Here is a 72089-nt window from a genome sequence, read left to right on the forward strand (position 1 = left end):
GTATAATAGAATAATGAAAATGGAGGCAGAGATGAAAGCTGGATTTCTGGAGGGTGGAGCACGACGGCTCGGACTCGGAGAAATTCGTAGGAACTGTTCATACAGGTGAGTAGCTATTTTGCTATTTCACCGGAATACAGAAACCGTGTTATCGTTCATTCTTTTTCGTCATGTCTCGTTACTATTAAACTAGTTATATATATGTATTTGTTTTGAGTTATTAGAGTAACTATCGGAACTGTTGGAACTCGGAAGTCGTCAATGGCGGCGTTGCGAGTCCAACATCGTATTCTGTTTGAACCGTTATTATTATGTTATCTTGTTAGACTGTCGGGTTGGATATTTGGGTAACCGTCGAAGCTTCGATGAGCGTCAATGGTGGCAGCGAAAACCCCAGTATTCGTTTTGTTTTTGTTGTTTTGCTTTAGTTGGATTTTGATGTTGTATTATTGTTGTTTGTTGGGGGTTGGAGAGCGGTGGTTGGAACATTTGGAAGCTCCCAATAGGCGTCAATGGCGCCCGAACGCATTACTGTCATACTGTGGTTGGAACTTTTGAAATTTTGTTTGTTTGGTTTTGTTGGTTTGAGGAATCTTTGGTGGTGGTTGTTTGATTGAGTGTTTAGGAGTGGTGGTCGAAGCTTGGTTGGAGGCGTTAATGGCGGTGGATGAACCGGTGGTTGGGTTGTTTTTGGTTTAAATTGGTTGGTGTGTTTTGTGGTGATGTGTTGTGGGGTTGGTTAGTGGTGTTTGAGTGTGTGTGAGGGCTGAAAATGGTGGCGGTTGGAAGCCTGTAACAAGCGTTAATGGAGGTCGCGATTTCAGATCTAGATTTAGGAAGAGTTTTGATTTTTTTATGATTTTCGGTTTTTGCTTTTGTTAAGGGTGTTGGGTTTTTCAATTTGAGTTAAACCGATGTGTTGAAAGGGAGGACGATCGGTTTTGGTGGTGGCGGTTTTTAGTGGGTGGTGGTGGAAGAGTGGAGAAGAAGCAGCGTAGGCGGCTTGGGCTTGGGCACTGGGTCGGTTTCGGTTTACGGGCGGTCTAATTTCATTTGTTGTTTGGGCCCGATTCTATTTTGGTTTTGGTTGGTCCTTTTCTATTAGATTGTTTTGTTTGGCCCGATTTCATTAAGTTTTGTGGACCGGTTTAAGTAAAGTTTTGGGCGGTTTATGTTCAATTTTTGGACCGAACCACTTAACTGTTTTTGGGCGATTTCTAATATTGCTTGGGGCGGTCCATGGGGCGTAAAATAGATCTAATTGGGTCTTTAAATGTTTAAACTTTCGGGTTCTAAGGTTTGGGCTTGGCCAGTTGGGTCCGAACCATGACCTTGGCCATGAGCCCATGAGCCATACACCTTTGTCCTTAGCCATGAACCATGGTTATGACCATGAACCTGTCGAACACGGAAACGACAGTTTGACTTTGACCTTCGACCATGACGGTTGACTTTGACTTTGACTATGACATGTTGAGTTTGACCTTGACCATGATGTGTTGACCTTTGACCGTTGACTTTGACCGTTGACTTTGACTGTTGACCGTTGACTTTGACTGGGAATGTTGACTTTTCCAGTTTTTCACATATTTGATTATATGGATAAATATAGTAATAAAATATTGTTGAGATTGTATAACTTGGTTTGTCATTATCTAATTTAGATTTGACGTGAGTAGTGTGTAAAACATATATATATTGGGCTTTAATTGTGGGTATGTGGAATATTTATTTGTGCTTACGTTTTATGTGTATATTATATGGACACATATAGTAATAAAATGTTGTGGAAGCTTGTATAATTTGGTGGTCATTATCTAAGAAAGATTTGACCTTGATGTTGTGTATTTTTGACACGTGACGATATTGAGATATTAGGAGATATTATATTCCTAATAATGCGTTATAATAAAATGTATGTGATACGTTGAAGCATTGTGACATGAGATAATATCTTTGGGATATTTATATTAATGCAATATCTTGGAGAAATGTATATACACTCCATTATTTTATATGTGAGATGCTAATATAGTATTGATAAATATTTGCCCACCAGGGAGTGTGGTGTAGTGCAATAATATATTGTACGTGAAAAAGAAATGAAAGTGACTATGAGATATAATTGAGATGTTTCTAGATATTATGGCTTAGTGCAATAAGGTAATTGACACCGACGTGATATAGTAGAAATGTTTATGAGTCATTAATGTATGACACCGAATAAATTACGTAACAAAAATCCTAGAACGACTACCACAACTCATGTGATTGGGCCCTTCCGGCGTTTGATTAAATCTGAATGGCCTTCGGGCTGCCCTCCGGCATTTTCGATTAATCTGAATGGGCGGGCGGACCTTCCGGGCGCTTCGGTAAAATTTGAATGGCCCTCGGGCGAAACCGAATAGTGGTGGATTATTCCGTTCGCAAAATAGACGATGATCATAATATTTTATGCCGAATAGTGGCATTACTTACATAATTGCTTCCGTGTGAGGATTTACGGTGTCGCGGCATCCCGCTTCGTGGTGGTTTCACGGAGTGGTTCATTATGTAAGGGGAGGCATGTGGATGTACATGTTCGTTGGGTAGCGATTGTGGTAGCCGGAAACTAGGTAAGACATAGATATGACGTGATTTTAGGGACACAAAAAAAAGTCTAAACTAATATAATTATGGTAATATGTTGGTAAATAATATATCTCTAGATAGATGATTGTATATGTCCGGGTGGTTAGTACTTTAGTTATAACCTAAAGGCCTCGTGGAGGAACTAAATGCCTTATTTATGATCATTATAGTTTGTTGTGTGGTTAGTGGGAAGTTAAAGGCCTCGGTGGAGGAACTACCCGCCTAGATTATTGTACTTAAAGATGTTGTATTAGTCGTTGAAAGTTAAGGCGCCTCGGTGGAGGAACTAATTGCCGTATGAATTATGGATATATTTGTATAAGTATATGTTGTTTTTAGAGCTACTCACACCAGCATTTTTATAATGCTGACCCGATTTGCATGTTTGCTTATCGGGTGTGTTCATTCAATGAACATAGTTGATAAGTTTTGACAGGTTTAGTGTTGAAGAAGGTGGGCTGCTGCTTGTGGTTTGCGTTAGCATTGCATTTCAGGATGTATTTTGTTTTCCCTTAAGGTGATATAGATTTTCAGTCTAGACAATGTATTTGTACTTTCATTTGTAATTTTAAATAAGGAGTTATTGAAAAGAGATTTGTAACCTAATCTTATTTGTAAATTTTTGTAGTGAAGAGGACATTTGTTTAAGTTAAAATTTTTATTGGTTTTTAATTATCCGCATATTTAAAACTGTTTATGGGTTTTTGGAAGTTGAGAGTGCGTCACACTTCGGAGATTGAAGAGTCGGGGACAAATAATGTTTTTCCGAATTCTGTCGAAATTCGGGGTGTGACACAAAGCATGCTTCTTGTTTGGGGGGGGGCATAGAAACACGTGTAATTAAGGCATCTGTTAGGATATAGAAATGTATAATATGCATTTGTTTTCAAGTTAAAATTTTTCAAAAATATAAATAAATAAGTTTATGCTATACACTTAGGAATATTGGTATTGTTTTCTTTCTCTATGCTCTTAACAATCTTGAAGTCTCACGTAGCTTTTGCATCAGAATAATTGTTAGAAACTTAGGTTAATATGTAGGAAATAATCTTTGCATCTACCTATAAATATATTACATGAGTATCTATGATTGTTACCAGTAAGTTTCTGAAAGCTAGGCTAGAGTACTTATTCTACAAATCTGTGAGAATATAGCCTAAAACCTTATATGAAATAAACATTTGAGAAATGACACAAGGGAGAAGTAAAATCGGATAGAGAAATCACACGTCCACTTGCTTGATCACTATGCCATATCCTGGCGAGAATTTAGGCCCTCTTTGGATCGATATAGCCGTAAATTCAAACCTATGAATTATTTTCCGCTAGTAAGCCCCTCACGAGCCTTTCTTTAGCCTTTCATAACCCACAAATCCTTTACCCTGTTACAAAAACATAACAAAATAAAAAAAAATAAAAAAAATAAAATCAACCTACCCAATCTAGAATAAGTCTGAGAATATAATGAGGAAGAAAGAAGAAGAGAAAAACCGGTGTAAACAAAAGTTAGTTAATTGCTTCAAAAAATAAAGAAAAGAAGTTTCCATCTAAAGAAAAGACAAATAAAAATAGAAATAAAATAAAAACTCCGAAAAAATAGAATAAAAGGAGTTAAAAGACAAAGAAAAAGAAAAAAATATGGCTAAGGATGGAAACAAAGTGTAGAAGCAAAAGTAAATAACAAGGTTTTCTCTAAGTTACATAATATGAAGACTCTACTATCTCGGACTTGTCTTTTGAATATCCATTTCCTTCCTTCTTAAACCATCTCCTAATCCCATGAACACCTAATAAAGACCTCTAGCTCAATTAGGAATATGTTAGTGTGATATTAAGTGGCGGATGTGTTTGATCGACTCGGCTTCCTTGTTGTCATTGAGATTGTAAGGTAAAGTGTGTGCCCACCGCGACACCGGAGTATGAAACTCGAGCGGAAAAATCGAGTGGTTTTCGTCTTGACATTTATGTGAGGACCTACTTAAGGACGCTATTCCGAGTTTTCAGAAACGAACTTGCTAGGCATTTCATAGTATTACTCATAATATTTATATTTGTATCATAGATGATTGATTATTATGCATATATTAGCTTAGGTTTTTGACTTGGTTATTGTTATTCATTTGCTAGTGAGATGTATAGATAGTTGGGACATGAATGAGGAAACAATAATTTTATTTCTTAGTCGTTGTAGTATAGTTGAAGTTTGTGAGTACCTTCACTGGAAAACTCTCACGAAAATTTATAACTCGGCCCACTAGGGAATTCCTAGTGGTTTAAGGCCTTTGCGTATATGGTCAATGCAATCGCGACTCAAAGTAAAGCGAGTAGTTAGAACTCCATTTTTGGTCACTTATTCTAATTTATCATCTTTGCTTGAGGACAAGCAAAATGCTATTTGGGGTGGTTTAATAAGAGCCCAAAACTGTAGTTTTAACCGATTGAATCATGCTTTTAGACCAATTATGTGAGTAATAATTAAGAGTTAACACTAATTATGTGTTTTTATGCATTCCAGGTTTCAAAGTCCATTATGTGTAGAAATGTGCCACTTTAGCGAGATAAAGGAGCAAAGGTCGGTTATTAAGGAGTTCCGTGATTAAAGGCCAAGATTCAAGAAGACAAAGCCTTTCTAAAGCGATTTCGGCCAAAAAGTCGAAAAGTCGGCTTAAAACAAAAGACACAAGTCGATTAGAACTTGAAGGAAGGTATCTTTGGACTCAGACCTTGGAATGGGTCCTACCTTATGTCAAAACGACCGGCTCGGAAAGAGCTTTCTAATGGTCTAAGCCTTGATCCAATCAGAGAAGCAAAAATGGACGAAAAGTCTTTTGAAGCCAACTGCAGCTGAAAAGGCCTTTTTGGACTGAAAGAATTGGGTTTTGGGCCTGATTCTCTGGCCCAAAACATGGCTCCAAGCCCATGCACAATTTTTGGATCTGAAAGTATAAAAACCAAAGCTTAACTCTTTGTTAATGGTAGTTAGTTAGACCTAAAAAATATATATATTTCTAGATCTAGTTTTCAGTAGAGTAATGAAGTTTAAGTTCCAATTTCAATTCTTGTTTTAGATTAAGTCTTTGAATCATTGTTCTTGATTGATTAGATAAATAAAATAGTTATTTTTGTCAATTTCGATTTTTGTCATTTCAATTTATAGATCTAATTTTAATTCTTGTTGATTATCATTTCGTAGTTTAAGTAGATTGAAACATTGTTAGTTAAATTAGTTAAGTTAGAATTTTAATATGATGTGTAGTTATAATTCAATGGGAAATGATGGGTTGATGACTCAAGGCTAAAACCTCCATTAGAGGGGTTGATGAAGCTTTGATGAAAACTTAGTGGTATAGTGTAGAAGCATTGTAGAATCTATTCCACTCTAGAATGTCGTGATTCGCCATGAGAATGGGTGGACGACCTCACATGCTAGTTAGTACTTGGTAGAAGTGCCATGAACACTAGGGACTAGAACTCGAAATTCTTGCCGTAAGAACGTAAGAATCGAGATACAAGAATCTATGCTAGGTTATTAAGTTGGATTCGAGGTGGATTCAATTCCCTTCTAATCCTTTATCTAGATTAAAAAACAATCATATTTCCATAGCATTCGTAGTTTAAATTCAACAAAATCAATTTCATATTGTATCGTAGTATAACACCCTTCGTAAAACTCTCATTAGACTTAAGACCGATTAATTAGACTAGAAAACATTCAATGCTAGAGAACTAGGAGTGGAACGAATTTGTTACTCCACTCTATTTCGATAGAATTGAGAGTAGAAACTTTGATAAATATAGACACGTGAATAGTTTTAGTTTACTTACGTTTTGAGTTCATCGTTCATTTCGTAGGTAAACTATTCATTTTATGTTTATCACGCGTAATAGACCCTACGTACAAAATTTGCGTCCGATAATTGTGACCACCTAGAGTTTGTCAAAATTTGCATCTAATTTCTTCAAATTTCGCATTTAAATTTGGAGGTGATACTAACACCACCAAGAGAGATGCTCTTAGTATTTATTTTTCGATAATATATTTATTTTTCCAAATACTGATGGCCTGACTGTTTGGGGATGATGATGATGATGGAGTCACAACCGACAAGAATATCAACTGATGTACCAATTTTGGGGGTGGGTGTTAATCTTCGTACATCTGAACTCTGAATAAAAGACGAGCAAAGATTAACAGGGTGATTGACGAATGATGTGATTTCATTAGCGGGTGTAAATAACCAGGCCTCTGGTCTTTGATTTTGGCGATCTTTTTTCCCATAAGTTTGAGTTTCCCAACACAAAAACTGAAAGAGACGATAACAAGGATGACGTATTTCGGCCCCCTCAATTTTATGACACAGTAATTAACTAATTACTAACGCCAATGCCTGTATTTTTCTTAGAACACGATCTTCTAATTTCCTCTATCAAACCTTTGTTTGCATTTGAAATTTTATACCAATGTCAGTAACTATATATAAAAAATCCTTTCATATTAGGCATCTTCAAAATACTATGATGACTTTGATTTTTTTCAATTGCCACTGAAAATTCAGGGAAATATTGTAATTTTTTTAGTCTTAGGAAATAGAGTACATTCGAAACCTAGGTTTTTGTCTGAGACTATCATTGGATGTGAATACTAGTTTCTCACACTGGCCACATAATTAATTGAAACCTAGGTTTTTTATATGGATCTAGCTATTGAAGAGTAATCAACGAAACTAGTTTTACAGCTTGTTTTTACGATTTTTCTGAAAGCTTCATTCTCTAGTTGCTAAGAATCTTTTATCTGCCTCCACATACGGCTTTGCTACTAAAGTTATTTGTTTTTATTCTCAGCCTATTCTATGTGATTTTGGCATTCTTGACAATAAATTAAATGTTTTTTGGGAAATATTCTAAATTTGCTTTAGCTAAAATCTTCTCTCAAATAGTCACCCTAAAAGCTCAAGGCTTTTTTTTCCCGAAGGTTTGGTGGTGGAAACACCTAGCAATCCCTCCATTCTTAATTTTACGATTCGAACAGGCACAACCAAAATAACCACACTCATCGTTTGGATGTCGTCAGTATTATGGAGTCTTATTTGTGACAATAATGTCTGTAGATGCAATGGCTATCACATACTTCCACTTTGCAATTTAATTCAATTTTATCTCGCTCTCATCTATTTTCCTTAGCCTCATAGTAATTCTAAGCTTCAAATATTTGAAATACTACTCTTTCTCTAGTAGTTTATGTTACTTTTTTTCTTGATTGGCAAGCATGTTTTAAATGAGATTAGTAACTCTTTGATGTTGGCAGGGTTTGAGTCCCAGACCTCTGTATCATCACCCTAAGATTTTATCGACTTTGCTAGCCGGCACCTGCGAGTTTATGTTACTTTTTAAAATAAAAGAACTAGGGAGCTTGAAGAGACAAGAGACCTATCAAAAACGTTGAGATTGAAAAGCAGCATTGAACTTAATTATATGCCATTTAGCTGTACATGGAGTGTTCCCTGTGTAGATTATGCTTTTGTCACTTTAAAGCTCCGAGCCAAGGATGAATTTGTTGTTGGATGACTTATTTTCACGTCGTAATCCCCATGGAAGAGCGAGGTCTCAAAGAAGCCATTGCTATTTGTTATACCTTCCCATGCGTTTTCCATTCTTGGATTAGCTTGTCAACAACATCACCTTGCGGGAGATTTTTAAAATTGTTGTCAGTCAAACACATCCTCCAACATCCGTTCGGACGCCATGCTATCCATAATATAATGCCCTAGACTGCAGGGTGGGAGTGTGCCTCCCTCAGTATCTCCTCTAAGTAATGTGCCTGTTCACGCCGAAACAGCAACGATTAAAATTATTAAAGAATGATATTAGGTGGGTAGTATACATACATGTGAATAGAATAAATCCATAACCAAGCTGCAAGTTCTGAGCTACTTGATATTTGGATAGAGAAGTACCGTGTTTGGGCTTTGATTTACGTCCACTTCGGTAAGCCATATAGGCATCCCAGTTGCAGCAAGAGTATCAATGCCAGATCTCATGTACGGAATGTTGGGTTCTTTGAAATGGCCCTCAAGCTCAATCCCTATGACTTGTGCCTTATTACCTCCATATGACTGAATTTCTCTCAACTTATGAAGATACACAGCAGGTGCTGCCTTTGCATCGCCGCTTGACTCTATGGTACTAAAGTCATTCAAAAACAAGGTTGCCTTGGGATCAAGCTGATGCGTGTTTTGAAAGACAGCTGCCGAAAATTTCTTCCCAAGTTTTTCTTTGAAGAATGAGTGATGTAGATTCTCGTTAACAACGTCCCAGTGGATAAGTTGCCCGGCGTACTTTGAAACAACGGAGTTGACCCGTTGGTCAGCTGCTTGTCTAAGTTCATCAGTTGGAAGTGATTCGACCCACGAGGGCTGATACGTTTGATCATCCCAGAGGATGTTATGGCCTCGAACAGCAATTCCATGTTGTTTGGCAAAGTTAAGCATTGCATTTAAAACAGAATAGTCTACCTTGCTTCGTGTGTTTTCATTACTGTACCACTTCATCTCGTTTTCAAAAACAGTCACAGTGAATCTGGAGGTAAACCAGTTCTGGTAGGCTTGATTGTTCAAAATCTCCTTATTTATGGCTGATCCAAATGGGAAAGCTACCGTGTTTTGTTTGATTGAGACCTTTGCTCCAGCAAGAACTTTGCCTTGAGAGTCGATTGCGTGAATCCTGACCTTTCTCTTACGTATCTGCAGGACGTTGTAGTCATAATTTATAAACCAATATTATTGTCATACGTACCAATAGGGGTATTCATGATTGCATTCATAGTAGTCTATTTTATGTTTTTATGTGTTATACCTTCTTGATATTTTGATCTTGGTGTGATCTCCATTGCTCTTTGGTGAACGGCTATAGTGAGACACTATCTACCCATATCTCCACACTAGTGTTTTTGCTCTGAAACAGACACTCAAGTGTCAGAAATTAGAATTCTAACTGCTTATGAAGATAACAATAATTATAATACTGGTATGCATAAATAAGTATCTAATTGCTTGCATCATCAGAAAACAGCTTTTGATAGAATTGGTTGGAGCAACGCGGTTAGATCACCTAATTCCAAACTTTTCGCCAAAAGTCGGCGATGTTGTAATGAAATAAAGTATGCTCTTTCGACAAAATGAATACACTTATACGCGATTATATCCAATTCTTCTGTTATATAAACCATAAACAATGCAGATTATTAAACGCGTAGTCATTGTCACTGGCTTACATTTGGTTGCCGAGCTAATTTATTGACATCGACGGAAGCAGTTTTGTATCCTTTTTGAAGTTCAATATAAAAACTTAAATTTTGCAATAACAGGATTCAAATTATTATATACCTTAAAATATAATTCAGCAGGCCAGGAGGAATTGACAGTAAGACCACCTTTAAGCATAGACCAGCAGCCTGACTCTGCAACAATTGTACCCACATTTCTGTAGCCCCTTCTTGTTTTAACAATAGCACTTACTGGCTCCTTTCCTTCACTTACTTGAATCCAAGCTGAAAGAACAATAGCTTTTGTTAGGAAGGAAAAAATAAATAAATAAAATTTTATGAAGCCTTGTCTATATATGAAATGGATTGAACTCTTTTTCACTTGAATAATTACCAGAGAAGGTGTAATGCTTTCCCTTATGCATGTAAAGCTTCTGCGAGAAACTGTCGTAAGAATTGTTTCTTGTATGAGCAACGGCAAAAGTGTTGCCTTCTTTTGAGTTCCTCTCTTCGATCTCCCCATCACCAAATTTAGACCAACCATTCAGACCACTGCTGAATCCTGGGTTATTTATAATGCCTCCTTCATATTGAGGTTTTAGAGGTTCTGCTAAGCACTGTGAGAAATGACAATTCAAATAAAAAGGTCATTAGAAGAAGATTCTAACTGTTGCAATATGGACTAACATGATGCAGGTTAAAGAAAGCCTGCCTCTATGGTTGCCGAATGATCCTATGTTAAAGCCTCAATTGCATCACCTGTAAAAGAAAGGAAGCACATTGAAATATATGACACCACTACGACTAGCTCATTTATATAGTAATCGAGCCCATATGTTGTCCCTGCTCATACTGTAACCAAGGAATTAAATTTCGCTTTCGTTTATTGTTTCGATGACCACAAAAAACGAAAATATAGAAATTTTCGCGATGCGAATACATGAAAAAAAATATATAATAACAATAATAAATAAATAAATGGCGTAGCAATTATTCTTTCAAATTTAAATATTTATACACATTTATCGAAAAAAAATATCTATACACAAAAAATATCAAAATAAGCTCTTTCTCAAAATTAACAATCCTCTCAAATAGACATATATGATGGTTTTGGGCGATTTTTTTTGGGTTTGTGCGATCTTGTTCTATTTTTGTCTTTACATGAGAAGCTAATTAAGGCCCAAGCCCAATATCTAAACTAGGCCTAAAGCATAATTAAACTCCTAACCACTAACTAATTTGACTTAGTGTCGTAATTATTTTCCGGCCTATCCAGCTTAATTTAATTTCCTACATTCTATCCCACTGCATGCTATAACGATAACTCACTCATGCATGTAAGCTGTTAACTCGTGCCACCTTCGAACGCAGAAAAGCCGCTAACAGCTTAGGGTATTTTCATGATATTCATTTCCCAGGGTATTTCATGATATTCATTTCCCAAAATCTATGTCCGTAGCGGCTTTATGCATTCGAAGCTGGCACGAGTTAACAGCTTACATGCATGAGTGAGTTATCGTTATAGCTTGCGGTGGGATTAGGGGTGATAATTTGGCCCTCAGACCCTAAACCTGCCCTGGCCCGGTCCTCATGCCTATGAAGTGCGGGTTAGATTGGCCCTATACGTTTTTTTGTTATTTTACATTACATTTATGTATTTATCTAAATTGTATAAAAAAAAAATCACTAAATTAGTTTTCAATAGAGATAGATTAGAATATAACATATGCGTTTTTTGTAATTGATTGAAAAATAGATAAATAAGTCATACATAAAAACAAATTCAACCTAACAACATAGTTAAGTATGAAAAATATAGATATTTTAAGAGTATCATCTCTTCCACCATACGTAGTTAAAATTAGTTTTGTATACGTAGTTAAAATTGATATACATAATCAAAGTATGATAAAAATAAATAAAAAAACACAAAAAAATTAAGTAAACTAGTAAAGTAATATTCGACGGGGCCCGACCGGTCCCTCATTTGGCCCTAAAAAATAAGGTTCGAGAGGCGGGTTAAGGGATCGAGTTTTCATGCATGACCCTACTCGACCCAGCCCTTAGTAAAATAGGGGGGGATTGGCCCGACCCTCAATTATGAGGGCTTTTTATGGTTTGAGGGTCAGATTATCACCCTTAGGTGGGATAGAATGTAGGAGATTAAATTAAGCTGGATGGGCCGAAAAAAAAATAATTACGACGCTAAGTCAAATTTGTTAGTGGTTAGGAGTATAAATATGGCTTTAGGCCAAATTTAGATATTTGGGCTTGGGCCTTAATTAGCTAAACAGGTAAAGACAAAAAAAATAGAACAAATCGCACCAAACCAAAAACAAAACAAAATCGCACCAATTTCTCTCAATTCGCAACTATTAAAAACCTATGAGAGAGAAAACCAAATTCTCCCCTTTTCGATCGATTCAATCCAAACAATTTCGCAACCCATCTCTTGTAAACACTAGAGTCAAGTGTGAAGCTTCAAAATTGATTTGAATTTGCGTCGTATCACAGCGAGGTGAGTTTAATTTCGTATTTATATTCAATTTCGATAGGATTGGGTTGTGTTAACGAAATTAATTGAATGGGGTGGTGATGTATTTAGCAGTAGCTTGTTTGGAAAAGGTAGAGCTTAGCGAATTGGTGGCGAAGAAAGCTAAAGGGGATATCTTTACTGGCTTGGTAAGAATTATTGTTTATTCACTCTATTTTGTGAAATTCATGTTGGTTCTATACCTTGTTTACTGTCATGTTGATTATGGAGTGGAGGAGAAGAAACACCCACCGATTTTATTAATAGAATTAATACGAATTGAAGGGGGTGGAATTTGTTGTAGTTGGAATTGGGATGTGATATGATTGGCGTTGATAGGAGGGCCTGCCGTGGCTCGAAATAGCCGTAGAGAGACCGTCCGAATACTTGATGCGAAGTGGCACATGCTTCAGAATTGGCTGATAGTTATAGGAAAATATACCTAAAACCAAATTCTTAGCCGAGATTCTTCTCGACTTACGTTAGATAATAAGAATTTCAAGATTCGATTCGATAAATTCTAATAACCTACGTGTATATGCTGTTATAGGAGTTAAATAAGAGTGGATTCGGTTAAGCGGGCTTGATTCGGTTAAGTAGGCTTGAAGGGAACGAAGCTTGCTAAGGTAGGAACTTACATACCAATATATAGCATGCTTATTTTCATGCATAATTTGATTGTTTTAAATTGGAAAAGATAGTTTGTATGTATATGTGTTATTCATGTTTTGCAATTGTATTTTTCCTCGATAAAAACTAGAGATATAAATAGCTTTTGTGTGAAAAATTGAGTTTGCGAAATTTGGGTAGCGGGGGATTGTTTTCTTTGTTAAAAGAGCATAACTGGTTTTGGGAAGGGCTCTCGTCTCTTGTCTCAGTAAGGAGACAGAGAGATGGATTTTGTAATGTGGGTAAGGGTTACCCGGTTGTTTGTAACTATGTGTGAGGTTCTGGATTGTTCCATGGATATAGTTCATGTTATTTACTCACCGTTTAGGAATCATCGGTTGTCATTTACTATTACTGGCCCGTTTGGGAGTCATAGGTTGTATTTACTCGATTGTTGGAAATCTAGGAACTCACACATACAGGACCAACAGTTTAAAAGGAAAACTAAATATGTAATTATAGTATTTTGAAATAACCGGTAATATGAGTATATAGTACTATTCTTATCACGAGGGGATTTGGAAAAGAATTGGTGAATTCCTATAAAGAAGGAACTGTTGTCGCATTTCTGGAGACGACATCTCGCTCTAGGATTCCAACTGTGGTGTACACCTTTCGAGGTGGTGGGCCATCTTTAAAGGGATACATCACAGGATGTAGTTTGGGAATTCCTTTTCTACTTTTCTAGATAACCATGCTTGTACGTGTTTCGCTGTATGGTGCTTAGCTTGTGTGAGGTTACATGTTACCTCGATGAGGTTTAGACGTGAGGAGTGAGAGTTTAGTCCACTCCTGGATGTGTGTCAGGATCTTGAGCAGTCTGCAGTCGTCGAACGGTTGACCACCGTAAGTTAGGTGACAGCCCGTATGGGGGTCGTAGTCACAGGGCCCACCTGAGCCCTAAAAGCTTTGGGGATTTTGTGTGTACGAACACAACAACGGCATTTCAGCTCCCTACCGGTAAAATCAGGAAAATAACGGTGCATGGTTCACACTGGAAAGTACTAAACCGAGATATGCCTGTGACTGGGGCTGAGTACCAGTCGTACCCTCACCATTCTAATAGGATGCAGTGGCCACAATAGCTGTATGATGATTGTGAAAACTCTATTTTGAATATTAACGAAGCATGTCGAAATGATTTATGCTAGTTAGTGATATATTATATAGTCACGATATTTGAATACTATTATGGAAAACCTGCATGTTTTAAATGTTTTACTATAAGTAGACTATTTATTGGCTATGTGCATTTCTACTGGGCATAGTTGTTTTGCTCATCCTACATTAACATTTCAGCCGATCCAGTTGCGGAGGAGACTTTCCCTTCCACCGAGGATGACAATTATGGGGATTTGGGTGGCTTCCCTTACGCTTGACAAGGGTTAAAGTCAATTCATTTTGTTGTATAGAGAGTCTAGTTCATTTTGGTTGTATAGAGAGAGCTCCGCTCATTTTGATGTACTAAACGATGTATTGGAGTAATAGTTACACTTAACCATTTTGTGGTTATGTATATATACATCACGGTTGTGTATGAAGTTGGTTTTATATATATGTGGTTGTTGGAAGGGTGAAATGATGTGATTTCCAGGTTATGACAGGTTTTGGGTATACGAAACGTCGATTAAACAAAGGAAACTCTGCCGAGATTCACTCCTCGTCCTCGGGATGTGTGATGGGTCTCGGGGCGTGACATATGTGTGAGGTTCTGGATTGTTCTATGGATGTAGTTCGTTGTTATTTACGATGATTCGCCGTTTGGGAATCATCGGTTGTCATTTACTATGACTGGCCCGTTTGGGAGTCATAGGTTGTATTTACTCGATTGTTGGAAATCCAGGAACTCACACATATAGGACAGCAGTTTAAAATGGAAAACTAAATATGTAATTATAGTATTTTGAGATAAACGGTAATACGACTATATGGTACTATTCTTACCACGAGGGGATTTGGAAAAGAATTGGTGAATTCCTATAAAGAAGGAACTATTGTCCCATTTTCGGAGATGGAAGTTCGCTCTAGGATTCCAACTGTGGTGTACATCTTTCGAGGTGGTGGGCCATCTTTAAAGGGATGCATCACAGAATGGAGTCCGGGAATTCCTTTTCTACTTTTCTAGATAACCATGCTTGTACGTGTCACGTTGTATGGTAATTAGCTTGTGTGGGGTTACATGTTACCCCGATGAGGTTTAGACGCGAGGAGTGAGAGTTTAGTCCACTCCTGGATGTGTGTCAGGATCCTGAACAGTCTGCAGTCTTCGAACGGTTGACCACCGTAAGTTAGGTGACAGCCTGTATGGGGGTCGTGGTCACAGGGTCCACCTGAGCCCTAAAAGCTTTGGGGATTTTGTGTGTACGAACACAACAACGGCATTTCATCTTCCTACCGGTAAAATCAGAAAAATAACGGTGCATGGTTCACACTGGAAAGTATTGAACTGAGATATGCCTGTGACTGGGGCTGAGTACCAGTCGTACCCTCACTATTCTAATAGGATGCAGCGGCCACAATAGTTGTATGATGATTGCGAAAAACTCTATTTTGTATATCAATGAAGCATGCCAAAATGATTTCTTCTAGTTAGTGATGTATATATATAGTCACGATACTTGAATACTTTTATGGAAACCCTGCATGTTTTAAATGTTTTGCTATAAGTAGACTATTTATTGGCTATGTGTGTTTCTACTGGGCATGGTTGTTTGCTCATCCTACCTTAACATTTCAGAGACGCCAGTTGCGGAGGAGGCTTTCCCTAACCCTAGTGATGATGGTTATGGGGATTTGGGTGGTTTCCCCTATGCTTGACGAGGGACAGAGTCAAGTTCATTTTGGGTTGTATAGAGAGAGACTAGTTCATTCTTTTGTTGTATATATAGAGAGCTAGTTCATTTTGATGTAATACTCGATGTAATTGAGTAGCAGTTACGCTTAAACATTTTGTGGATATATAGATATATCACTATTGTTTAGAAAGTTGGTTTGTATATATATGGTTGTTGGAATGATGAATTATGCGATGTCCAGGTTTTATGACTGGTTTTTGTATACGAAACGTCGATTAAACAAAAGAAACTTCGCCGAAATTTTGTTAGAATTGGGATAGGGTCGGCCTCGAGATTCACTCCTCGTCCTCGGGATGTGTGTTGGGTCTCGGGGCGTGATAGTGGGTGTTCCTCGATTTCACAACGCAGTGGAAAATTGAACCCAAGTTCAATTTCGTCCTCCTCTCCCACATTTTGCGTTCTTGACGACGATCCTTTTGCTTTTTTTTTTGGATATTTTGACATTTCCAAACCATCGGGAATGTTCTTCATGTGGTGAGGTTGGTGGGGATGCATTGGGGGTGGAGAAGTCATTAGGAATGGAAGTTTGTGATAAAAGGTTGTTAATGGAGACTAGAAAATCGCAATGGAGGCTAGGAAGAAAGTGAAAATGGAGCCTGTTCGCGTATGTTCATAACAAGTCATCAGACGGGATGTTAGATTCCGTCTGGTTATAAAATACCAGACGGGATGTTACATTCCGTCTGGTTATAAAATACCAGACATGATGTTACATTCCGTCTCAATAAAAAACCTCTAGACGGAATCTAACATCCCGTCCGAGATATTTTATTCAGCTTTGCATTGCACAACTTCACCTTGTTTTTCACCGTTTTGGTGAAAAGGTGGTGAATAAGTGCTGAGGTGGCGGTGAATAAGGGGATTATAGTCACTTGCATTGGGAATGCTCTAAGGAGGAATACGGCCAAGTATCTATATAGCCTGATTAATAACCAATTAACCTATTATTATTAATCCGTGAGCGTGAGCGAACTCTTGAGGTCGCTTTTCAAAAGTCACACAAAAAACCACTTCCTACGTGTCACTCTCCCCTGTGTCTATCCGTACCCCCAAATAACCCTTACTTTGTGTCCGACCCACCTCTCTCATTTTCCCCTATCTTCGCCTCCAACCTCTCCCAATGACCCAATCTCTCCTCCAAACTGTTCTCACAATCTAAGAGTGATAAATGACCGTCTGTTGCTTTACACAGCCACATCCGACCTCGTTGGATCTAACTCTCCCGATCGTCTCTCTATTCTCGCTCTCGGATTTCTCACGGGAGGGTTGCTCCACAGATTCTTCTTCAATTTCTACGACTCCCCATACTCAAGACAAGAGAGATAGTTTTAGGTATCTCGTTGAATTTAGTAGATTCTTGACTTCCATGTTTATATACCTACTTGAAACCAAATATCACTGTTACTGATGTATCGCATATGCTTGCAGTTGGCTTCTCAAACTTTTTTCTGTAATTAATATGTTTCACAAAAATATTCTTAGCAGTTTTACTTGCTTATAGAGTTTTAGTATTTTCATCATGGAATTGGATTGAAAAGATAACAACAATAGGTTGGCAATTGCAGATTTTTAGTGCTTTAAATAAAGGATTTCGTATTTGGTTTTGAGCTGGGTTATTTGGGTTGTCTGATCGAATAAATATTGGAGAAGTTTGGAATGGCACTACATTGATTTTGGGAAAAGATAAAAACTAGTCTCTGTGAGATATATGTAAGTGGATCAGAAACATGTAATGGTGTGAATTAGAGATCTCAACTGTTAAATGATATATTGTTTATGATAACTTATTGGGAACAAGAGAAACTGGTGGTTTGATGTCATAAACTTTTAAGCATTTTACTTTCATGCTTTCTGTCGGTCAGTTCAAAACAATGAAAACCAATCACTTGGAAAGTCAGAAACTCCTCCTTTCTTCTCTAGCTAGAAGAATGTTCGATCGAGTGTCTCACTCTTTCTGGGAAAAGGAGATCTCTTATGAGATAACTTGGGATCGTTGGTCTCTTCCTTAAATATTGGGATGAGTCGATGTCGGTCGATGGTGCACTTCCTGATGTCGGTCGATGGTGCACTTCCTGATGTCGAATTCCAAAAACCCGCGAGAGGTTCCCCACTTTTCTTTGATCCATCTTAGGGCCAAGTTGCAGCCTCGACCCGAGCTCCAGTGCAATGTGTCTGGAAACTCGGTCAGGGTGCGATTGATGACTTTACCGTAGGACTTCCTCGATGTTGGAGCTACGGAGATCCAACGCCTCGTCCGGTCAAGATGCTCCTCTCTCTGCCCTTGAAGCTAAGTCGTGGAAATAAATAAATAAATATAATATATTATATATTATATAAAAAAGGAGAGCCAAATAAATGATAGACTACGCTCACGCCCCCATTACAATGCAGTATACTAGTAAAATAATCACTTCTTGACCGATTGACTATTTTCCATATATATACCGACCCATAAATAAGTAAGAAAATCACGTAGGTGCCCATTTGAAACAACAGGCGTAAGGCAGGCAGGCCGCAGGCATCACTAAAACTTGAACCTTAAACCCGTTAAAAAAAAAAGCCCAACTCTGACTAGCACAAAAACCACTCTAATTCTTCTCTCTCTATTTCTGTAGTGTAGAATTTTACCATGGCTGATTTTCAAACATCAACTCATCGAGCTAAGTGGATTTTCACTCCAAAAGAACTGGTAATAATTATTACTATTATTTAAACTGAAATAGTTATTTATCGTAATAATGAATTAATCTTTTCTTTTGTTGTTGTTAAATGTGTAGATGGAAAAATATCACGTTTCTAACCAGAAAGCTATGCAAGCACTCTTACAGGTATATCCAATTTTTTGTATGAATGCCAATATTGATGGAGAAACTTTTTAACCAATATATGGGTCACGGATTATCATTTTTTGAAGATTATACGTTTGAAAATTCATTTTTTGTAGTATGGGTCAACACGGATAGAAGTGAATGCTGATGGGACGTTGAGTTACCCCGAAACGAAGATTGACCCAAATAAATGTATGCACTTCATGTTACTCTCGTTCAAGTTTGAATCCGTTATTTTATAAATATGTCCTTCATAGCTTGTAAACTTATCTTGTTTGCATCTTAGTTGAAAAGCGTTCAAAGCCACTTAGTATTGAAGACGAACAACTTATGCGGGTCTTCTATGAACAAAAAATTCAAGAAGTATGTCGAGCCTTTGGATTTCCAAACAAAATTCAGGTATACTTATTTTAGTCTGTTGCAACAAGGCTATAGTTATGTGGTTGTAACAATATTGTTTCTCAAAATTTCAAATTATTCATCCTTTGCAGGGAACAACCATCATATATTTTAAACAATTTTATCTGCAATGGTCTGTAATGGAGCATCATCCGAAAAACATAATGTGAGATATGTTTTTCATTAGTTTGCAAATTTTTCTTAGAATTATGTTGTCTAAATGGATGAACTTATCATAGTCATAACAGCTCTGAATGACAAATGAGGAAAATAAGACTATCATTTGATACTAGAATTCAACTGTTAGGATTGTTAAGCATTTTGTAGGGGTGTACGGTTGTATTGGCATTCCAATTTCTCTTCTACAGACTTATAAATCCCTTTTGGGATATTCAGGGTTCACGAGGGAGACATATAGGCTGTATTTGGTTCAAGGAATCCATATTCATGGAAAGTCATGGGTAGTTATGTAAATAGGGAGTGAACAAAGAGCGCGAAAGTAGAAAACAAAGATGGAAATTGTGGGTAGATAATCAGCAGGAACTACATAACTCAAGGTATTTCCTTCTAAGGGTATTGGAATTAGGGAAAACAACTTGATTTATGGCAAATTGGTGATTTGGTGGTCACTTTCCTTAAATGAATGGAGTAGATTGGGTAACTTCCCCTTCCTCAGTCTCCACTACGCTCTTCTTCTTCTTTTTCACTATTCTTCACCGCACTCTCTATTTTATGGGAATTAAGATTCCTCAAACCAAACACAGCCATAGGAGAGGTTGCATAGCAACTAAGAGCATCTCTAGGTGGTGGTAGTATCACCTGCATGTTTGAGGACGAAATTTGAAGAAAGTATCCTCAAATTTTGACCAACTCTAGATGGATGCAAATATCAGTCGCAAATTTGGATTGGGGTCTACCATGCGATATTGATACTGTCGTCCGAAGTTGAAAAAAAAACCCAGGTGACATTCCCACTGTCACGCCAAATTGAAAAAGTAAAAACAAATAACCCATGTGACATTGGCGCGCGACATTAGTAATGGCGCGGTGTGTTGGTCAAAAAAAAAAAAGTTTGGGCGAAATTAGGAAGTCCCAAATTTGCATCCACGGATGCGGCTAAACAGGTGATACTAACATATTTGCTTCCACCTAGAGTTGGATTTCCGCAAAATTCTGAGTTTTGGAAGCAAATTTGGAGAAATATGGAGGTGATACTACCACCTAGAGATGCTCTAACGTATTATTTTTAAGACTGAGGTATTGTTCTCATCAGTTGAATGTTCTTGCATGACAATTACTTGGTTTTAACGTGTCTAGTCCAATGAAGAGTGATTTATGCCTTAAACTTTATAATTATATGATTGAATGGATAGCTTAGATCTTCACTATCTTCGTCACACTTTTGTCTATGCAGGTTGACTTGCATATACACATCATGTAAGATAGAAGAGAAGAAAATCATGTATCGGCCGAGGAGCTTGGTAAAGGGATAAACCAGGATCATCAAATGATTCTCAACAACGAGATGATAGTTCTTCAGGCATGGATTTAAATTTCAAGCTACTGTTGCTTCTTTGTATAAATTCCTTCGTTTAGACCACATATATTGAAACAACCTTTTGCAGGGCCTAGGATTTGATCTAATTGTTTATGCACCATATCGGTCGATTGAAGGTTTTATTGATGATATTGAGGTGAGTCCGGACAAATTTATGTTTTATCTTTATATATTCATAATACTTATGGTGAAGAGTAGAGGGCTTGGAATTATTTATTGCTAAGAAATGATGTTGATTTTCCAGGATTTTTGTCAAGCAAAAAATGACCAACTGCAAATGTTGAAGGCAAGCATTCTACTTTTCTACAATAATATTTTAAAATTGTTATGAAATGCTGATTTGGTTTATACTAGTACTTATTACTATAATTTTTTATTCTTATTCTTTAATCTAAATTGAAATACAAAGTGGGGCTGTGTCTTCAAAATTAAGGTGTTGACAGAGAGCGAAGTGGGGGAATCTATGACCAGTTTCTGGATGTGATGTTGTGACTTTAACTTACAAGTTCAGTCTCAGTTATTGATTCCCTTTTATTTATTAATTTATTTCTTTTGGAGGTGGGAGGGTCAACTGTAACGCCCCAAATCTCAAACAATTATATACATAAACTACGTGACTTTTCTGGAAAATTTCGGCAGAGTCTCCTCTGTATTTTCAACATTTCATAAATATGATAACCTGTCATAACTTGAAAATTTAATAAGAATACATCCAAACCAAATATAAAACCTCATACCTCAGTCGTAAATTCAACTACTAAAAGATATAACGGATTCGTAGAACCAGCCACTTAACCATCTTGACCAATGCCAGTTAAGTCAAGTAACCAATCCTCGGATAAGAATAAAATTATAAATATACAAACATCCCAGAAACCCTAATATACAACTTATACAGTGCAACTAACATACATACATCTAAGTCCCATAACTATCAAAAGGTTTACGCCCTTAACAATAAGTACTTACTATAAAACTTTCTAAAAGAGATACAAAAGAGAAATATACTAAAGCGTCTTGACAAGTGCCAGATCACTTGAGTACCAAACTAATATCGGTTAAACAAACTAAACAAATAAAGATATATCTAATATAGCAATCGGGTGGACACAAATACAACTAGAATTAATGACACTCATAGTGAAAAATATCTAAGTTATAGTAAAACTTACTCTGAGTACCAATCCTGCATCTGTCTATTCGTAACCAAATGACATATGTACAACATTAAACTGGAATCACTTAATATCAGTTCTTCTAAGAAAAATACGTGAGGACCCAATATTAAACATATCATAGTAAGCACGCTCTAACATATATAGTTATGAAATAAAACAACGATCAAACATCAGAAACAAAGAACTCTATGGGAGCGGCTGTGCCAGGTGGCTGCCTACGTACCCTTTCAGGGATCAAGCCATACGTAGTTCTTTTAAAATATAACACATCAACGTTATAACTCAACAAACCCACAGAACAAATCAACAGTTTTGTATTATATCTTAACAGTTCGATATAATAACTCGAATATCGAAACTCGACAGATAAACCATCTTTCATAAAAATGAATTACAACTCATATTGCACAACACTCACAATAACATTCAGTGACCGAATACCAAATCATTTGGGTTAAGACATTATTGTTTAAAAGGACGATACCGAGACCAAACTGGCACGTATTAATCGGCTAATTGGCACAGTTATTTACTTTACTGAAGAGAATACTTGTTACCTTTTGAAAGTCGGTAGAGTTTGGGGAAGAGTTTCTGGCCCATAAATGAGAGACCAAGCGAAATAATCACTCCCAAATCCAAGCTTATTTCATAATCACTCTCAAGGACAGGGACGGGGAAAGTTCAAGTTTGCCCTTGAATACGTGTACACAATTAAAAACCCCCACAAACCCCCGCAATAAGAGAACGAATTTGTCGACAGACGTGCAAAATATGTCCACAAGACAGCAGCACCCAATTGGTTCACCTCAGGAACTTAGACAACTCAGCTTTGTGTCCCACTCAAACTAAAACTAGTATACTGCTATGCAGTGGGGGCGTGAGCAGAGAGGGAAAGTGGAGAGGGAGATGGAGGAGTGGAGAGGGAGAGATTGAGAGGGCGTGGACTCGTAGAGGCACGAATAGAAGAGAAGAGATGAGGAATGTGGACAGACAGAAACCAACCAAATGACTTTTTGTCCACATACCCGCCTCGGCCCAGAACGTACGCTCAGCTCACTTAATCAAGGAATACTTACTAACAAAAACATCAAACAATCCATTGTATGAGGTTTTGCAGAAGATGGACGGACTATTGATAGAAATCATCACTGACATCCTTGCAAGGCTCCCAATTAGTTCTCTATCTCCATGCAGGTACGTTTGCCAAACATAGTGAAACATAATCTCTAATCCTTTATTAATAGATAACAACAAAGCCTAATACTTTATTCTTGTGCTGCACTGGTCATACACATGTGGAGAAAGACTTTGTTTATTGCAATTGTGCTACCAATTAGAAGAGCATGTTCAGATTAGTAGAAGACAATGTGGATGAGGTATGCGTATATCCCATCACCGGGGTAAAAAACATGAATCTCTATTTTTAAGCATGGATTCTTCAAACACAGCTGTTCTTGTTGGATCGTGCAATGGTCCTGTGTGTTTATCATTAACGATTGCTTTTTTTCAATAACGACCGCCCTTCATTTATTCAATAGATATAATAGGATTACAGCTACTGACAAATGATGGGATGAGCTCCTCCAAGTGGTTTGTAGCCCACTTAGCAAGTTGATGCGCCTAAGTGTTTTTATCTCTCTTAATCCAAACAAAGTTACATGAAACTAATCCTGAAACACAATTCATAACAGCTTGATTATCTCCTATGACTTCCACTTTTCTCACTCCCATTCTCCTTATGAGTATTACTGCAACTTCAGCAGCTTTGAGCTCTGCCTCCTCTACATCTCTAGCTTTAAATCTTCTATGAGCTGCTCCTGCAATTTCTCTTTCATGATTCCAAAAGATTGCACCTGCTGACCCTTGTCCTGTAGACCTGTCAAATGTAGCATTAAAGCATACATAAGCACCTCCAAAATCATTAACATTTGCTGCTCCCATGGACAATGGTTTTCGGGAACCTGTTTACATACTTAACCCCTTAACAGGAGAACACAAAGGACTTCTGTAAATGTTCATTCTACGACAGTTTTTTCTGGATTTGGTTTCAATATCTATACACAAGAATTCAAGATTATATTTGTGGAATTTTATGGTAGTGTGAAAAATAAAGTGGTAGTTCACACTGGTAGTAATACATGAGAAATAATGCCCGAAATATTCTAATTAACGCGTTTGAAGAGGTCTTGTCGGCATTCATCAATGATTCCTTTCATTGGATAACAAGGGAACCAATAAAACACACTAGTCATCAATCTTCTAGTTTCAAGCTGCTCATTTTAGCATGGCATTTGGGGGCCGAAGAGTTCAGCAATATTCCAGTACCTGAGTCAATCGCTATCTTGAATACTAATTTTAGATGTTGTTCGAAATACTACATACTCTGGGTGCTTGAGGGGCTCTGTCATTGGTAAACTGCTATTCTGAACAAGTTGTTGACATATGGTTGATTAAAAATTATAAAGTAAAGGAGTCTTGGGCTAAGCAGTTTACTATATTGAAAGAACAAATATTGCAGTCATGTTACACGATTTCACCTATGATAATTCGAACGAACGGAGAGATCATACTACTATGTGATGACAGGTATCTAGTTTCATATAACATCGAAACTGACAAGCAGACTATGAAAGTTATTTCCAACAAAAAAAGCAGGAACCAAGTTCACGTATTTCCAATTGATGGTAACTTTTTATCAATAATATCAGCTTATGGAGCAGAGAATAACATCGAGAAGAAATTTCAGAGGAAGATTAAAAGAAAGCCGGCTTATGGAGCAGAGAATAAAACTGAGAAGAACTTTTTTTGGAAGATAAAAAGAAAACGACTGCCATAACAAAGTTCCTGTTTAATATTAGCAAGTGATATCCTCTACTGATGACTGACCTATACAGGTTTGTCATGACTTTTTCCTTGGCTACCGGCCTTGCATATGGGTTTTGGGGAAGTCCGGAAGACCTATGTGGGTAACCTTTCGGGTGATGGAATAGGGATGCTTGATTAACCTTTGTATTCATCATCATTCCCCATTTAACTAGGTGCACTACATTTTCAAAAGCTTCCTGTTGAACCGCTCTTATTTCAATCCGTGTTGGACCGATCTTGGTGGTCTTCTTTGTTAAGGAAATAGCTTTAAGTGTTTCATGCTTTCATCTATGCAGATACTTCAGGATTAGTAAAATTTCTGTTCACGTGATTGGGCTGATGGAATTCTTGAAGTCTTTAGGAGACTTTAATTGGACCGTCCCAAAAACAAAACTAGACGCCTACAATGAGAAAAATATCTACATAGATCAAACACCCTTACGAGTAGTATCGATTGTAAGCGATGGACGAGAGTATAAAATAAACCTTTTCTTTTTCCTTTGGTCAAAATCCAGAGGGTTAATATAGTGTCAAAGAAGTAATCAATTTTACATAACAAACTCTTTTTAGCTCCCCGCCCCCCACGACCCCACCCCAAAAAATAATAATAATAATAATAGTAAATATATAAATAAAACAATAAAGAAAAAATATAGAAAAAAATTCAACCTACTTTAAGGTAGGAACTTACAGAATATAATTCTATTTAGACTCCTCAGTCTTGGACAGTATAATTTATTACCAATTTCTAATGGAAAAGCATTTCTAGAAGGCAACTTTCGCTAATTAACAGGTTATCTTAGATTTGAACTTGTGAGAGACTAGGAAGAGTAGGTACCACACTGTTCACTACTCATCAATTTTTATCTTCTAACATTTGCCCCAAACTGCATTTGCTCATTTGTTCGCCATATATTTGAGAACACTACCCTCTTGTAATGCACATAGCCAATCATTTGAGATGGCTCAGGTAGGTTTTTAAACCAATTCAATCTTGCTTCCACTTCACAAACGCCAGTCCCTCCTAAAGTTCCAGTTCTTACGAAAAATTCATATCATATTCAAAAACAACATTCAAATTTGACACTTTAAAGGATAATGTTCTAAATAATATAATTTGTAAGAAAATAACATGAAAGGTTTTTCTTGTCTTTTAATGTAGAAAACTATACAAGCAGTTCACTGGAAGACGGAAAAGCAGAGAATGAACAAAATGAATCCAAGAAAGATACGATAGTCTACTTGAAACAACATTACCAGGTAATACTTGTTGAGATTATAAAGCCTTTCCATCAAATATATAAAGAAATCTACTAATCATAGAAAACCTATAAGCATACCTAGTGTTTTGAGATCAACCACTCTTGATATGAGATAATTAATCAGAGCACCGTCTTCAAATTTAGCAATATGGTAACCTCTGAAAATGCTTTTTGCAGTGACTGTATCTTCTTATTAAGTTCATCCAGCTCCTTCTCCTTGCCACTCAATTTAATAGTCAAGGTAATGCCAACTTTCTTCAACACCAAAACACTTTTTAGTAAAAACTCGAGAAACTTGAATTCATTTTCAGACCCTTCAAAATTTTGCATCTCAATACACTTTAGTTGACGAAGCTTGCAAGTAAATGATAACTCTCCATCCCAATCTCCTCTCTCATCTTCAGGATCGATAATTCTTTGATATAAAACAATTGGTAAAACAACAGTACAATTTATGTTTCTACAATTTGTTTCTTTTAATTTTCTACTGTTACTACTTTTTCCCCTTGTTCCAATAATTAGCAGCATATACAAAAGAGGCAAACAAAACAGATGTAATAGGCATTCGTAGTGAGACTTTTATTTATTTTTTTTATATTTTAAGTAGAAATGTTGCCATGTATAATAAAACCCCAGTTAGAGTGGTTTAGAGTTCTAGTTATTAAGTGGTAGAGTTATTATACATAGGTTTTGTAGCCTTCTTTGTCAATGGGTTATTAGAAAAAAAATTATTATTTTTGAAAGATCATGATAGTGAATATTAAATTAAGTTGAAACCCTAGTTGTTAATTTTTTATATATTATTCCGCTGCGTTTGATGAACTTAGTAGTTGGTAACTTTAAGTTGTAACTGTATAACTATAAGATAAGAGTTGAAAAAACCTGAAATATGATATAGTAATCAACCAATACCTTGGTTTTTTCCAAGACAAGAGTTTCTAAAAGTGGGAAAACCTCTAATAGTTTTGCCAATGAATAGATGTAAGATTTGTCACACCATTCTGTACGCTTAAGATACTTCAAACTTTGGACTGAAACTGGCACCTGACATTTGCTCCTTTTGTGTATGTAGATGGTATATGGATGATGTAGATAGATGATGGTCGTTGAACAAAATAGAAGTGTATCAAAACCTAATTATCCCTCAATAAGTAAAAGATGAGTAGGGTATTGTTCCACTTTTAAGTGTATGTTTATATGAAAGACAGGACTGGAAAGGGGGTTTGAGGGATTAAAAACTATGATTATAGATATTGTAGATTCTAATGCTAAACTAAACTAAACTAACTAAACTATTAAGAATTTATAAGATAGGGAATTCAAGAGATTAGAATCCACCGATACTTTTGATCTATGACCTTATGCTTCATGGTTGTTCTCACAAGTAGACTACAATTAGGCAATCGAGCGAGTGTCGTTGCCCTCTTGGACGAAACATCGTTAACGAATAACTCTACTCAAGGTTGTTCCTAAGTTTATGTTACTAGTATCTTCTTTCCTTTTATGCGAGCTTGGGCAGTTATTCAATGAATCACCATCTAAGGCAAACACAAGGAATACTTCCCTTACTCTAAAACACTACACAACTAGAAGAAAAGTAGAGAATAATAGTGTAATATTCAATTACAATAAATAAAACCCTATTCTAGCATTATATTCAATTGCAATAAATAAAAGCATGTCACTAGCAAATATTAAATTGCAATAAATAAAACCCTAAACTAGTATGATATTTGATTGCAATAAATAAAAACCTTAATCTATACTTCCATCCCCTGGTCTGGGCAATGGAACTAATAACTAAAAACATGAAGAACTAACCTGATTGAAGAACACCATGAACCAGAAAAATCAATGAACCTTAAGCACCGGCTTCATCTTCTCTCTTGAAGGAAAAAATTAGCCTTCCATAAAGAAAGAAGAACAAGAAGAACGAGAAGAAGAAGAGTTGATTAACATAAGACTAGGAAGACTAACTTATTAAGACTTAGCTAGTTAAAACCGAATATTTTATTATTAATCTCTCTCTTCCTCAAGTTCTGGAGACAAGAGTATAAGTGAATTGGCAAATTACATGAGGCACTTAGGTCCTCTATTTATAGGGGTTACAATGAGTTCTAGAAGCATTCCAAACCGCCATTTGCTTCCTAATACAAATCAACTTCTTTTAGAGTCCAACTTCATATCCAAAACTGAGAAGGAAGTGGCTACAGTGTCGTTCCATGCATCTAGACGCACAATCCAAGCGTCCCAGACGCGGAAGTCTATTTTCCCTTTTTTGCTCTATCCTTCTATCCTCTTTTGCGGGCTTTGATCCAAGCAATGAATCCTTTTGCCTTGGGCTTCCAAATAGTCTTTAAAATAGGTCCAAGTCACATCTTTAATAACTTCAATTCCTTGGCCTTCTCCATGATTGTCCACGGGCTTCCCATGTGATCTTTAATGCTCCGAATTGCTCTGTTTTACCCCTTTTTCTCTAATATTCCACAACACTCTCTTTTTCACATGTAGAATCATAAAACATAACTTACAAACATTATTAGTCCACTAAGATAGCTAAACAAGAGGCATAATCATGGGTTAAATTGCACTTTTTGAGCACTTATCAGCACCCCTTCCAACATATTCGGCAGTTCTTCGAAAGCCTGACAATGAAAAAGAGAGCAATCTAGAAACAACTACTTCACAGGTAAAATTTTGACAGTGATTAAGTGCTTGACAAAAGGTGTTTTTCCCATATGCTACAACTGAATTGTTCGAGGAGAGCATCTATATATCAACCATTTACAACCTAGCAAAGTTACAAACCATTGGAATTCGACACCATAGCTTTAATTAGTAGAGGGGTATTCCTCGGAGAAAGGTACCTCAGAGTATAAAGATTGTCTAAATTAGCATTTAAGTTTGTAGTCAACAAATCTGTTATGTCACCCGACATACTTATTTAAAACAGTGTTAGTTCAAATTATTGTGTTCCAAACTTCTTGACCAAAAATAGAAAAGAAAAGAAATCATAAAGCACATTTGTTTTCCCAATGTTCTGAAAGCTTTATACAATTGAAATAATTAAGTTCTCACTAATAAAAAAAAGTACACAATGCTAGCTGAAGCCATTTTCACAATAGAGAAATATGAAAAAAAAACATACTTGAAAGCCATGTCCTGATAGAGTAAGCGACTTTGCATTAGTGATTCCTTTTAGGATGCTACTCAAACATCTACCAAATGAAATATTGAGGGTTGCCACGTAATACACATATGTCTCAATCTCGAAGAATAACTAGATTTGAAAAGATTCTCCAAGGTGTAGTCTTCATAGGTATAGCCAATGAATTTGAGTGATGTGAGACTGGGCGCCGCAGATATCTTAATTGAGGTTTTATAATTAATTCCTGGAAAAATATTCTCCACCTGCAAGTACTTAAGTTTAGGACCAGATATTGCAAGCCTTCTAACCGCAATATGGTGACAATAATCAATAATAAAACTTTCCACAATTGGCAAGTCCAAAACTAAATCCCCATGACCATTACTTGGAAGACAGATCCCAAATAATTCCAAAGTTTTAACGCTGCCAGATAAACAGACCGTTTTAAATGACAGAATAGATACACCAAGTCTAAGCACTTGAACTCGTCGTTTTTTAGCATAAGTAACCCATCTATCAATCTGTCTAGAATCATCATATGCGGCATAGAGGAAATACAGATCGAACTTGTCTATATCAGATCCATCTCGGAGAAATAAAACCGTGTCTACAAAAAGCTTGAACTTACCTTTCTTCAGTTTGAGATTACGTCGAGTCGTCTAGGAATCTTCATGAAACTTAAGAGTTCGGACTGATCAACATAGGTTTGTCCATCTTTTGGAAAGAAAGCTTGTTTGAAGAACTTCTTTCATGTCCATGAAAGAGAGGATGTGATGAATAAGTGGTTCATTTAAGCCACTGATTCTGTCTTCATTGTTCATATTCATTAACTTCTTGTTAGCAGAAGTGGAACTTGATGAAGATGAATTCTTTTTAGCTTCCATCTCAATATTTTCAAACCAAATCCTCCAAAGGTAGATGAACTCTAAAACAAAACACATTACCATATTACACTAGATAACTGCAAGCAGTGGGGGCATGAGCAGAGGTGGAGAAGAGAGAGGGAGAGATGGGTTTATGGTGGGGAGAGAGAGAGTTGGGTTTGGTTGAGAAGGAAGGAGGGGGAGGGAGAGGGAGAGGGAAGGAGAAATATATTTTGAAAAGATTTAGTATACCTCGTCAGACTTAATGGTGCCCCTAAATAAAATAGGATGCAAATGACATACCTCACCAACCATAGCAAGTTAGTGAAAAGAAAAAAAGAAAAATAAAAGTAGGAGAAAATAGCCATTAGAGTGAATCATACCTAATAGAGAGAGAGAGAGGCGGCAGATCTGATCTCAGTGGAGAATGAAGGAAATTTCTCTCTTTATCCTAAATTAGAGAAAAGAGATACAATGTAACCATTTGCAGCGTAGATATGCAGCACACTACTTTAGCTCACTTTAAAATTCCATATCACAACTTGAGAAATGATATATGAGCCGCAAGATGAAGGCCCTGCGGGCCCACACCATTCCTTTTTACTAGAATCACTGCATAGCAGTGGGGAAGTGAAAGTAGCAAGGGTAGGAAATGAGAGGAGCAAGGAGATGAAGAGAAGGGCGGAGAACAAAGAGAGTGAGAAGAGGAAGATGAATTAGGTATTTCCGTATAGATGTATAGGAAGCAAACAGTAAAAAAATTAAAAAACAGCAATAGGTATTTTCCGTATTTGTAATATTCGCATTGACACGAGGATAAATTTTAGTTGTCACTGTAACAACGAATTTTTGAAAGTTCGACAAGATGAATGAATGCAAAACTATTTACATGTCACCAAACAGTATGTAATCAAAAGTTCAGGAACATAGGATGGTAAATAGAATTCACCTCTTAGGCTTATAATCAAACATGTCCTAGGGAGCTTCTAAAAATGCTCTAACTAATATACAATTTTCTAACACACAAAGAAAAAAAAAATCATCGGAAACATATTGGAAATAACATATAACAATGCTTCAAACATCAAACTTATGAATAAGACATGACCCACAATATAAAACAAATACGTATAGAAAAATAAAATAGATGGAACAAATCATTCAATATACAACAGTGATTACACATTTAGAACCTAAGACTATCTCAAATAGTGGTGAAATAAAAAAATCACGGCCCACTTCTTTGCAAGGGAAAATTTTCATTCTAAAATTCCCATACAAATAATGAGAGTGAAAAAAAATTCATTGGAAAATCTGCAATTAATTGGCGAAACTTTAGTATTAATTGATGATAACCATAAAGTTGAAGGGGAATTAAAACCATATAGGACATCACAAACTTAGAATTTTGAAGAGGAGTAAAAGAAAGGATTGTACCTTCGATTGTTGCTTTTAATCACCGTTGGCTCTAAAATCGCACTGTGTCTGGTGACGGTTATATCAAAATTACCAAGGGTATGTAGGAGATGGGAAGAGGAAGAAGATGAAGGAGGGAGATGAAGAGAAGGGCGGAGAACAAAGAGAGTGAGAAGAGGAAGATGAAAATAAAATAGAATGAGAATAAGAGAGAAACTATAGGGGGACAAAAAGACAGCAGACAAAAGTCATTTTAGACACTCTCACCAAACCCAACTCAAGAATGTTCGCATATGCTCACTTGATAATAATAATAATAATAATAAAATTAAAAAAGGAAAGGAAATAAAATGAAGAAAATATAAGATAAAATCCCCATTCTAACCTTCTTCTTCACAAAAGAACATAATAACGCTGGTTGCTCACCAAACCCATCTTCTTTTAGACTCCAACACAAATTCCGGCATGAACTCCGACGGTATTCTGTTAAATGGGGTAGATCTATAACTGAAGTTTCAATAATTGGTTACAAATGCAAGCCCAAACTCTTGCAAATATGTACATAAATTCATTTTTATTTCTGCTTATTTTCAATTTCAATCTCAAATCACTATGATTCAACAACTTTAGCCCAACATATTAGAACCGCTTAGAAATTAGAGTGAAATTTCGAAACCAACAACCGGATTTTTAAACTTACATTCATTAAAATGGAGTTAGAGGAAGTTTATGTGGGTGTTTGTTACTGATATAAATTTAGAGGGCTTAAAGGGATTAGAAGGAGTAGAATTGTTATATATTATATATCAGTTTAAATTTCGGCTGGAGAAGAAGATGGGTATGATGAACTCTTGATTGGTGAAGAAGAAGAAGGTTACACTGGGGCTTTTGTACGTTCTTTCTTTCCATTTTATTTATTTCCTTTTTTTTCCAATTTTAAGTAAAGTGGACCACAAGCTTGACGTGGGCTAAGTGTTTAGGTGGACCAATTATATTTTGTTGTCCACGGGACAGCTTTTTCATGTATGTCCACAAATTCGATCTCCCGCAAAAAAATTCTCCACAAACCCCTGCAAAAAACTATCCACAAACCGAAAACCTAAGCAAAATCTCAAATTTCCATCAAAACAAAACAAAATGTCAAAATCACCGTTACAGACTGAAGAGAACACATGCAACACTGAAAATTGCACTAATATAAGACTTCAAAATAAAATTTATTGTGAAGAACACCAAGATGAATTAGACCAACAAATTGTGTTATTTTCACAACTTGAGGACGGGGAAGAAGACGAACTACCATTATAGGTACATTTAATGATGTTGAATTATATTTTTCATGTTATAATTATTGAAATTAGTGATTTTTTGTTCATATCACTATTAGGATTTTCATGGCTTGCACAGTTTACATGTTAGGATATGAATGGTAGGAAATATATGTATGAACATTCATTGTTCATACTCTTATTGGACTATGAGCATTCAGTGTTCATACTCTTAGTGGACTATGAACATTGAATGTTCATTCCTGACCATACATTAACAGACTAATGTTTATAGGGTACTTTGATATTTTTTAATTTTGATATCTGACGTTCATTTATTTGTAAGACTTACTCCAAGGGATGAAAAACAAATCAAAGAAGAAGAACAAATCAAAGAAAAATAAGTCTCTAGGGAAAAGAGCATGTTCGAAATCAGCAACTAAGCAACAGAAGCTAAAATCGAGTAGCACTCCTACCAAGAAAAGGAAGAAAGTGTCAAGCAGCAAAGTAGTTCCTAAAAAGAAGAGTAGGAAAATAGTTTTTAAAAAGAAGGCAAAAGAGGAGAGTGAAAAGGAGAATGAAGAGGAGGAGAAGGAAGATCAGGGAAATGAACTAGTATCGGCTAAGGCACCAGTACCTCAGCTACGAAGCAGCCTCTCTTGGATAATAAATCTAGTAAAACTTCTAAAGGAAAAGAAAATTCCAGAAAATTATGTTGAGGCAATTAAGAAGACACCATTATGGTTGTTGTTTAAAGCATTGTGGGAAGGGGAGATTGTAGAAGATATCATAAACATGCCCAATAAAGAAATATTTGATCTCTTGGACAAATATGATAACAACTCTAATGAATTTCAAATAGATGGAAAAAGTTTAAAGCTGACTTATGAGGAGATAAGTCTAATGTTTGGGCTGCCTGTAACAGAAATGTTTTTTAATCCAACGGAGACTATTGGATCTAAAGAGAAAGAAACAAGATTCATATCAAAGTACTTGGGTGGTGGGGAGAAATTAATAATCAACAAGGTTGATTTAATTGGTGCAATATTGCAGACCTTGAATGAGACAAATGATGAACATGCAGCTGAAGATTTCTCAAGGCTGATGTCGCTTTACATGTTCACCACTTGCTTCTTTGCTAATGCAAATTACAGAGCAATTTGGCCTTTAATCAAGGCTGTAGAAGACTTGGAATAATTGAGAAAGTTGTCTTGGCCCAATGCAATACACGATGAATTGATTGCTGCAGAAAAAAAACACAAAAAAACGAAGATAAAGACGATCATTGGATGCACAATAATGTTTATGGTACAGTATTTCAACTGCATCTCCTTAATATATGTTTGTATATTTGTATAACAATTAGTATAGTATGAACAATGATTGTTCATATATGAAATCTTTGTAAATGCCTGTTTGTATAACATTTTTTGCACTAAATATGGGTTTCATCACACACATTACAGTTTTGGATATGTGAGCACACCACACTCATTAAAAAGGTGGAAAATCATGAAAGGAAATTCCCAAGGTGTGCGAGATGGAATCTGAAGAAATTAATTGAACAATTCTGAAGCACAACACTCAACATGTTAAAAGCTGATCAGGTATATTTCAACCTATATGAAGTGTATAAATACACACTATAGTATTAGTGTATAATTAGAATAACAGCATAGCAGTGGGGGTGTGAGCCTAGGAAGGGAGGAGATGAGAGGAGGAATATGAAGGAGGGAGATGAAGAGATGAAAGGAGGAAGATGAAAGATGAAAGGAGGAAGATGAAAGAGGGAGATGAAGAGAAGATCAGGAGACGAGAGGAGGAAGATGAAGGAGGGAGGAGATGAGAGAAGGAAGATGAAGGATGGAGATGAAGGGCGGAGAAGAGAGGGGAGATGAAGGGCGGAAGAGAGAGAGACTATTAGAGATGGGGTACAGACAAGCACCAATGAAATGGATGTTAGGGGGGCTTTTGAAACCGACCTCAAGAGTTCGCTACGCTCACGGATGAACACTGAATGTTCATAGTCCAATAAGAGTATGAACATTGATTGTTCATGGTCCAAATTTCAAACACTAATTGTTGATGCTGAACTTTATCAGGTAATTGTTGATGCCGAAGCTATAACAGATGAGGAAAGAACATTGCTGCAGAACATATTGATAAAAACACAAATTTACAAACGTTTATCGGCTTTCAGTTACTTATTTCTTAAGTCCGAGGTCCACAGTCCAAGTCCAAAGTCCAAAGTCCAAAGTCCAACGCTCAGATAGTCGTGACGCTTTAGTCAAGTTACCTTACTCGCGTGGGATTGGTAGGATAGGTCGAGTAAGGGATCGCCCAAACCTTAGGGCTCGGATAGGTTCACAACTAGGAATTACAACTTTAAGTGAGTAGGATTTTAGGTTTCTTTTTAGTTGGTTCTAATTAAATTAACGGTAATGTAAATTACTACGGTGATTAAATATAGGTAAACAAAATGTAGAGAAACAGGGGAGAGAGTTAATCATGCTCATGCAAGAATCATTTTTCAACAATTTTATTACCAAATCACTACATCTCTAGTTCGCCTCGTTTGGAGATGACGCCGAGTATTGATCCCTAGTGCATGCCCACATCTCTAGGTCGATTTCACTAGCATAAGGAGTTTTAATAATACCGCATCTACGGTATATTATCTCCGCCTCCTCGCACAAGTTCACATCAATTTGGACTAATTGGAGAGAGTTTGACGACACAGCAGAAGTCGCTACAGAGACATTTTAGTCGCTACAGAGCGTTTCCGAGCATCAAGATCTCAACTTTGTACAGTCTCACCATTTTGGGACCGGATGTTAATTATATGCCTAATTCCTAAGTAGTGATTCTAGAATATTAACGAAGTCAATCCGATTTTCACACGAAGCAAAGATAACCACTCCCGGTGGGGAGGGGGAATTAGCTCATCATCATAGCAGAGGAATAATAAAACTTGCTGTATACATTAAGTAAATAAATGCAGGACATAAATTAAACAAGAAAAGAAATGACTGTTATTAAGGGTAAAATAACTTCATCGTATTAAGTCAATAAATAAAAAAATGGCGGAAGGTAAGTACTGAAGAAAAACTAAACGTAGCTAAAGCATTAATATGCTGAAGACCTCATAATGAAGGCGACCCCTTCCAATATATATAGCTGATACAAGAGTGACCCGTGAATATTTAAGGTTTTGTTTTTATGCTAATTGAATGGTTCGAAACCAAACTTTGTTTTCAACTGTTTTAAGTTTTGTCCTTTTGCCATTTTAAGGTTTTGTTTTTAGCTTATGTTAATTCAAACCACCTGGTTTGAATTGGTACGTGTCTTCTCTCTTGCCAGGTGGTATCAATTTGAAACCATCATTTGCCACCTGCCTATGCTGACTCATCATGCCTTCTGGGCCCGCAGAGTGTGTCCAGTGGCGGCGCCGAAATTGGCGTTTTTACTACTTTTGTCCTTGCGCAGAGTTCGTCGCCCGGGTCGCTATGGCAGCTTCACTAGCCAACGTCGGCACCTAGATTTATCCGATTTGAGCTTCGGAAGTTTCCTGCCTCTTTGTATGTGGGCCCGTCTTGTAATCGGGTTCGTTTTTTTTTGGAAACTTCGCTCTAGTCGGGCTTTGTTGGGCTTTTACGGGGATTGAGGGAATTCCAATATTCCCGTGATTCTTGTACTTGGCAGCTTCACTAGCCAACGCCGGCACCTAGATTTATCCGATTTGAGCATCGGAAGTTTCGCTTCTTTATATGTGGGCCCGCTTAAGACCGGTTCTCGTTTCTTTTGGGAACTTCGCTCTAGTCGCTTTGTTGGGCTTCACGGGGGATTGAGTGTGAATTCCCAATATTCCCAGTATTCTTGTACTTGGCAGCTTCACTAGCCAACGCCGGCACCTAGATTTATCCGATTTGAGCATCGGAAATTTGTCGCTTCTTCATATGTGGGCCCGTTCCGCGACCGGTTCTCGTTTCTTTTGGAAACTTCGGCTTCATCGGGTCGAGTGGGAAACTCCAAATGTTCCCCGTATTCCGTACTTTGATGCATGTTTTATCACTATCTTCATTTTAATTGCGGAAACCCGCAAAAAGTACGAAAATATAATTATTATATGATTATTAAAACACATAATCGACCAAAATGCTATGTCCCTCGGGGTTTAATATTACGCTTTTTAGGTGCTTATCACACCACCCCCAAAACAGCACTTTGTTTGTCCTCAAGCAAAGAAGAGACATTAAAACGATAAGTGATAAAAATGTGTTGTCCTAAGCTAAATCTCATTTCGCAGAGTGCGGTTGCATTGACCGTGATGCAACAAGGCCTTGAACCACTAGGAATTCCCTAGTGGACGAAGTTATAGCCCCTCGTGAGAGTTTTCCCCAGAGAAGATACTCACAAACTTCATTTATACTACAACGACTCAAGAACAAAGGCTTGTTTCCTTTAATTAATCTCGTGTATCTAGTCATCTCTAGCAGGGGAAACAAGGATTTTATTCTTTCAAATTCAAGTTAATATACATACAATAATCGAAACATCTACATTATGAGCATGCATGCAGTGATCTAATAATGAAATGTACGAAAGCGGGGGCCGTTTCGGATCCTTTGGATAGCGCCCTTAAGTAGGTTCTCACGGTATGTATGTCGAAAACACAATTTCTCTCTTATTTTTCCACTCAAGCTTTGCTATCTCCAGTGTGCAGTGGGCACACGTTTCCTCACATACTCAATGACAGTCAGAGGAGCCGAGGTCGAGAAGTCACAACTACTACTTATTATCACACTATCCTATTCCTAATTGAGCTAGAGGTCTTTATTAGGTGTTATGGGGCTTAGGTGGTGGTAGTAAAAAGAAACTGGAATGGAAAATTCAAAAATGATAAGTATGAGAGAATAAGGTCTTGAGATATTTATACTAGAGAAATCCTTTTTTTCTTTCTTGCTTCTAACATGGTTTCCACACTTGGATTTTTCAAGCTTTTGTATTCCCTTTTGATTTGATCTTTGGGGGAAATTCTAACCTTGATATTTCTTTTGATTTTTGGAAACATATTTCTATTTTCTTTTTCTTTTCTTCTGGCACAGGTAACTTATTTTGATTTGTGACAAGGTTTTTCTATTCATTTTTCTGCACTTCATCCTATTTCTCATACTCATCATCTAGGTAGGCTTATTTAATTGTGGTTACTAGATGGGTAATGATTTTTTTTTTTGGTGAAGTAGAAAGGATTAATGAAAGGTTCAGTGGGCAACTAGCGGTAAAAAAAAAATTTTTTTTTACAGGTGCGAATTTTTGGCTATATCGATCCAAAGAAGGCCTAAATTCTCGCCTAGGATTTGGGTAGTGATCAAGTAAGTAGACGTGTGAACTTCTCTATTCGGAAGAACTACTCCTCCTCGCGGTCATTACTCATATATCATACATTTTGAGGCTTTTGGTTAGATTCTTACAGGATATGGAAACTTAGTTGTCTAACCGTGGGTCCCAGAAACTTACTGCTGTGTACATTTAATGATAGTCAGTGCATGAATGCTCATGAAAAGATGTAAAAACTATTGCATACGTATTAAATTAAGTTTCTAAGAACAAGTCCTAATTTTGATGCTAGGGTGAGATTTCTAAATATTTTTCATCATAGAAGGAGAAACGAGAATTTGTCACTAAATACGTTTATTTAGACATTAAGTAACTATGTACAACTATGCATGCCTAATTTTTGCAAAAGGTTCTCACCACCCCCAAACAAATTTTGACATCGTGGTCCTCAAAGTGTTAAGAGGAAGAAAGAGTATACCCGAGAGGCTTTGAGCAAAAATAAAGTCGACATCTTCCACGTAAATTTATTGTAACACACTATATATTATACATCATAAAAGTAGAAGCACATCGTTAGAGTAGCATAATCGTTAGGTCACTTATTTATTTCACATCAAAACATAAAACAAATATGTACAAGCATCAACTCACATTGCCCCAACCTTGAACTGGGGATAGTCCTTCCTTGCCTCGCCCCTCAGTAGAAATGCCATTCCTTCAAGATCCCGCCAATCTATCATAGCTTTCCGGACTTCACTCCACTTCCTTTTCTTTGCATTGTCTAGATGAGCTATCATTTTTCATCATTAGTGGAAAGAACTAACTTTCTTAAGATACTTTTGCGTATGCGGTCCATGTCCGAAATTGCAAGGAACTAATTATCTTGTTTGTTGGACACATAGAGTCGACCTTTACCCAAATCTCCGAAAGGTGGTCGCAAACTCGTGGAAGTATGTCCTCACTATCCCGCATGTCAGAATCGCGGGGTGATGTAATCTTGCCGAAAAGACCGAGCCTTCTTAAGATTCTCAATTACTAGTTCAGAATGTCAAGGTGGTACGCTCTTCGGGCCAATGCATGGAATGTCTTACACGCTTCCTTTGATGCCGTGGAAAAATGCCAATCTCCCATGATGTTCAGAAGAATAAATAGCATGGCAGTTCCCACATTCATGGTCATACTAGCTAGTGGAATAGTGTATTATGGCCATCGGCCAGCTTCGGCACGTTCTTTGACGTGGGCAAGGCCATCGCCATAGCGGGCAGCAAAATCTTCCCTAGAGTAGTCATTAAGGTCATTCTCTATCATGTATTGGATGGGGAGATCTGGCTGAAGAGGAGGAAGGTCTAGAGCCATAGCCACTGTTGGCTCATAAAAGGCGTGTCGGGTGTTACCAATATGTAGTGTAAACCCATTCAACGGGAAACCCCCGGATACCGGTAGATCTTCCATGTTATTATAAAAGTAAGTCGCCAAACCGGGGGAGTATGTCTCGGGTGTAGAATGAGAGAGTTCCATCCAACTTGAGTGATGTAGTCTCTCAAAAGATGTCCATATGCCGGAGAATTTAGTAAGGAATGGAAAGATTGTTCTGGAATCATCTTTGGAGCTTCCATTCTGTGAAAAAAATGTGACCTGTTTAGACAAGGATAAACAAATATTAGAGCATGATGAAAATAATTAAGTAGAAACAAATTACCATACCTAAAATTAAAAACTAAAAAGAAAATGATAAATAATATAAAATTGCAAAATTTAAATGGTTTTATTGGCCCAAGTAACGGCGAGGATCCTTATGTGGGAGGAATCCGTTTATAAGATTCTCTATGCCATTAATCCGCAAATGTACCACTGTTGCAACATTTTGCTTTTCGTCCCGTAAATCTCGCTGGTTCTCCATTATTAGAGTGTGATTTGCCAAGAATTGGTTGTGGTGCGGCAAGAATTGTGCTTGTTCCTCTTCGTTTATTGTCCGCAGTCCCAAATTCAAGAAGGCCGGGTGATAATAATGTTCGACGTTTGAATAATGTCATCAGTCCTTGTTGAATTGGTTTAAGCCCTTCCATGGGATTAAATACGTTGCATAAGGCATTTTCAGTAAAGATGTTGTCGGTGGAACAATCTTCGTTGGTTCCTACACCGACATGGTTTTTGCAACGCCGGGTTCCGAATCCGTTCCTACATACCGAAAGTGAATGGTAAGAATGTTCACCGCTCAAGAGGTGTATGAGGAGAAGTACTAGAAAACCCCAATGTATCATGATAAGTGTCACAATGGTTGGTAAAAGGGCTGCCTTTTCCCCGCACGCGGCGATCGTGATTCCAGAGAAATTTTATAATGCAAAAATCATTGCAGTTAGTCCGCAACACCCGTGAGTAAATGGAGGAGTGGTTTGGTTATTTCGAAGTCTTAGATGTGCCTAGGACATTATGAGCTACCCATTGGATCACAGATAATTGGTTCTTTTGTAAAGATCTCTCGATAAACAATACGGTTTTTCCGGTTGTATTCGCCCGTGAAGGATAGTTGCAAAACATCGATGCCGGATATTATCGAAAGGTGAATCTCGAAGGTGAACTCCTTGGTTTGTAATAGGAATTTGAAGTACCTCGAGATGATTTCCATAGTCAATTCATGCTTTCGATCCGTTAGCACGACAAAGAATTGTCCGTTTTGGAAATAACCGCTTTTATAGAATAACAAGACCAATTCTCTGGAATAAAATGTTTGCTTATGGTGTAACAGAGGGTACCATCCTCGACGTAATATTTCAGTGTCAAAAAAAAGGATGAAAAAGACCATTTTGAAAATTTTCCATAAAATTTTGCTCAGGCACGAAACTTCGAGTGAGGGCCATTAAAGATGGAGTGGTGAAAAATTATTTTGGAAAAAGGGAAGTTAAATATTTTGAGGTGTCTATCCTTGGTATAAATAGCCACCCATCCGAAAATGTAAAAGATACGCTTCGAGGTGTCACAGGGTAGTTATACCACGTGTATCTTCTAAGATATGCGCAAAAGTGGATGAAGTGTGGATGAGAAGAATGGGGCATGTGACAAGGAGTGCCCCTTTGTTTTGTTTTGTTTTGTTTTGTTTTTTTTTTTTTTTTTTTTTTTTTTTTTTTTTTACGTAAGTAGAAGGACAAGGAAAATGTAGATATACTATCACAATAGGATGTAAGAACGCATAAATGGTATGGAAACACAACATAATGATACGATGACTTAACTACAAACCTAAATATTAGATAGAATAATATGCCACATTAACAACATGACTATAACAAAACAACCTAGCATGAAAACTTGAGTAGCATATTCAAGCTGCTGCTGCTCAAACTTTTCTAGTGCATCCATGAATCTTGAACTTGGAGTGATCTAAAACGTTTTTTAGAATAAGAAGTGTAGAGGGAAGAATAAGAAATGAGTGAATATGGAGGAAGAGGTGAACTTATTTATAGAAAGAAAATTGCCGCTTTTACCGACCGTTTTTTAGATGTGGTCATGACCGCAATTTTTTAGTTGTGGTTCATGACCGTTTTTTTTACCGCGTTTTCATTATCGGTTTCTGAACGTGTTAGTGACGTTAAAATTTGTTGTTTAAGTATGACATATGAAAATATATATATATATATATATATATATATATATATATATATATATATATATATATATATATATATATATGTATATAATTTATTATTAGCAATATATGTTCCTACCTATATACTATAATATTAGGTATAGCTAATATAAAACTATCATCTACTATTAAGCTAGAAAGTGAAAACACGTGAAATAAAATGTCCGATATAATATTATACAAGACCGAAAAAATAAATCTAGCTACCGATGATCCTCCTCCGTGTCAGAAGCGTAATCCCTGGGCCGCAGAAGAAGAACCAGAGTCCCGCGACGTCGCGGCAAGACGAGCTCCCCGTGGAGGCTAACCGCCCGGATATCACCAAGAGTATCCATCACCGAGCTCAAATCGATGCCGCTCGCCATGAACATTCAATAAACCGGTTCCGCGAGTAAGCATATCGTCTGAAAATGCAGTCATGGAGGCTCTCATTTCCTGCTGGAATTCACCCATGCTGTCTGTCATCGACTCGTGGCGAGTGGTCATATCGGTCCTTAACTCACCCAAGGTACGTCTCATCGATACCTGGCGAGTGTACATGTCTCTCGCATTAATCGCTCATCGCACGTAGGGCCTCTATGGGTTGGGTGATCTTACTCATGGTAGTCTCATCAAAGTATGGTAGGTGAGAGGATCCTACGCTAGCGTGCTCGGCAGCCCTAGGTGCTGTGGGTTCCCAAGGATCTTGTATGCATTTCTTAAAGACTAGCATATTCTCATATTGTGGTATAGGGAGTAGTGGGGTGGCAGACAGAAATCCCAGATTAATCATGACTTGCGTTACTAGAACGGCAAGGGGGGCTGACCTAAGAGTGGCATGTGTGATAATATCAAAAAGAAAGGTAACGATGCAGAAGTTACCCTTTCGCTCCTGAAGGATCCAGAAGGTGGAGGAAGGTCTTGTTGATGTCGGAAGGCTTCGAGGTGCCAATGACGTCACCCCAGCCATTGAGTCACCGCTAGCTGGTTACGCCGCGACCGAATACCGATACGCCGATTTCCCGTCGATGTTGTACTCTCCCTCGATAAGCGTGGTCGAAAGCATTAGGTCGTGAAGTCCGTGGGTACACGGACTGCTGAAGTCACCGCGGGTCGCACCAGGCTGGAATGCCCGCGGATCCCCGAGAGCAACACCGTGTGACTTCGTGGGCGACACCCTCGACGGTGATCCAAAAATGGTCGCCATTAAAGCTTCCATTGTCGAGAATTTCATCACCAAATCCTTAGAATAAAGCCCTCCATTGGCATATAACAAACTCTCCCATCCTCTAGAGTGAATTTCGTGATCAAAGAATGGAGCAAACATCCCGTTTTCAAACAAATTTCCAAAATTTTTTTCCACACAAATCCGTCTGTTTCCAGCCATTGCTGATCTAAGAGGGAGGATGGCTATGGATTATTGATGAGGGGGAGAATTGGGATGATCTGACGGAAGGAAATTTTGATCGAGTGTGAGTGGTCTCGCTGCGAGACCCGGTTTTAGTGTGGGCCCTGTCTCGCGGTAGACCGATTCGAGAGGGGCAAGATCCGTTTTTAGGAAGACTAAACGTGGATTTGTGACGCGTGCGGGATCGGTATTTTGGGTTTAAATGGACCGAGAAATCGATATTTGGGCTGGGGCCAAAATTTTTCGAAGCCCAAATCAAGCCTAAAGCCCGATTTAAACCTAAAAATCTAAATGCGCATCCCGACTTCGTTTGGACTCGAATTGGATCTAATGAGATATCGAAACGATCGGCACGAAAAAATTCTATCCAATTATATGAGTCATTCTTGAAATTTTTTTTTTTTTTTTTTTTTTTTTTTTTTTTAAGAAGGAAAGTGTAAGGGTTTTATTTACATACAAGGGAGATATACATGAAAACACCGGATGTCTAGGGGAGTCACTATCTTAAATCATAGACAACTGTCATGTCGGCTCGAGTTAACCCAATCCAGCCAGATCGCGGGCTTCACCCTCTATGTATTATGGGGTTAGGGGGCAGGACGGTACCATCCCGACCGCGGCGCTTACGGCCTAATAAAATTGCCCCTTTTTACATACACGGCTATCCTCAAACCGCCCCCAAGGTACTCAAAGTAACCAATTCTAGGGTTGGTCCGGTGGAATCCATTGCCCGTTTGTGTTCCAAGTATGCAACATCCGAGGTTTGATACTAATCCCTTTGTGCAAAACTTAATGCAAAGGGAAAAGGTAACAAAATAAACATATGTACAAGGTGAGTCTTTTAACGCCGATCCTCAAGACTTAATCGAAGTCTTTTAACGCCGATTCTCAAGACTAATCCCATCCCGGTGGGAGAAACGGGGCGGCGACGAAGATTATCCCGCTTAGCGGTTGGTGTTAGACAAAAGTATACCTTAAACTGGCTAGTATCGGATAGGAAGTCCGGGCCTAGATGTAGGGTGTTTGGCAATGCATACACCAGCCCATCCTTCGCCAAGCACGCCGTTTATTTGAGCAAAAGAACTACGACCATTTCCTATTCGCGGATGAGTGAGACTTACACCAAATAATTAGCTGAAGTTCGCGAGGTAGAGAGTAGAAAAGGGAAGAGAAGGAAGGAGTTGAAATTTTAGGTACCCATCGCTTAATCGAAAAGCACGCTTTGCTCATGTTACGTATCACATTTATACTCCGCTCAGAAAAGAGTTTTCGTGGACTAAGGTTCCGCGCTTTGCAACCACACACTTCAAAGAACTTTGGAGATCATAAGATAGAAGATGGCCCGGCTACCAAAATGGCGTACCTCTATAGAAACAAGATCGAAAGCACGCCAAACGAAAACATCTAGTCAAGGTAAACGGGATTCAAGAAGAGTCCCGTTCAACATCCGTGAGCATAATTCGTGGTAATGTTTTAGGCGTTGTCCATTGACTTGAAATTCACTGTTATCTTTGGATTAAGCAAAGAGATTGCCCCATAATGTTTCATAACCGACACAATGAAAGGACCGCACCATCGTGTTTTCAATTTACGTGAAAGATGTATAACTGGAGTTGTACAAAGAAAACTTTTTGGCCAATTTTAAAATCCTTACGCGAAAAATGTGCTTGTCGCGGCACTTTTTTTCATATTAGCCTTGTAGGATTTCGAGAGATCATAAGCATCACTCAATCTCCTCCAGCTCATTTAATTGTAGTTTTCGCTTTCACCGCCTCGATGATATTGTAATTGAGGCTTTGATGGCCCAAAAGGCACGATGCTCAAGTTCAACTGGCAGATGACAAGGTTTTTCAAAAACAATGCGGTAAGGAGACATCCCTATAGGTGTCTTAAATGTTGTTCGGTATGCCCACAAGGCATCCGATAAGCGGAGAGACCAGTCCTTTCTTGATGGGTTGACAATTTTTTTCCGAATAGACTTTTCTCTCCGTTGGAGACTTCCACTTGGCCACTCGTTTGTGGGTGGTATGGAGTAGCAACCTTGTGAGTAACTCCATTATTTCTTCATAAAAACCCAAAAATTTTGTTACAAAAATGTGTACCCCCATCACTGATGATAGCTTTGGGAACACCAAAACGAGAAAATGTTTCTTTTACAAATCTCACGATAGTCTTATGGTCATTCGAGCGACATACGCGAAAGTGCCTCAATCCATTTGGACACATAGTCTACAACGACTAAAATGTATAGAAAACCTTGAGAAATAGGGAAGGGTCCCATAAAATCAATGCCCCAAACATCAAAAATTTCCACAATCAATATAGGATTTAGGGGCATCATATTTCGTTTGGTAATTCGACCTAAGTGTTGATAACGAATGCAAGCTACGCGAATGTTCATGTGCATCGCAAAAAAAGGGTAGGCCAGTAAAAACCACATTGTAACACCTTGGCGCAGTTTTCTTTCCATCGAAATGACCTCCGCAAGATTGTTCATGGCAAAGGGATAACGCCGTCGGTGTGTCCCTACGGGAATGCAAATAATTTAATGAGTTGGTCGGAACAATACTTAAAGAGGTAGGGTTCATCCCGTAAATAATATTTTACAGTGGATAAGAACTTTTTATGATTAGGACGCGACCAAAAGGAGGGGACTTTAGTAACTAGGTAGTTAACGATATCCGCACCATGGAGATGAGAAAATAGAGTACAAGTATTCGTCGGGAAGGAGTCACCGATAGCTTCGTAATCACTATCGATGTCACCAACCAGCCTTTGATAAATGGTCGGCTACTTACATTTTCGGTTCCTTTCTTTGTCTTTGATTTCCGTGGTGAATTCTTGTAAGAGAAGGATCCAGCCAGAATAATCGTTGTTTTAAGGCCCTTTTTCGCGAAAGTAAGTACCGAATCATGGCATGGTCAGTATATACTATGGTCGATGTTCCAACTAGGTAGGGGCGAAACTTATCCAAAGCATAGACAACAGCTAGGAACTCTTTCTCAGTTGTGGTATAATTACGTTGAGCGTCGTTAAGAGTTTTACTAGCGTAATAAATGACAACGGGTTTGTCGTCGCGCCGTTGGCCTAGCACGGCACCAATAGCAAAGTCGCTAGCGTCACACATCAGTTCGAATGGTTGAGACCAATCGGGGGTTGAATAATAGGAGCCGTAGTCGAGCGGTTTTAGTGTGTATCAAAAGCTTGTTTGCAATTGAAATTGAAGTCGAATAATCTGATCCTTAAGCAGGAGATTGGTTAAGGGTCGAAAGCAACTTTAGAGAAATCCTGAATGAATCTCCTCAAAACCCAACCGTGGCCTAAAAGGCACGGATATCCCGAATCGCGGTGGGAAGGGTAGCTAAGAAATTTTAACAATTTTAGCTTTATCAACCTCTATCCCGCCTTTTGAAACAATATGACCTAGAACAAGTCCTTTGGTAACCATGAAATGACACTTCTCCCAATTGAGTACCAGATTTTTCTCCTCGCAACGCCGCTAAGACTTTGGAAAGGTTGGATAAACAATCGTTAAAGGAATTTCCGTAAATGGAAAAGTCGCCCATGAAGACTTCCATATAACGCTCCACCATATCACTAAAAATGTGAAGCATGCAGCGTTGGAAAGTGCCTGGGGGCATTACAAAGACCAAAAGGCATTCGCCTCAGAAGCAAAGGTTCCAAAGGGACACGGAAAGTTGTCTTTTCTTGATCGGCGGATCGATGACAATTTGGAAGTATCCGAATAGCCATCAAGAAAACAAGTAGTAAGCATGACCGCTAAACGCTCTAGCATCCGGGTCAATGAATGGGGAGAGGAAAATGATCTTTACGGGTTCTCGCATTAAGTTTGGCGATAGTCAATGCAAATTCTCCATTTCAAAGGAATGCGAAAGTGGAGATGCATTCACCATTTTCATTTTGCACAACTTGAATGCCGGACTTTTTGGGAACAACGGGACAGGACTAACCCAGCCACTATCCGAGATAGGGTATATGATACCCGCGATCAAGTAAACGTAGAACTTCCTCTCTCACTACTTCCTTCATAGCGGGATTAAGGCGGCGTTGTGGTTCTCGTGATGTCTTTGTACCGTCATCAAGATGTATACGATGCGTGCATATGCTAGGGTCTATTCCCTTGATATCATCTAAGGACCATCCGATAGCGGAGCGGTGTTCACGAATGACATGAATCAAACGCGGTCTCTTCGTCCGCGGGTCAAGTGAGCAGAAATTATTATAGGGTGACTACCATCGAATCGAGATGTACGTACTTCAAATCAGGGGTAGAGGTTTTAAACCGAGTTGGAGGATTGGGGATCAAGGATTCGTGAGGATCATCTCTTCAATGGAAAAGAGCTTAATCCCGTCCCTTCAATTAGTTTGCATCAAGCATTAGTGGTCAATAGTGGTAATCGACTCTAATAATGCATGGACATCCCTTATGTACGAAGCCATCGCCAAACTCCGGATTATCAAAAGAAAGAAATTGGTGTATCTCGCCCTGGGGAAAAGAGTTCATAAATAATCATAATACTATCAACCAAGCTTAATCTCGCCTCCATTATAGGATCGGAAAACCGTTTCATTAATTTGAACACGCTTGAGTTCGGTGTAAAGGTTCCCGAAAAGACAATGTCATTGAACCGCCCCGACAATTTATAAGAGCGCGTTGGCAGTTGCAAGGAAAGGACGCCCCAAGATGATAGGGATGGAGTCACGTGCTACTTCAAGATCTAGAATGACAAAATCAACCGGATAGTAAAAAATTGGACCTTTACTATAACGTTCTCTACTATGCCTTTGGGTACTTGATGGAGCCGATCCGCGAAGTTGCAGAGTCATATTGGTAGGTTTCAATTCATGAAGACCTAACCGCTTAAATAAGTAGTAGGGAAGTAGGTTAACACCGGCACCTAGGTCTAAAAGCCGCTAGAAGTAGCGATAGATATTTGTCGCCCAACGCATGGTACGGTTTGGTCGACCTGGGTCCTTGTATTTTTACCACACCATTGGTAGTGGTAATCGAGGGAAACCGCCGATGAGGAACGCTTTGTTGAGGTACATTCGTGACGCCGTTTGGTGGTGCACATGTCCTTCAAAAACTTGGCATGCTTGGGCAAATGCTTTAGCGCGATCTAGGAAAGGTAAGTTTATGGTCAAATTTTTGAAGGTTTCACGGATCTCATCAAAATGTTCGCCATGTTTGTTCTTTACCAAACGGGCAGGAACGGAGCTTTTGGACGGAATCGCGCATAAGGATCAATGGTATCTTTTCCTAGGGACGAGGTGTAGATTTTGATGGTACAACTTCGTCCGCTATAGGTTGCGAGGTATGAGTTGGAAGGACGTTAGTCGTGGCTTCCGCCGATTCCTCGCCCGCATATGATATTATTGTCGATGGTTCGCCAGAACGAAGAGTGGTAATGGCATTTACCTCACCCGGCTTGGATTACTAGGTCCCGTGCATTGTTGAAGTTCAAAGGCAGTGTTTGTAGGCTTAGGGTTTGAACCGCTTGGCCAGGAACACTTTTTGACTTTTATCCCGAAGCTAACGGTGAAGAGACCGCTGATAGAAGCTAGGATTTGATTCTCGTTGATTCATGTATGTATGGAAAGTTTCAGCCGCTTTATCGGCCGTGGATTGTACTAAGGGAGCAGCAGGAACTAGTTCTCTGGTTATTATTCACGGGTTGATTTTGGTAGCCATATCCTTGGTTAGCGGGAACAAGGTTGCGGTTGTTTTGGTATCCCATATTTGCGTTGTTGGGAAAATTACTTTTGCCCTTGCTGAAATTGTGGAGGATTTCCTTGACGATAGGAATTGTAGTTCGGGTGGTCGTGACAGAACGTTGTTGCCACCGAAGGAGCTTGTTGTTTGACGGGGGTGCCCAAGCTAAATTCGGATGTTGTCGCCAAGGTGCATTAGGGATGTTGAAAGCACAAACCTCTTCAGCAGGTTGGGAGGACACTCGTGATACCAAAGGACAATAAGAATCGGCGTGCTTTCGGGGACTTAAGCAAAGAGGGCATGGGGAAGCGTTGGGCGCCATGACCTGTTTGGGTTTTGTTCATTTACTTGTACCGAAAAGAGCATCGACCTTTTGTTTAAGGATTCGATTAGAGTTTTTAATTCGGATCGGTTTTGACCTCGAACATAGACGTAACTTTGGTAGGAGTGTCTTTAGAAGATCTAGAAGAATCGCTGTTTCCCCAATGGGTGCTTCGCGGAGGCCCGTTTCTCAAGAAAAGTGTATGCTTCAAGAGCCCTTGTCCATGAAACAACCGCCGCTCATGATATCTAATGTTTCCTTTGATGGTCGAGAGACCATTAAAGAATGAACGGACTAATACAGCGTGTCGAAGTTGATGATGGGGACATTCGAGAAGTAGATCAAGAATCTCGCTCCACGCCCGAAAAAGGATTCCCGGGGTGCCGGGCGAAAAGAATTGAATCTTTTGAAGCATTTCAGTTTTTTTCGAAAGTATAAAACTTTATCATGAATGCTTGAACAAGTTTGGCCCATGTGTCAATGGATTGCGGCGCTTTGTCCGGGCGAGCCAAACGAAGCTTTATCGCCTAAGGTGAAGCGGAAACAACCTAAGCAAGACTTGTTCGTTGGTAACGGTCGGATGGCTTAAAAGTGGTGACTACTTGTTGCATCCGGACGAAGATGATTGTATGGTTTTTCATGGTCTAAACCATGGTAAACAGGTAACAAACCGAAAATGTTTGGCGGAATACAAAAATCACCTACAATCGCATCGAGTTTAATGCAGGAAGCGTGTCCTTCCCCGTAAGGCAAAGATAGAACCGAAAGGGGTTTTCGACCGCGGAGATTTTCTTCAGCCATAATTAAAGGGGATAATGGAAACGGAGATGTTTGACGAGGTTGATTTACGGAGGAGGAACTATGCCTAGGAGATAACATAAACAGTTGTTTCTTGTATTTTCGACGATGATATGTAAGTTCTAATTCCTTATGTTTACCAGACCGTAGTCTCATACAAATATGAATTTTAATTTAGTGCTCATAAGGAACGAATAATGACTGGAGTTTTTTAGAAGTTAGGAAGGAGGAAGTTGAAGCACGTCTTCCCCGAAATGCGTTGCTAACTTCGAAAGTAGGGAAGCTAGGATAAGCGTGTGAATATTCCAGCCAGCCCAAAGTTACCCGAGAGAATTGAGGGAGGTTGTTCGTGCTAGCACGTTCCTTAATTAGGCAACCTCAATTTTTTCAAGTTTCCTAGGCAATCGATGGAATAGGATGATGATTTATGATTTGGTGTATTATGCGGGGTGTTATTAAGATGATTTAGATGAAATTTTTAATTACTATGATTTTTTAAATTTTAATTTTTAATTTTTAATTTTTAATTTTTAATTTTTAATTTTTAATTTTTAATTTTTTAATTTTAATTTTACGGATTAGTGTATTATGGAGACTTGATTACTTAAATATGCAATTAAAAACGATAGATGCCAAAATAGAAACTAACTAACATATACTAGTTTACGCAGAAAGTCTACCCATGCAAATCTATATTACCTATAACGCAAGCAACTATGTGTAAGTTATAACGTGAGTTAGGGGAATGTCAAGAACGAACTCATGCAATTGAATACCGCGTATGTGAATTGATGTAACATACACATACAAAAATATTCTAAGCAAGTGGTTTGGTGCTACGCATATATCAAAATATATACGAATCATATTAATTGTGTTACGTGAATATGTGATGACGAACCACCTTTACATGCACAGAGTTCTCATTCCAACATACAAATATACGAGGTAAAACAGGTTATAGCAAATAATATCCTCGACAAAGTTTGAGGAGTTTAAGAGTTTGAAACTGGCATCCCGCGATTCCTCATATAGCGATCGACTACTCCCAAGCTTATGCTTACTAGAAAAACAGGACCAAAGAGCCCAAAAAGAGTAATCGAAAAAGGAAAGTGGCTCAGACTGAAAACCGGAGTGTTGATACTCCAAGGTTAGTTTCAAGGCGGCTTATTTTAATTCAGTCTCGTCCGGAGACTCTTTTTGTCTGTTTAGTACTTCAAATTCCTACGGAGTACTTAGACGTGCTAATGAAAATAAACAAAACTTGGCTCACGGTTATTTGTTAGTAGAAAAAAAAATTACGGTAAAGAGTTAGTATTGTAAATGTAAAATGAAAATTAAAAAGATGATGAGGCAAGGGAGGGGTTTTATGGATGTATTCCGGTTATTACGTTAAGTCCGAGTCCTTCTTCGGCTGTGGCGCCATTTGATAAAAAACACAAATTTACAAACGTTTATCGGCTTTGCCATTTATTTCTTAAGTCCGAGGTCCCAAGTCCAAAGTCCGAGGTCCACAGTCCAAGTCCAAAGTCCAAAGTCCAACGTCCGTGATAGTAGTGACGCGTTTTAGTCAAGTTACCTTACTCACGTGGGATTGGTAGGATAGGTCGAGTAAGGGATCGTCCAAACCTTAGGGCTCGGATAGGTTCACAACTGGAATTACAACTTTAAGTGAGTAGGATTTTAGGTTTCTTTTTAGTTGGTTCTAATTAAATTAACGGTAATGTAAATTACTACGGTGATTAAATATAGGTAAACAAAATGTAGAGAAACAGGGAGAGAGTTAATCATGCTCATGCAAGAATCATTTTTCAACAGTTTTTATTACCAAATCACTACATCTCTAGTTCGTCTCGTTTCGGAGACGACGTCGAGTATTGATCCCTAGTGCATGCCCACATCTCTAGGTCGCATTTCACTAGCATAAGGAGTTTTAATAATACCGCATCTCTGGTATATTATCTCCGCTCCTGGCACAAGTTCACATCAGCTGGACGAATTGGAGAGTCGTCGACACTGAGAGAGTCGCTAGAGACATTTTGGTCGCTACGAGACTTTTTCGAGCATCAAGACTCTAACTTTGTACAGTCTCAGTCATTTTGGGACCGGATGTTAATTCTATGCCTAATTCCTAAGTAGTGATTCTAGAATATTAACGAGTCAATCCGGATTTTCACACGAGCAGCATAACCCTCCCCGGGGGGAATTAGCTCATCATCATAGCAGGAATAATAAAACTTGCTGTATACATTAAGTAAATAAATGCAGGACAGAAATTAAACAAGAAAAGAAATGACTGTTATTAAGGGTAAAATAACTTACTGTATTAAGCTGCTGAAATAAAAATGGCGGAAGGTAAGTACTGAAGAAAAACTAAACGTAGCTAAAGCATTAATATGCTGAAGACCTCATAATGAAGGCGACCCCTTCATATATATAGCTGATACAAGAGTGACCCGTGAATATTTAAGGTTTTGTTTTTATGCTAATTGAATGGTTCGAAACCAAACTTTGTTTTCAACTGTTTTAAGTTTTGTCCTTTTGCCATTTTAAGGTTTTGTTTTTAGCTTATGTTAATTCAAACCACCTGGTTTGAATTGGTACGTGTCTTCTCTCTTGCCAGATGGTATCAATTTGAAACCATCATTTGCCACCTGCCTATGCTGACTCATCATGCCTTCTGGGCCCGCAGAGTGTGTCCACTTAGTGTGTCCATAGCGGCGCTACGAAATTGGCGTTTTACTACTTTTGTCCTTAGCGCGAGTTAAGTTCGCCACCCTCGTCGCTATGGCAGCTTCACTAGCCAACGCCGGCACCTAGATTTATCCGATTTGAGCTTTGGAAGTTTCGGCCTCTTTGTATGTGGGCCCGCCTTGTACTCGGTTCGTTCTTTTGGAAACTTCGGCTCTAGTCGCTTTGTTGGGGTTTTTTACGGGGATTGAGCGGGAATTCCAATATTCCTCAGATTCTTGTACTTGGGCGCCTTCACTAGCCAACGTCGGCACCTAGATTTATCCGATTTGAGCATCGGAAGTTTCTCGCTTCTTTTATATGTGGGCCCGTTCAAGACCGGTTCGTTTCTTTTGGGAACTTGGCTCTAGTCGGGCTTTGTTGGGCTTCACGGGATTGAGTGTGAATTCCCAATATTCCAGTATTCTTGTACTTGGCAGCTTCACTAGCCAACGCCGGCACCTAGATTTATCCGATTTAAGCATCGGAAATTTGTCGCTTCTTCATATGTGGGCCCGCTCAAGACCGGTTCTCGTTCTTTTGGAAACTTCGGCTTCACGGGTCGAGAGGGAAACTCCAAATGATCCCGTATTCTCAGACTTTGATGCATGTTTTATCACTATCTTCATTTTAATTCATGAAACCTGCAAAAGTACGAAAATAAAATTATTACATGATTATTAAACACATAATCGACCAAAATGCTATGTCCCTCGGGGTTTAATATTACAGTTTTAGGTGCTTATCACATATCCAGTGATGTTGTACCTTCTGATCCGGTAGATTTCAACCTATATGAAGTGTATAAATACATACTATAGTATTAGTGTATAAATATACTATAGTATTAGTATTATTAATATCCAAAAGTAGTTATGAACAAATATTGTTCATACCACTAAACTGGCTATAAACAATCATTGTTCATACTCCATTGACTATGTCTAAATTTCAAACACTAATTGTTGATGTTGAACTTTATCAGGTAATTGTTGATGTCGAAGCTATAACAAAGGAGGAAATAGGATTGATGCAGAACATATCCAGTGACGTTGTACCCTCTAGTCAGGTAGATTTCAACCTATATGGAGTGTATAAATACACACTATAGTATTAGTGTATAAATATACTATAGTATTAGTATTATTAATATCCAAAAGCAGTTATGAACAAATATTGTTCATACCACTAAACTAGCTATGAACAATCATTGTTCAGAAGATATTAATAGCATAAACATAGGAACAACCTTAAGTAGAGTTATTCGTTAATGATGTTTCGTCCAAGAGGGCATCGACACTCGCTCAATTGCCTAATTATAGTCTATTTGTGAGAACAACCATGAAGTAAAAGGTCACAGATCAAAAGTATCGGTGGATTCTAATCTCTTGAATTCTCTCTCCTATAAATTCTCAATAGTTTAATTAGTTTATTTTAATTTAGCATTAGAATCTAAAATCTCTACAATCATAGTTTTTAATCCCTCAAACTAGGGGTGGGAATTTGGCCCTAACGACCCTAACCCGGCCCTGACCGACCCGACCCTAAGCCCTATAAAGCCCTCACAACTAAAGCCCTTACAGAGTTTAGGGCGGGCCGCTTGACCCTAATGCTTTAGAGGGGTAGGGCTAGGGCTAAGATTCTAAAACATAGGCCCGACCCTAACCAAGCCCTAACCGGCCCTGTTTCATACTTTCACTATAAATACACATACCATAATTGTCCAACTCTTTGTTAAATATTTTCAATTAAAATAACATTGTCCTTTGTAATTTATCACTTACACCCAAGGGTACTTCCAATAACTTGTTTTATATAACAAAAACTTGTCAACTTAGCAGCCATGAAGAACAATGAGCACTAGCCTAATAAAAAATAAGACTTTATTCCTTTGATCATCAAGTCAAAGTCCATAACTTATTATTCTCAATTTCTTTTCTCACTTATTTCTTATAAATTATATTTTTATTCACATCCAAGCCAAGTCTAAAACTAAAGGTTTCCTTCCACACCATTAAAGCAAAATACAGAGCAGACATTTGTAACATAGAAACCAAAAAACACCATTTGTCAGAAAAATGACATTTATAATCTCAAACCTTTCTCCATCACTTGTTCAAAAGCCAATATTTTCATTTCCATATACAAAGCTCGAATCACTTTTAAATTAGAAGAAAGGTAATATTATATTTGTTTGAATCTATTATAGAAATAATTTATGATATTACAAATAGTTTAACAACTTCCATGACCCTTAACCAAAACTATTATGTTTCTTCTTTATATATATTACTTCTTCCTTTAAAATGATAATATAATTATTTGTCTATGTATTTCAATGTTAAATGTAATTTTAGTGAGGTTTGAGTACAAGGAAGAACAAATTCCGAACTCTCGATGTACTTCAGTTCATTAGATTGTGGATGTGCATTTTAAATTTTTAGACTTATCGTGAGGATTATTACTAGATTGGTTGGACTTTGAGTTTGTAGATTATTGTACATTTTTGTAATATAAATGAGTTTTAAACTGATGTAAAAAAAAAAAATATATAGGCCCTAAAAAGCTCGAATACTAAAGCCCTTAAAGAGGGCTAAGGTCGTGGTCGAGGGGCTTGAGATTTAGATTTGTGACCGCCCAACCCGCCCTATGCTGACTTTTAGGGCGGGCCTAACTGAACCCTAATAACTGAAAGGTTTTAAATGTTTAATGTTCATTAGCCCGCAATTCGCCCATTGCCCACCCTACCTCAAACCCCTTTCTAGTCCTGTCCTTCACATAACACTTAAAAGTGGAACAATACCCTACTCATCCTTTACTCATTGAGGGATAATTAGGTTTTGATACGCTTTTATTTTGTCCAACGACACACTCCATATACCATCTAATACACAAAAAGGAGCGCGTGTCAAATGGCGCCGCTGCCGGGGAGATACTAGCTGCAAAGCCCAACCCAGTTGAAGGAAAGTAGTTTTACATTTTAGTATAATTTAGAATAGTTGCATATTATTCAAGCATTGTAGGATAGTTTTTCGTCATTTTCGCATAGCATTTTCTAGTGTATGCCCCGTCGTCCATATCATTGTCCGGTAAGAACACAACAGTGGACAAGGTTTAACAACCGACTCACAAGAATACTAGACGAGATTGATATAATGGTTGCACACAATGATGGAGGTGTTATGAACACCAATAATCCTGAAGCTATCCCACCCATGCAAGCACAGCAGAGGAAGAAGTTGAGCAATTTCTATTCGCCAATCATTGGAGACCCACCCAGCAATATTATTTTTCTGGAGACAGAATCTAACCAGTTTGAACTTAGAGCATCAGTAATCTCTATGCTTCCAAAGTTTAATGGTTCAGACAATGTTCAGCCATATGTTCACATGAACAAATTTCATCAGTCCACAGAACTTTCAAGAACCAAAATATCAAAGATGAGAGTATCAAGTTGATTCTTTTTCCGCTCTCACTCGAAGGTAAAGCCTCTGAATGATTAACTGCACAACCGATCAATTCAATAGACAATTGGGAGAAGTTGAGAACAAAGTTTAAGAACAAGTTTTACCCAACCCAGAAGATTGATACCATGGAGCAAGCTATCAACAATTTCGAAGGAAAAGCGATTAAAGAATATCATTATAGTTGGGAGCGATTCAACAATCTGCTAGTCTCGTGTCCACATCATGGATACGATAAGAGCACATTGGCTCATTTTTTCTATCGAGGACTCTCGATGATGAACAAGCAAATGATACAATCAATGCACAAAGGCAAGTTTACATCAATGGATGGAGAGAAAGCTTACAATTTTCTCGAGAATTTAGCTGAAGAAATACAACAATGGACTACTAGCAACAAGGATGTAGCTAGAATGGAAGGGGAGGCAAAGCAATTTGGTTACCAAGCACATGAACAATCAAATCAAGAACTGAAGTCTACATTGGCCAGCCTGGCCACCAGTATTGAAACTCTGAGTAAGATATTCAACCAGTTCTCCATTAATCGTCCTAAGATCAACAAGTCTCAAGCTAAACCTCTCCCAGCCATGCAAGCTAGCTGATACTGCGAAGGCAGTTTGGGCACTTCCCATGCAATTCTAGAATGTCCTGGTTACTATCAACATGTATCAGTTCGAGAGTACAAATGAACTCATTTCAGAGGCCCAACCAAAGTGGTAATAACTTTCAAGGTAATTATTGGAGACAGAACGCTGGACCCCCAGGTTCTCAAGATCAAAGTTATATTTCACAGACAATTAAGTCAAGCTTTGCAGTTGGTTCCTCAACAAAAATTATACTCTCAGCAGAATTCCAATACAAGTGGAGAGTTAGTGCCTGATCCTATGAGAAATTATGTCGCACCTGCCAACTTGGTGAATGCTATTACTTTGCTATCACAGAAAAATAAGAAGTATGAAAGTGTTCTAGAGCTTCTTGCACAGTCTCAGCTCAATCTCTAGCAATCTCAGGCAAGTAAATGTTCTAGAATGGAGTCTCTAGAGGCTAAGGTCGACCAACTCACTACTGTTTTGTCTGTAAAGACAAAAGCCACTCAACGTAGCTTATTGGAACCAATATTGAGGAGTGAAGATGTATGCCACATTATGACAACTTCTAATATTGATCACCTCCATGATCATGTTAGCTCAGTTACTACTCTCAGATCAGGATTGAAGATAGACAACAAGGTTGACTGACCTTCTCATGATGACATTGCTACAGAGCAATCGGTCAAGATTTCAAATGAAGTTCAAAAGGAAGTGGGAGAAATCCTTTCCACTCCCATTTGTCAAGATAACCAAAACAAGATATGCAAGAACGCCAAAGAGAAAGAAAAGTAGACACATGTTGATGTGTTTGTAGCAAAAACACCTTTTTCTATGTTTTTTGCTCAAAGCAAAAAGGACAAGCAATTTTTAGAGATGAAGGAGGCATTTGAGAAAGATAGAATAAATATCCCCATTTTCACAGCCATCAAGCAGTTGCCATCATGTGCCAAATTCTTGAAAGATGCATGCAACATAAAGAGAAGTACTCATGTTCCAAAGCGAGCATTTCTAGCTGGACAAACAACATCTATTATCCATCAGCAAGCTCCAGTCAAGCTCAAAGATCCAGGAAGTCCTACAATATCATGCAAGATAGGAGAAAAATTCACAGGTAATGCTCTTTTAGACCTTGGTGCTAGTGTTAATCTCTTGCCATATCATGTGTACTAAGCGTTGGGCCTGGAGAACCTAAAGCCTACAAAAGTCAAATTGAAGTTGGTTGACCGTTCTACCAAGATTCCTAGAGGCATAGTTGAAGAAGTTCTTGTTCAAGTAGCCGATTTCTAGTATCTAGTGGATTTCATTGTGATAGACACCCAAAAGGACTTTGATAAAATACCAATTATTCTAGGCCAACCTTTCCTCGCTACCGCAAAAGCTTTGATAAATTGTCACAACGGTGAAATGAAGATCAACTTTGGTAAGATGTCCATGGACATAAATATCTTTCACTTGTTGCATAAGGATTGTGATGACACCGAAGGTGGAGAGGTGTACTTCCTTGATAGCATGATACAAGAATTCTTCCCATTCGAAGATACAATTGAGAGTGCTCAATCTATAGAAAACTGTGATGAACCTGAGAACCCAACCACAGAGGCGTTGCTAGCCATGTTCTTGAAATCTCTGCAGAAAATTCAGGATTTAAGTGAGCAGAATGGAAAATTGGCAGAGACAGTATCATATCTTGAGAATATGAACTCTAGATTTAAGGATGAACAACACACTTCTGCTCAGAAAAATCAATTGCTAGAGAATGCTAAAGAAGTTTTGGAAAAATAACAGAATCTAGAAATTGAAATGAGTCTTCTGAAGCAGAAAGTAGACCATATTGATAAGAAGCATTGTACTGTTGAAGCTTCTTCTACACCATCATTGTCTGAACGAGAGAAGTATGTGAACCAGTCTACCACCCAACTTGAGCGTAGTCAGCCAAACATCCATTATCATTACTGTGGTGGTAAAGGGCATATTAGATACTATTATCCTATTAGAAAGAAAGATTTTCGTCAATCTTCTACACAGAGGAACCACAAGGCCTATCACACAATCATCAGACCTAAAATAGTTCATGGTAGAGAAATAACTGCACCAACAATCTCTCCAGCATATCAATGAGTATTTTTCACAACCCACAAGGTAAGACCTCCTCGTCCTCCAAACATTCGTCAGATTTGGGTAAGAAAATCTGATCTCCTCACTCCAAATTGATAATACATGATATAATATAAAGTATTAGGGATCTGACTTAAAAATACCTAACTAAAAAAAAAATCTTGGTAAAAGGAAATGTCTTTATTTTTGGGATTAATTTTAATTTAGACTAATTATACATGATTTTCTCTATTTTTGTGAGCTTAACCTTTATTTGACAGAGAAAGAATCATGTAATGATATTCGGTATCAATGGTAACATCTTCCCTTTTTCTCATTCATTTCATTTACTTAATTTCTATACATTGAGGACAATGCATATGTTAAGTTGGGGGAGGGTGTACTTGAGAAATGAATTTCAAAAATTAGTTTTCAAAAGAAAATATATATATTTTGTTTCTATATCAGTAGCACGAGAAAAATGAATATTAATGATGAGTCTGGGATATAGATTCTATATTGCTTAGTGTTGAGTTTGATAGATAGTTGATATTATTAATTTCATTATCGCTTAGACTATTTATTATGCTCGGACATAGTTCTTGTTGATAGAATTCTTTATCAAGGCACCACCATAGTACTTGGTCAGTTTTGTGTACTTTTGCTAGAAGAAAGATTTAACTCCTAGTAAACTGGATGTACATTTTTTTTAGACTTAGCCCATGAGACTTGAGCTTTATATCCATTCTTTGGAGAGCTCTTAGTGACTCAACATCTTTCAGTTATTTATATCGTTGTAATATAGTATGATTATTCGTTGATTTGGTTAATCACGAAGTGACATCAACTGGGGAGATATCCATTAGGTCTTATAGTCTATTCGAAATAGAGTCTCATACTGATAAGTCAAGTAGTGAACCCATTCAGCCTTTATCCCACCTAGTAGGACCATCATGTTAAACCCTTTTGAGCCTTACAATAAGTCATTTTCTTTCATAAAACCCTTTACCCTTTACCCAACTCCAGACAAGGAGTTTAGCCAAAAACCTTTATCAGCCATACCCATATGTTTCTGAGAATACGAGGGGCACAAGGAGGAAGAAAGACCACAAAAGGAAGATTACAAGGAAATACCATAGAGATACAATGAAGACCATCATTCTGTTCTAAGTGAAAGAAGCTAGTGGAAAACAAGCATATCTAGTATTAATCAAGGATATACCACTAAGCTAAAGAAAAGAAATAATAATAATAATAATAAACATAATAATAAATAATAAGAAGTTGAACAGAATGGATGGAAAAGTTAAAGGAAGAATTTTCTCTGCAATACAGAATTTAAAGAAATCTTCCAAAGAATGAAGCAAAACCCTTAGTGTTTTTTAGAAACAACCTCTGAATCCTTTTTACCTTTCCTTCATAAACCAATACCTAAGCCAAGTTACAACCCATGAATTATCACTATAGTATAGTATGAAGTCTAGAATAGGTGAAAGGATGCTAAAGCGAAGGACCCGACACTTCATATATGATTGACATTCTTTCCATGAGACTACTTTCATTCAGAAGTCCATTTTTCAAGGTAGTATGTGGGATGTTTGTATTCATTATTCTTTTCCCCACATACATGAGGTAAAATAGTAGACCATCTTCTGAGAGATTCTTTTTTGAGAGTATGACCGGTGAGGATTGAAAGTCGAGATTATCTGCCTATGGTAAACTAGGGATTCCGTTTCTTGGATAGGAGAGTATAGGAGATTGACTGAGTACACACATAAGCCTTGATTGAGAATTTTGTCAATTTTTACTATATCCCATCATAATATATGAGTTTTTGAAGTAATGTAGCTGATAATAGAAACCCATCTGTTGGAGTAAGCACTAAGTTGGTAAGGAAATTTCTCTCTCTAAAAAATGCCATCATTATTGAACATGTTATTGATTGATTTTGTGGGTATATCACCTGAAAACCCTCACGAGACTATAACTCGTCCATTTTGGGGAACTTAAAGGTTTAAATCCTTGTTGCATATGGTAAATACAATCGCAATGCCTGTGAAAGTGAGTTAGGATTTTATTTTTGTTATTAGGATGTGATTTTGATCACTTATCTATTTTTTTTTTATCTTATTTGCCAAGAGACTAGCAAAAGGCTAGTTGGGGGTTATGATAAGTGCTCAAAAAGTACAATTTAACCCTCAATTATGCCTCCTGTTTAGCCATCTTAGTGGACTAATAGTGTTTGTAAGTTATGTTTTATGATTCTACAGGTGAAAAAGAGAGTTTTGTAGAATTTTAGAGAAAAAGGGGTAAAACGGAGCAATTTAGAGCATTAAGGATCACATGGGAAGCCCGTGGACAATCATGGAGAAGGCTAAGGAATTGAAGTTATGAAAGATGCGACTTGGACCTATTTTAAAGCCTATTTGGAAGCCCAAGGAAAAATGATTCGTTGCTTAGACCAAAGCCCGCAAAAGAGGAAAGAAGGATGGAGCAAAAGAGAAAAATAGACTCTCGCGTCTGGGACACAAGGATCGTGCGTCTAGACGTGACTCTCGCATCTGAGACTTAAGGATCGTGCGTCCAGACGCATGAACCGACACTATAGCCACTTTTTTCACAGTTTTGGAAACGAAGTTGGACTCTGAAAGAAGTTGATTTGTATTAGGAAACAAACCACGGTTTGGAATACTTCTAGAACTCATTGTAACCCCTATAAATAGAGGACCTAAGTGCCTCATGAAACTTGTCAATTCACTTACATTCTTTTCTCTAGAACTTGAGGCAGAGAGAGATTAATAATAAAAGAATCGGTTTTAACTAGTCGAGTCTTAATAAATTAGTCTTTCTAGTTTTATGTTCTTCGACTCTTCTTATTCTTGTTCTTTTTGTTCTTCCTTCTTAATGGAAGGCTAATCTTCTCTTTTAAGGGAGAGGATGAAGCCGGAGCTTAGGGTTCGTTGATTCTTCTGGTTCATGGTATTCTCCAATCAGGTTAGTTCTTTATGTTTTTAGTTATTAGTTCCATTGCCCAGACCAGGGGATGAAAGTATAAATTAAGGTTTTTATTTATTGCAATCGAATATCATGCTAGTTTAGGGTTTTATTTATTACAATTGAATATTTGCTAGTGACATGCTTTTATTTATTACAATTGAATATAATGCTAGAATAGAGTTTTATTTATTGTAATTGAATATTAAACTATTATTCTCTACTTTTCTTCTACTTGAGAATAAGGAAAGTATTCCTTGTGTTTGCCTTAGATGGTGATTCATTGAATAGCTGCCCAAGCTTACATAAAAGGAAAGAAGATATTAATAGCATAAACATAGGAACAACCTTAAGTAGAGTTATTAATTAATGATGTTTCGTTCAGTAGGGCATCGGCACTCGCTCGATTTCCTAATTATAGTCTACTTGTGAGAACAACCATGAAGCAAAAGGTCACAGATCAAAGGTATTGATGGATTCTAATCTCATGAATTCTCTCTCTTATAAATTCTCAATAGTTTAATTAGTTTAGTTTAGTTTAGTATTAGAATCTAAAATCTCTACAATCATAGTTTTTAATCCCTCAAAACCCCTTTCCAGTCCTATCATTCACATAACATACACTTAAATGTGGAATAATACCTTACTCATCCTTTACTCATTGAGGGATAATTAGGTTTTGATATTCTTCTTTTTTGTTCAATGGCACACTCCATATACCATCTCATACACAAAAAGGAGCGTGTGTCAGTATGCACAAGACTGGTCGAAGTGAATTGATGAATGCTCATTATGACCAGTTTGTCAATTCGACGACTACGCTTATGCAGTTTGTACATGGTAATGAGAAGTCTTTGGCTTTGCTTGCTAGGAAAGAAAGAAATTCTGATTACCACACTGAGCATAGTTCACGGATTGTGCCTAACGATGCTTTACTCTTTATGCATGCTGCGAAGGTCTACACGATCTCAATATTCAATAAATTTAAGGAGCAGCTAGAAAAGGCAAAGATGGAGTACAAAATTGATGGGCAACAGATGGACAATAATGGAATCGGAAGCTACATGGTGAAGTTCAAAGACCCACAGAAGAAGTCTGTTTGGAAAGTGAATTTCGAGAGCGGAACCTTAGAGGCAGACTACGAATGCAAGTATTTTCAATTTATGGGGATACTTTGTGGTCACATCTTGAAGGTTTTTATTCGTTACGACATTGAAGAGATTCCAAGCCATTTTAGATTAACGTGGTGGATGCAAAAGGCTAACACTTATAGAGCGGAGTTTGATACTGGATTTGTGGTCGGGAATGTCTCACATGAACCTTTGAGAGTAGCTCATTGTATCAAGGTTGCTTCTCAAGTGGCTTACAATGCGTCGCATACTTTTGAGGGTTATTCATATTTTATTAAAAATATTGGTGAAACGGCTATTGGAATTTCAAAGTTTAATGAAACTTCCTACTAAGGAGATGCAGATGATGAAGAGCTTCCAATTGCAGAGCCTTCATTACCTTCGGTTAATACATCACAGGTTTTTTTTATTTGAATGTTTAATTTGATATAAATTCAGTGTTTAATTCGGTGCTTTAGTTAGCTTTTTGTTTATAAATTTAGAATGTGGATACTGGATGCTAATGTGATGATCTATTTTGTATATGGTGCTGAAAATGTATATTTTGTTTGGATCATTAGTTGCTTTGGTTGTTTATGAGTCCCATTTAGATTTTAGAATGTGGGGACAAGAGTGATTATCCATTTTGTCCATGTTGCTCAAAATGTCAATTTTGTTAAGGATAATTTCATAAAGATTTCATTACTCATTAGGTGCTTTGGTTTTTATGACTGGTGCTTTGGTTTTTATGACTATGTAATTATTGGGAGATACTCATGACTTAATGAAGTTAGAATATATTTTGGATTTGGTACTTCTTGTTGTTATGTTCTCTCTCAAAAAACTTAAAGAAACCATCGAAAAGTTTTCTCTAACTCTCTCACAAAGAAAAGAAACAGTCATATCTAACTCTCTCATAACGAAAAAGTCATTTTTTCACTCTCTCTCTTGATCTCTTAAATTAGATGGCATTACATGAGATTTCATTGCTTCTCTTTTTCGGATTCCACTCTTTTCTTCAAATTTTCTAAGAATCGTATGAAACGAAAATTTGAACCAACTACCAAAATCCATATTCAACAAAATACTATATTTTGGAATTATTTATAGTTATTTATAAGTTCTAAAGTTACACACTTATCCGAAAAGCTAGGTGCCTAAGTATCATCCAAAATAGTTCATCATATTTATCCATCACTATCCAAAATGCTATTGTGTAGCTATTGGACTCCACCTTACTAGAAAATTTTCCTAACTCATTCCATTCATTGACGCGTGCAACATTCATTCCTCCAAGGCTCCAAGGGAGACACAAAATCCTAGCTCACATCATTAACACTCAAAACTCACAAAGCATTATACGTAATAAAGTATGTCATTAAAAACGCTTCACTAAAAATTAGTATATACAAATAATTGTCTATATCATTATGTTTGACTTACATGATAGTATGTCATCCGAATAGTCATAGCCAAGAAAGTATGTCATAAGTAACACCTTACGAAGGTACTATGTAAACATAATGATATATGTGATTATAAATAATATACATTGTATAGTATGTCATGGAAAATACCATAGCGTACCGTCATACATAACAAAGTACATACCCAACGCGGTACGAATGTATTATGTAAAAATAATTGTATATGTGCTTATAAATAACATACATAGTATAGTGTGTTATGCAAAATTTCATAGAGTACAGAGTACGTGGTTTACTACCCGGTACATAAGATTGCATTGTAAAAACATGGATATATGTTATAAAAAAAGCCATATAGGCTGTAGTATGTAATTAATAGTTGTATAAACATAAAGTATATCATACTTTATGTCAAATATATGCAACTAGAAATGACATTGTGGACGCATGCTATTTATTATAACATATGCAGTGAGATGTCAACGATTGGAGTTTTTACACTGCCAAAGTATGTCACTTAAAGTGACGTATCGACCCGTCAGTTTTGTAAGAAGTGACATAACATATAAGTATGACAGTTATAGTGTCATATCTACTCGTAAAGCTTATATACCATAATGTATAAGATGTGGACGACACTGTATAAACTGTGCATGACACTATATAACAAAGAAAGTTTATATACGACAATGTATAAGCTGTCCAACAAGAGTATGAACATTCATTGTTCATAGTCCTATAGGACTATGAACGACTATGAACACTGGTTCGAACACTGAATGTTCATAGTCCAACAAGAGTATGAACATTCACTGTTCATAATTCAATGGTATGAACACTGAATGTTCATAGTCAAACAAGAGTATGAACATTCATTGTTTGTAGTCTAATAGGATTATTGATATAGAGAAGAACTTATAAGTTGCAGATTTTCACAACCTACACTAAAGCCTGTTGATTTCTTGTGAAATACCAGGGATTAATGGCTTCAAGATTTGTTGATTCACACACAAGGAATACCAAACAATGGAAACAAGAGAAGTAACTCTTAATATTATTAACTAAAACCAAAACTAAAAACCGTAATACAGACTACTAGCCTTTATATAGGCGAAATACCTTAATTATCACAAAACTTGAAATTTTCCAAAAATGGAAAGTTTTGGGATAACCACATATTAAGAAACTACTAATCAAAATAGAACTAACCCAACTGACCAAATAAAAAACGGACTCTCCTATCAAAATATATTGCAAAAATAAAACTTTCCTAAAACGGCAAAAATGTGATTTTGAAGGCCTAAACAATGGATTTAGGGTCCGAGAGAGGGTGGTGCTTTGCCATGGGTTATGTTTATTTTGACGTTTCCAATCAAATATGGCCGCGTCCATGTCTTTCCGACTTTGTTGCCCGCTTTTCCAGATCATTGACGTATGCCAAGTTCATTGACATATGCATTGGCAAACTGTACTGCATCAACTATGAACACTGAGTATGTAATAAACAGTAAAATGATAGTTTTACCAACGAATAAGCAACGAGACTCAAATGCAAGTAAAACTAAAACTAAACTTTACGGTAAGGGTGTTTATCAAAGTTTTTCTACTCTAAAATGTTATCATAATAGAGTTGGAGTAAAAGATTCGTTCCACTCCTAGTTCTTTAGTATTAACGTTTTCTAAGACTATCGGTCCTACCAAAGTCAATGAGAGTAATGTGGAATTATACTACGATGACAATTCAAATACTAAACAAGATACGAATAATGAAATGACGGAATTTAAATACTAAAAGTTGAATCTAGATAAAGAATTAGGGAAATTTGATTCCACCTTGAATCCAAAATAATAGACTAGCGTAGATTGTTGTAATCCAATTCTTACTTTCTTACGATAAGAATTGATCGTTCTAATCCCTAATCATTCATGGCAATCTCTACCAACTAATGACTAGTATGTGAGGAAGTTCAACCCATTCTTATTGCGAATCAACTACCTTCTAGAGTGGAATAGACTCTTACAACTATTTCTACACTACACAATCAAGTTTTCATCAAGGCTTCATCAATGGAGGTTTAGCCTTGATTCATCAAACTATCATTTCTATATGAATTTAAATAAGACATGATATAAAGATTCTAAATTTGCTTATTTCAATTCAAATGGAAATCTAATCATGCAAGATTTAATTGAACTAATAATGATAAATAACTAAATCTATGAATTGAAACTACAAAGATTTAATGAAAATGAAACTAGATTATGAAGAACTAATTAACTTTATTGGTCTAATGAATAGCAATAACAATAATTCAATAACTAAATTTAAAACAAGATAGTAAAACTAATTAATTAATGCAGTCTAAATCTAGATCTAAAACTATTCTCTGATGGCTATCTAATTTTCTACTTACTTAAGAGTTAAGTTTTGTGTGTTGAAATGGAGGAGACAAGATCCACATTTTCATGCATGGGCTGAGGAGCCATGTTTTGGACCTGAAAATCGAGCCTAAAACACAATTTCTTCAGTCCCTAGAGGCCTTTTCAGTTGGATTTTGCTTCAACAGATTTTTCATCCACTTTTGCTCCTCTGATTGGGTCAAGATTTGGACCATTAGAAAGCTCTTTCCGAGCCGGTCGTTTTGACATAAGGTAGGCCCACTTCCAAGGTCTAAGTCTAAAGATACGGCCTTCGAAAGTTCTGTTGACTTTGTGCACTATTTCTACCCGCGTTGACTTTGACTTTTCAGCTTTGCCCGGGCTTTAAAAAAAGCTTTCTTCCTTGAATCTTGGCCTTTAATCACAGAACTTCTTAGCAACCAACTCTTGCTCTTTTATCTCACAAAAGTGGCACATTTATGCACATAATCGACTCTAATGCCTGAAATACATAAAAGCACGTAATCAGTATTAACTCTTATTTATTACTCATATAATTGGTCTAAAAGTATCATTGTTAAGGGGTTAAAACTGCAATTTTGGGCTCTTATCAAACTACCCCCAAACAGTATTTTGCTTGTCCTCAAGCAAATATGAGAAATTATAATAAGTGACCAAAAATGGAGTTCTAACTACTCTCGTTTCGGCAAGTGCGATTGCATTGACCATATGCAACAAGGCCTTAAACTACTAGGAATTCCCTATTGGACGAGTTATTGCCTCGTGAGAGTTTTCCAGTAAATGTATTCACAAAGTTCATCTATACTATAACGACTAAGAAATAAAACTATTGTTTCTTTCTTTATGTTCCCAATTATCTATATATCTCACTAGCAAGGAATATAGAATAATCAAGTCGAAACCTAAGCTAATATATGCATAATAATCAATCATCTACGAATAAACATATATACAATGAGTAATACTATGAAATGCACTACCAGGTCCGTTTCTGAAAACTCGGAATAGCATCCTTTAAGTAGGTCCCACATAAATGTGAAGACAAAAATACTCTGATTTTTCCATTCAAGTTTCGCTATTCTAGTGCGCAGTGGGAACACTCTACCTTACAATCTCAATGACACACAAGGAAGCCGGAGTCGATCAAACACATCTGTCACTTACTATCACACTAACCTATTTCTAATTAAGCTAGAGGTCTTTATTAGGTGTTGTGGAGATTAGGAGATGGTTTAAGAAGGAAGAAAATGGATATTCAAAATAGACAAGTCTAAGATAAAAGAGTCTTCATATTATGTAACTAGAGAAAACCTTGTTCTTTACTTTTACTTCTACACTTTGTTTCCATCTTTAGCCATATTTTTTTTCTTTTTCTTTGGCTTTTGACTCCTTTGATTCTATTTTTTTGGAGTTCTAACTCTTTATTTTCTTTTATTTATTTATTTGGATGGAAGCTTTCTTTTCTTATCTGAAGCGACTAACAAATTCTTAATTTCAAAGGTCTTTCTCTTTTCTATTCTTCAACTCTATTCTCAGACTCATTCAAAGAATGGGTAGGATGATTTTTTTTTCTTTTTATTTTGTTTTGTTTTTGTAACAGGGTAAAAGATTTGCGGTTTATGAAAGGCTAAAGAAAGGCTCAGAGGGGCGACTAGTGGAAAATAATTCATAGGTTTGAATTTCTGGCTATATCAACCCAAAGAGGGCCTACATTCTCGCTTAAGATATGGTATAGTGATCAAGCAAGTGGACGTGTGATTTCTCTATCCGGATTTTACTTCTCCCTTGTGTCATTTCTCAAATGTTTCACTCATATAAGGCTTTATGCTATATTCTCACAGGATTTGTAGAATAAGTACTCTAGCCTAGATTTCAGAAACTTACTGCCAAACAATCATAGATACTCATGTAATATATTTATAGATAGATACAAAGATTATTACCTACATATTAACTTAAGTTTATAAAAATTATTCTAATGCAAAAGCTACGTGAGACTTCTAGATTATTTAGAGCATAGAGAAAGAAAACAATACCAATATTCCTAAGTGTATAACATAATTTTTATTTATTTTTTTGAAATATTTGAATTTTTACTAGAAAACAAGTGCATACTGTACATATATATAAAAAGGGTAGAGAAATACCATGGAAACACGTCAAATTCTGGAACATCTGCAAAACAAGGTTAAAACATACTAATATAGAAAAAGAAAAGCAGACGCAACTCTATATGAGTTCCACCCGTTATGGGGTTAACAAGAATCAAATTGCTTGAGACATAAGCAAACACTAACTGAACTAAAAACTTACCTTAACTCCCATTTAATCATCATCGTCATTCTCTTCAATAAAGAAATGAGGTTCCTTTGCATCCTGCCACTCCATGATGATTTGCCAGGCTTCACGCCACTTATCATCTACTATAGCTAACCTGTCAAGCGCCACTTGGTCGAATGGGGTATAACGTGCAACCTGATGAGGTTGTATCCTCCACCCTTGCCAAGTCATTACACGGAAAGATTGAATAATACAATTGGTGGGTCTCACAATGTCGACCCCAACCCAATCTGTGAAGCGGGCACAAAAAACAGGGAAGAAACATAGCATAATACGGAAAATTAAAACAGGCATAAGAAGGTACTTATGCCTCTTGCTATAGGCTCGGGCTAAACTAGACATTAGGGTCTGGGGAATATCATAGAGTTTATGTCCCCCAGCTAAAGGAAGGAAAATATCACAAGTTTCGTCATTCACAGAAGCATAACGCCATTCCCCTCTAATGTTTAGCATGATCCAAAACATAACAGTGCCCACGTTCATAGACAGGCTACCAAGGGCGACGTTATAATCCCCTTGGTCCTCTATCCTAAAGATTCCTGGCCCGTAATGCTCATGCAAATCCTCATAGTTATACATGTACATATTATCTACCAAATAGGTCCATGAGTCTTGTATTTCAACGGGCATAGCAAGTCTAAGAACAAAGGCTAGCAAGAACCTGGAAATTTCCATCGGTTCATCCCAGATGGTGATGGAGAACACTTGTTCTTCATCTGGTCTATCAAAGAACTTACAATTATCATAAAAATAAGATGTAAGTGTGGGAGAATAAAGTTCATCAGGTCTTACCATTAGCGATTCCCAGCCGACATGTATGATAACCTCGCGAAACCAAGCACCATAAGCATAACTTTGGAACAAGTCTTCAAAAGACTGTTCTGGTATGATATGAGGGGATTTCATCACAACACTACTCTCCAGAACAGCTGCAACCGATCCTGGAAAAACCCATAAAAATTCAGAATTTTTCGTGCCTAAGGAGGCCAGGGCGCGGGGTGCGCTCTAACTATGATCGAGTTCCAGGCACTTAGGCGCAGGGTGCGCTCAATTTTTGCCTGAGATGGGTGCGGGTTGCGCCTTGGTGAATTTCGAGTTCCAGGCACTTAGGCGTAGGGCGCGCTCAATTTTTGCCTGAGATGGGCGCGGGTTGCGCCTTGGTGAATTTGAAGTTCCAGGCACTTAGGAACAGGGCCCGCTCAACTGAGGCGCAGGCGCGCTCCGTGCAGCTGAAGTGAAGAAGAAAATAGGGAAACTTGGGAGTGAAAGGTGAGAGATGAAAGTGAGATGTAGTGTGGGTTGTGAGGGTAAAATGAAGGAAGTTTATATAGGTTGTGAGTTTCCAAAACGAATCGGCAAGTTGCCAAAAAGTTTTAAGGCAATTGCCGGAAACAAAATATTTCCAAAATCAAAAACGGAAACAACCCATATTCTCTATTCCAAAACAAACCCAATATCTTTTAGGTTGAATTAAGGATAGTAACTGCCTAACTCATTGAGATTTCATCCTACCACAATATCTACTAATAGCCATGCCCATATTGGCAACATTCCCAACAATCATCACAAAATTATATAATAAATTTTGGATCATATAAAAAACCATGCTATAAGAAATAATACCACCCCCAAACAATTCGGGAAGGTGGGATTAACAATAAAATCAATGCATAATTTGAAAAAACCAAATTATATTCAAATTCAAATTCAAATACAATTAACTACCGAATTCAAATTTTAACTACGTGTACGCACAAAAATGTGTACCTAGGTCTATGCAATTGATTTTAGAGTCGCCACTAACTTTATTAAGGAAAAGTTGAGTAAAACCTATGTGAAGGACTAGCCCTCGAAACTAGATGATTATTGGGTTCAGGAGTCAAGGTATGATGTGGAAAGGTGTTAGGCACCCACACTCGCCTGGTAAAACCAGCCTTACTTCTATTGAGGTGTAATGTATTAAGATAGGCAAACGAAGAAAGCTTGAAACATTAATCTACCAAGTTGGATGATCTTCACTAAATTATTAAAAAAACTAATAACTATATGCTACAATAAAACTAAAAAAATAATCATAATATGCAATACTAATTAAAATAAAAGAGAAAAGAAAGATGTCACCTTGTTTGGAATATTGCCTCATACTTGATTGTAGATTGATTGATTGATTGATGATCTTGATTGATTGTTGATGAATGATGATGATAAACTTGATTTGGAATTGACAACTGTGATTTTTGGATTGAAATAGGTGATTTAAGAAAAAAACAACTTTTGGTGAAAAGAAGCTTCTACTCAAGATCGAAAGAGGGGAAAAGGAGGCTAAAGACGAAGAACTTCATTAGAAAAACCTCAAAGTTGAAATTTTACCTTCAACTCCAGATTAAACTAAAGAAATTCTACTCTAGAATGATGAAAAAGAAAAAAAAAAAAAAAAAGAACACTCAAGAAAAGAAAACTACTAGGCTATTAGCTCTGAATAGCTAGGTCCAGCTGATCATTAACTCCGAATTTCTAGCTCCAGATTATTAGCTCTAGATGTTTTTGTGGGGGGAATGAGACCCATATTTATAGCTTTTGGGTGTGGATTCAAATATGGTAATGAGTTTGATCCAATGGCTGAGTATTGATTAAGAAAAATTCAATGGCTTGATATCTTTTTAGTTACACCTCCTAAATCTGGCCCTTGATTCAAGAGGTGGGATAAGGGGTGCGATCTTGGCCCTTGGTTTTTTCATCTTTTAGATGGATTAAGGAAAAAAATCAAGCCCTACACGTCCTCAATGAGCCCATAATCTAGGGTTTCCAAACATGGCTCCAAAATGGCATATTCTCTAGAATATTCTTGATTTTAGGGATTAAATTAAATCAAACAATTAAGGAAGGTTCTCTAGGTTTTTGAAGGCTTGAAAATGGGCTAGAAAACCTAATGAAAAGGTCCAACTCGAGCTGGATCCTCAGCCCACGAGCACAATTCCAAAAC

General features: G+C 37.4%; 2 pseudogenes across 2 annotated transcripts; one reads left to right on the forward strand and one right to left on the reverse strand.

Annotated features, from left to right (window-relative positions):
- Positions 1-8074: 8074 nt before the first annotated feature.
- LOC147525145 (endo-1,4-beta-xylanase 5-like) lies at positions 8075-10673 on the reverse strand (annotated as a pseudogene). The gene is made up of 6 exons (XR_015205313.1): positions 10605-10673; positions 10287-10509; positions 10014-10177; positions 9484-9582; positions 8586-9371; positions 8075-8449 (listed from the first exon to the last, which is right to left on the reverse strand). The product of XR_015205313.1 is annotated as an endo-1,4-beta-xylanase 5-like (transcript).
- A 6971-nt stretch (positions 10674-17644) lies between these two features.
- Positions 17645-21499, forward strand: LOC147525146 (cyclin-H1-1-like; annotated as a pseudogene). The gene is made up of 8 exons (XR_015197803.1): positions 17645-18641; positions 18730-18780; positions 18897-18972; positions 19067-19179; positions 19272-19345; positions 20594-20719; positions 20805-20873; positions 20982-21499. The product of XR_015197803.1 is annotated as a cyclin-H1-1-like (transcript).
- Positions 21500-72089: the final 50590 nt, after the last annotated feature.

This window comes from Coptis chinensis, chromosome 1, assembly GCF_015680905.1.
Source record: "Coptis chinensis isolate HL-2020 chromosome 1, ASM1568090v1, whole genome shotgun sequence".
In the NCBI taxonomy this organism is placed as follows: domain Eukaryota; kingdom Viridiplantae; phylum Streptophyta; class Magnoliopsida; order Ranunculales; family Ranunculaceae; genus Coptis; species Coptis chinensis.